A 72089-nucleotide genomic window follows, 5' to 3' on the forward strand; every position below is an offset into this window, starting at 1 on the left:
GCTCAGAACACTAACAATTATGTTTAATAGATACATGTGGATTGATAAACAGTATAATCTAGAAATGTGAAATGCTATTGTCACATACTTGTATAGAATTTACCCAGAATGAGAATATTGCACATCCCTGTGTAACAGACCTCTGATTTTCATCAGAGTAGAGAATCCTTACTGAGGAAATCCCTCTACCAGTGAAGATTTGAACCAATTTTATAGCTTAAAGTATTATACTTGCTGAGTGTTAGTGTGCTGAGAAGTTAATTGTCTTGTCCAGAATCATGCAGCCAGTTTTAATAACAAACAAGCCTTGAATCTTGGTCTTCATGTTGCCCCTCACTGAATCATTATAAAAATATCAGAAAAGAAATAAATTCCAGTTTGTTTGATCTCGAGAAGTATTGTGTTTAATGTAAAGGCATTTCTAAAAATATATATACTCAATAAACTCCTGTTTCCACAAATGGAAGAAAAGGAAAAGAGTGGAAGTTAGTTTAGAAATAAAACATAGAAGAAAGGGTAATTAGTCATTCCCAGTGACTTAATTCCAATGTAGGCTTTATTATTTGTGTTAAAAATTGAAATAAGTATTACTGGGAGGCTCTAAAGATGAGGAAAAGTGAAAGGGAAATTAATTAAAAGATAATCAGCAAACACTGAATTTACAGGTAGAAGAAAATGTAGTTAAGATTTGTAGAGAAACCAAAGAAGTAAAGTTTAATAGAAAATAAATAAGAGTATGATCCTTTAAGGATTTATTTGCAGACAATTTAGCTTTTGAGAAGGTAAATTGACAGCCCTAGAAATAAGTATTTTTAGCAGCTGAATAGGATTTTATCAAATCATATATTTACATAATAATAGTCAGAAAAGACCACTAACCATAGGATATCACAAATGGAATGGACCTTAGAAATTATCTGCTTCGCTTCCCCCATATCCCACTTATGATGTTTGATTTATTGTGTAACCATGGGAAAGCCATAATCTTTTTGAGTCTTTCCTTATCTATAAAATAACGATGCATCAAAATTCACTTCAAAAACATTTATAAAAGCATATCTATATAACAGTATAGTTATAAGGCTCAAATGAGATAAAATACATAAAATATTTGCAAATTTTTAACATAATTTACTTAAAATTATTACTTAACATATGACATCCAAACATTCTTTTTGAATTGCTGATGTTTAATGTTTATCATGGCTAAAAGATTAAACAAAGAGTTAACACTACATACATGTTCCCATTTGGTTTTTGAGAGAGTCCTATGAGGTTATATTATTACTATCATTTTTCAGGTGATAAAAGAGACTCAGAGGTTAAAAGGACTTGCTCAAGACTACACTGCTAGTACGTGTAAAGTTAGGGGACTTCACGTCTAGTAGGCTTTTGACCCCAGTTGTTCTGAATATAGCTCACATTCTCTTCTTTCCCAATCCTCTTATTTGATGGTTTTTACCAATTCTTACTATAACCTCTCTGGAGCTGATTTCCTAATTCCATCTCTAAACCCTCTTATTCATGTGCTCTTATTCATAATTCATATTTACCTATTGGATTTCTTGTTGATACCTCAAACTCAACATCTTTAACTGTGAATTCACTATCTCTTTCTTCTTCTAACTTCACCTTCAGACTTTTCTGTTTCTTCCCAGTTACCCATACTGGAAACCTCAATCTCTTTTGACTTTTATTTCTTCCTTGCCTCCCCAATAGCATCGTTTGTTGAATCTACAATTACAGCGGCTCCTACACTGGTCACCTTTACTCCTACAATGACACCTAAATCCCTCAGTTCAGCCCCTTACCAATTTATATGGACTATTGGAATGGTCCCCCAATGAATGCCTCTGCTTCCAGTCTCTCATTTCTCTAATCCATATTCCACACAGATGCCCTATCAGTTTTTATCAATACACAAGCAAATTGATACTCATCAAGTTGAACTGATTCTATCAGTCAAATGACACTGATCAAGTCCCTTGACCTGTGAAAAAGCATTGAGTGGTTCCTGAATGTCTACAGAATGAAACCCAAACTTCTTTAAAAAGAGCAGTTAAAGCCCTTGAAAATAAACATGCTTACAATCTGACTTTTCCATTTTGTTTTAGAGACAGCCAGATAGCATAATGGGCAAATAACTGGAACTGAAGTCAGTTTTCTTTCCACCACAAAAAGCTGCTCTAACACTCTCTTTTTTTAAACATTTTTATTCCTATTTTAGAAACGCTATTATTCTAGTCTCTCGAGTTCATCACTTTGGCATTATCATTATTTCTTACTCTCCTCCACTTCAAATATCAAATCAGTTGCCAAATTTCTATTTCTACCACCACAATATCTTTTGCATCTGACTCATTCTCCTTACTCACATAACTTCCACTTAGTCCACGCCTTTATTGCCTCTCCATTATATTACTAGAATAGCCTTATGATTGCTTTCTCTTCCTTGATTTTCTCCTCAATTCCACACTGTTGCCAAAATGATTTTCTTTAAAATTTGATTTGACCAGATTTGATCAAATTTGACCTGGTCATTCTCAATAAATTCCAGTGGTTTCTAATCACCTTTAGAATCAAATATAAACTCTTCTGTTTTTAAGGTCTTCAACCTTATTATGCTTACTGGTCATAATCTATCTTTCTGAACTCACTGTCACTATGTGTTATTCTCTCTCCTAAACATTATGATACAGCCAAACTAGCCTTTTCTATGCCTCTTATAACAAATAATCTGTCTTCACTCTTGTGACTTTGTACTGTCTCACATACTTAGAATGCACTTTCTTCCTGAAAAAATATCTCTTTCACAAGTCTCACCTTCTATATGAAGTTTTTAAAAATTCCTTCTAACTTCTTTGCCCCACTTCTTAAATTGTCTTATATTCAACCACTTCTTTCTATATTACATATGTATATCTGCATATGTGTTTATAAATCTATATATGTATTTATATATCTGTATATATGCTTCTATATATGTCTTTGTAGAGACACATGCACACACATAAATGCAAACCATGTAAAATGTCTTAGTGCAGTTTTAAACTTGGATAATTTAAATAATCTATCTTCTTCTTGTCTCTCAGTAGAATATAATATCCTTGTAAGGAATTGTTTTCCTTCATTGTGTTTGTCTCCACAGTGAGTAGAAAACAATTGCTGATTAATTTATTGAATAAGCCTAGGTTCCTATTCCAGCCCTGACACTCAATGCTTTGGTGACTTTGGGCAAGGTGCTTGATTTCCTGGGCCTCAGTTTCCTCGTTCATAAATTTAAAAGTTTATTCTAAAGTCCCATTCTAGCTTTGAGTCCCAGACCCTCTGGGCTTCTTTGGATTGACTGGTTTCTTAGAACACACTGACATCCTACTTCATATCCACTGATAGTTCTATTTGATGGATGTCAGTGTTAACAGTTTTCTGCATCTCTGCACCCATGTGATATGCTGGAAGTGGAGGCAGAGGAGGGAGAGCAAGGAGTTGGCTCATATTCTGCTGTTCCCACCAGTGTCTAAGTCTCTGGTGCTAATCCCAGTGCTTGCTTTAAAATGGATCAGAATACAGGCTTGTTGAGAGACATATCATCCCACACAGTCTAAAAATCCAAATTTAAAAAGATAATCTCCATTCTGGGATATAAGGTGGAATAAAAATACAACTGTCTATCTTTTGGGGTTTATTTTCTTCATTACTGAATGCTTTAGCTTCTGGTAAGATAGATTAACAATTTTTACAATGCTTTTTAACTGGGGTGCTACATTACCTAAGTGTCCATCATCTATTTTCTTAGATTAAAATAACAATTGAAGATTTTTTGTTAATTATATCACTATGTTAGTACCTGTCCAAAGGGATTAGTCAATCAGATTATCCCATATACTAAAATAATGCTTTCCCACATTTTTCTTTTTTGATTCTCTCAACATTCCAGTGAGATAGGTCATGGGCAAATAATGATCACCACTTTAAGGATCTAGTAAAGGAAGTTCAAGGAAGAAATGGGACCAGTCACAAATCTAGATAGTGGCAGAACTAGATTCAACCCCCAAGATTACAGACATTCCAAGTAGGAGTCATTAACTTTTCTATACCATTGATTCCTTTGGCGATCTAGTGAAGCCTAATTGTCTCTTTCCAGATTTATGTGTTTTTAAATATGTAAATTATGAAGGATTCCAAAGAAGACAAATTATATTTTAGTACAATTATTAAAATATTTTTTAAAACCAACTTCATAGATCCCAGGATAAAAACCCCTGCCCTGAAGGCATCAGATCCCATGCTATTTCAATGATAACTTATATAACATTAGTGTTTTTGCATATGCATATGCAGAGAATGATTTTTCTCCACATTATCTTCTTCCCCTTTCATGATACCTCATGTGAAGTAGCTACAAAAATTACTAGAATTTTATAGGTGAGAAACTGAATGCTCATAGAGGGTAAATTACTGACCCATGTTCATAATTGGTAAGTGTAGATGTCAGATTGGAATGCAATGTTCGTCAAAGTGCACTGTTCTTTCTATTATTTCATGGAGAAAAAAAGTACATTTCTTGCAGCATCATTCATCATGCCATCTGCCTCGATTTCTTCTTTTGAACATGACATGGCACTGGATGCCCTCTAAAATCATTACTTCTAAATCAGTAATTTCATGACCTCTTCAAGCCTCAGTTTCTTTATCATGTATAGATGATGCAGATACAGATACATGAAGTACATCTATAGCACAGTTGCTGTGAAACTCAAGTAGTATAATGAGAGAATAAATGATAAAGCATATACATATTCTGTGTATATATAGATATATACACAGAGTATGTATATATTCTCTCTATATATGTAAGTAATATGTATATATTCTCTCTATATGTGCACAGAATATGTATATATTCTATATATATGTACAGAATAATATATATTCTTTCTCTCTCTCTCTCTCTCTCTCTCTCTCCATATATATATATATATATATATTTATGTACATACAGAAACAGAATGATCCATTCCTTTTGTAGGAACTTACATTCTAACACAGAAAGGGAAGATTTAATGTAGGGGAGCCTATTAATGTGGTGATAGAGCTTGAAAGTGACCAAGAATCAACATGTAGGCCTTGTCCTAAGCACAACTCTAAGATACCATTTCACATTTATCAGATTGGTTAATACTAAAGAAAAGGAAAATGATAAAATGTCAGCAAGGATGTGAGAAAATTGAAACACTAATGAACTGTTAGTGAAATTGTATACTATTTCAATCATTCTGTAGAACAGTCTGGAACTATGCACAAAGGGCTGTAAAACTAGGTATACTCTTTAGTCAAGCAATACCACTAGTACACCTATATCCTAAAGAGAATTTTTTAAGGGAAGGATGTGTATATGTGTATGTGCAAATATATATATGTAATATATATATATATATATATATATATATATTACATATATATACACACACACATATACACATATCTATATATATATATAAATTTATAACAGCTTTTAGTGATGATAAACAATTGTAAATTGAAAGGATGTCCATCAATTGGGGAATGATTAAAATTGCTTTATATATTTGTGATGGAATACAATTTAATAAAAGAAATTATTAACAGGATGCTTTCAGAAAAATCCTGAAAAGCCTTACATGAATTGACACAAAGTGAAATGAGGGAAACTAAGAGAACATTGTATATAGCAACAGCGATATTGTATGATGATCGACTCTAAATGACTTAAATATTCTCAGCAATACAATGATTCAAGACAACTCTAATGGAATTCTGATGAAAAATTCTCTCCACCTCCAGAGAAAGAATTAATGGAGTCTGAATGTAGATCAAATTATGCTTTTTCTTTACTTTATTTTCTTGTGTTTCTTTAATCGGTGTTTTCTTTCATCACATTACTAACATGAAAATGTTTTCCATGTCTTCACATATATAACTATATATGGTATATATATTTGTATCAATATATGTACACATACACACATATGTATATATATTTGTATCAATATATGTATACATACATACATATGTATATATTTGTGTGTGTATATATATATATATATATATAATTGCTTGCTTTCTCAATGTGGGGGGAAAAGGGAAGAAGAAAATTCTAAAGAAAAAACCAACAAATATTAAAATAATTTTACATGCAATTGGAGGAAAATAAAATAAAAAATATTAAATGCAAAAGCCCATTTAAGTATTATAGATTCAGAGGAGGTAGTCTGGGGCATGGCAAATGCTCAATGAACTCAGAATTCTGAGAACTTAATTTCAAATCCTGGCTCTGTCACTTACTAGATGTATTTCCTCAGGCAATTGAATTACAAATTTCTTTTAGGACAGCTACAAAGACATAAAAAAAGCCAGAATCCTTGTCCCAAGGAAACTTGCCTTTTATCAGGGAAGACAGCATACACAGAAATAAGTATTGTGTATGTAACATATAGAGTTATTTGTTTAGGCCTATCTTCACATCTCTTTTTATTTTCATTTGTAAAATGAGCTGTTTGGACTCAGTGATCTCTTAGATATTTCCCAGCTCTGGATCCATGATCCCATGATTAAAATTTTGTGCTAATCCTGCCTGATGTAGCTTTGTTTCTATGAAGAGGTTTGCTAAGTCAATGTTGAACCTCAATTTTTTTTATCTGTGAAATAGGTAAAATAATCTTTGCATCTCTTATGTCAGGAGTACTTTGTCAACTGTACAAACATCATAAAGATGAAAATTACTGATATTTTCTAAAACTTAAGCCTCAATATTGTGGGGCTGAAATCACTAAGTCCTGCTCCTCTGAATTTTTTTTTCCTTTTTGGTACAGTCCTATGTTTCATATTTTCTCCACTGATATAAATCAGCCATATAACCATAGCTCACAGACTTAAGATTCATCTTGGAGTTCTGAAAAGTTTAGTGACTTGCCCAGGATGATCACAGAGTATGCATCAGAGGAATCTCTCACTCCCAGGTCTTCCCTGAAATGAGAAACACTCCAAAGCAGCATGAATGGTATTAAGAGGTAAAAGGATTCTTCTTCCTTAATGTCTGTAAGAGGAGGCTCTTTTAATGCTTATTTGTTGGGTTTATTGTGGAGGGGATTCTGGTTCTGATTAGGTTTGGTTGCATGGCTGCTTATGGGTCTCCAAGGTCTGAGATTCTAACTGAAAGGCTGCCCTTAGTCTCACATGCCCTGCTGCTCTTCTTCCAAATCTCAAGTGCCAAAGAAATATCATATTAGCCTCTTCTGGATCTTTATCCACACCAAAGACAGACATTAATGATGGAAGTTCTTAACCAAGAAAACCCAGGGAGTTAATATTTCACAGAACAGGAGCAACTGTGAAATGACCTAAATGTCCAATGGCCTAGAATAAGTCAGAGAAGAGGATTTCAGACACAGAAGGAAACTAGACGGAGTTTTGATGAAATATTAAACAAGTGACAACAGCACCTTTTCTTTCTCTGGTATCTGTGACCTTAGCTCATTTAGTCACTGTGGACACCCTTCCTTTCTGCTTTCTGCTTTGAAAGAAATGAAGACTTCTTAATATTGGTTAAAACTGACAGTTTATGAGGATGGCATTTTCTTTCTTTCTTTTCTTGTTTCTTTCTTTCTTTTCTCTTTTCCTTCCTTCCTCCTTTCCTTTATCTTTTCTTTCTTTCTTTCCTCTTTTCTGTCTTTCTTTTTTTCTTTTTCTCTTTCTTTCCTCTTTCCTTTCTTTTTACCTCTTTTCTTTCCTCTTCTCCTTCCTTCTTTCTCTTTCTTTGTTTCTTTCTTTCTTTTCTCTTTTCCTTCCTTCCTCCTTTCCTTTATCTTTTCTTTCTTTCTTTCCTCTTTTCTGTCTTTCTTTTTTTCTTTTTCTCTTTCTTTCCTCTTTTCTGTCTTTCTTTTTTTCTTTTTCTCTTTCTTTCCTCTTTTCTTTCTCTCTTTCTTTTCCTTTCCTCCTTTTGCTTCTTTCCTTCCTCCTGCACTTTCTTTCTCTCTCCTTCATTAATTAAATCATAGAAACTTGTATGGGGACAAAATTCTGCTTCTTAATACAGAGCCAATATTGTCAAAAATGTGACTAAACCTGGGTCTTACTGATACCAAGGCTACCTATTTTTCTTACCTATGCTACCCCTCTTTCCTTTGTAGGGGAAGTCAAATGAAAAAGCTATCAGCTGCCATCAATTCTCAGGTGTTTCTTTGTTCCTGATGAGGTTACACTTCCTACTTATAGAGGACATGATGATTACATCTTTCCTTCTTCCCCTCATTCCTAGTTCTGCTTTATTAAAGTAGAGAATAGATTTATTTCTTGGCTTCTGATGGGCTACTGTGTGAAATGAAGAGTATTATGTGTGATCTATGTCCTTTCTTGGCTTCTGGTTGACTTCTATGTGAAATGGAGAGAATTATGTGGAATTTGTGTCCTTTTTAATCACTGACTATGGATACTTCATCTTATTTTTTTTTTATTTTTTTGGCTGTGCATGATTTTTTTTTAATTTTTATTTAATAATTACTTTATATTGACAGAATTCATGCCAGGGTAATTTTTTTACAACATTATCCCTTGCACTCATTTCTGATCCGATTTTTCCCCTCCCTCCCTCCACCCCCTCCCCTAGATGGCAAGCAGTCCTTTATATGTTGGATATGTTGCAGTATTGGATACTTCATCTTAACTGGGAAAAGTTCATTCAAGAGTTAAGGTATTTGTTCAAACATTTGACTTTCTTCAGATTCCAATCTTCCATTTCATTAAATACTAGGATGTTGAACATAATTCCAAAAATATAGGGCGTTGTGTTTTATTGAAGTTTTGTTTTTCCTTAAACCGCATGACTATTATGTACTTAAATAATATTAAAATTGCATGGATTAGTAAATATTTATGAAATGAATGAACTAGAAGCAATCATAGGATTTCAAATCAGAAGCATCTTTGAGAATATCTGGAGAGGGGATCACAAAACCTCAGAATATATGAGTCAGAAAGGAACATAGAATTGAATTTAGACTTCACCCAAAATTTCCTCTATGACATCACTAAGAAGCATTCATCTAACCTCAGCTTAAAGCCTTTCAAGAAGGGGAATCGATTCCCTATCATGTCAGTCCATTCTGTTTTTGACAACTAATATTTTTAGACTGTATTTCTCTTTTCTACCTGAACTTGTTTCTTTGTACCATTTATTTGAAGAACTTAAACTGATTCTATATCATATCACAATCGATTCTATTCTGTAATTGATCCTATTTTGTATTACAGTCCCATTTTGTATGATTTCTCAAGACACATTTCCTTGGCGCTTTGTCTATAAGCTAAGTTTAGAAGTCCAGTTGTCCTCTAATTACTGTTCTATTCTTGCCTTGAAGAAATCTGTTATCCTTATAGGGAGACCAGGGAATCTGGTCCATTATCTCTATCCTTGCATTTGGGCTCAAACAATTAACATTTCTTAGTCACAGAACTTTTGCTTCCCTTCTGAGTTAGTTTAAAAAAAAAAAAAAACTTGTGATTCCTCATACCTTCAACTTCTGAAAAATTGCATGACATCTGTTTGCTATTTTTGAAGGGCTACAAGTTAACCTGGTACATTTTCACAAAATATACTATCTATCCTCCCCTACTACTGTGTTTCCCCGATAATAAGACCTATCCCAAAAATAAGCCCTCCCCTTACTGTATAAGATTCCTCTAAAATAAGCCCTGACCCGAAAATAAACCCTATTGAGATTGCTACTGTAGTGAAGGTGATCCCCTGTGCTACATGCTACATTACAGTACCTTCTGTATGCACCGTTCTCCCCTCCCCCCCCCCCCCGCCGCCACCACGCTCCCCCCCCCTTCCGGGTGAAATGCACACCGCGCTCCGAGCTGCATCCAATCAGAGCTGCAGCAGTGAGCGCGTCATCCTGTTCTTCCCCAGTGATTTGCTTGCTGGCGCAGTGCTGCGGAGGAGAGCTGAGGCAGGACAACATAAAAATCTGGTATGTAAATGGGAGTGAGGGGGCATGATGGAGGATAAAAGGGGCATGATGGAGGATAAAAGAAGAACTCAGCCAGCACTCACCGCGCTAAAGAAATGAAGAACTTCCTTGCAGAGAGAAGAATAGATCAAGTAATGATTCCTGTAGGAATGACTGCCTATCTCCAGACCCTTGATATTGCAATAAACAAACCATTCAAGGACCATTTGCGCATGGAAGTCAATGACTACATTGAAAATAGAATGGAAAGAAATCAGCGTGGAAACTTTGTGAAGCCCTGTCTGCAAGAAGTCATGACTTGGGTGAAGAAGTCATGGGATAAAATTACTGACAGCTGTGTCACCAAGGCACTATGAGCAGGTTACCTGGAAAAGACATGCTCATTTAAAGAGAGCTATATTGCTGGACATGACAGATTGGGTCCACTTCTTCTGAAGGAAATAGAGGCGCAAGACATCCAGGATGGAATTCAGGGTATGGACACTTATGATGATGTTGTTGAAGAAGATGACATGATCATTACTGAATAAAGGTACTTTTTTTTTGTTCACATTTACCTGTTTATTAAAATTGCTGTCAATGTTCATTAAAATAAGCCCTCCCCTGAAAATAAGCCCTCTGGTGTTTTTTTTTTTTTTTTGGTCCAAAAAATAATAAGACAGTGTCTTATTATCAGGGAAACACGGTGTCCTTGGTCCACTACTAATAACCTCAGAATATAGAGGGATCCCATAAATCAATCATGCTTTCTTATAAGACAGAGAGGGTTGGTTGCTAGTTCCACATGAGTTTTAGCCCACTCTTCTTAATGTAACCAGACATGTTATCCTCACTGCCATGATGCTGCCAATCCACTAATCAATTGTATTATTTTGTTCTTTGTTTTATGCACCTTCTCCTCTGGATCACTGGCCCAATTAAAGAAGCCATTTGACTCATTTGTTAACAGGTTCATGATCTAATATACAGATGAAGCTTGGAATTCTGTATCAATCATGGAACAGCTAGTAGTGCCTAGCACTGGGTAAGATGCTAGAAACACACAGATAGAAAAGAAATAGTCCATAATCTCAAGGACTTTATAGTCTATCCAGAAAGACAACAGGAAACATGTATAAATATATCAAATATATTCAAAATAAATGTTATTTTAGTAGGGGAAGATTTATTAATCGAGGGGTCAGGAAAAGTTTAGAAGGTGGTGGTTTAGTCAGGCTCTGAAGAAACTGTGATCCAAAGTTTCTTTCAGTTCTGATTATGTTCTGAGGTCCTATCTACTTCTATTCCATATTCACACAGATATAATATTTTATCTTGTTAAGGTGCCTCTGTATGTGACATTCTCTTCTACATTCTTTATTTTTCTTTTTCTTCTTTTATTCCCTTTTATGCATCCAAAATTCAATAACTCTAAGGCTGCTGAAGATAAACTTGATTGGGCAACTTATCTTCAAGGTAGCTCCAATCTTTAGAGAAAGAAGTTGGAGGGCATTAGGGAACATTAAATTGTTAAGACAGAAAGAGAAATCAACATGATGAATATTCCTATTAGATTGATAAAAGATAAAGTCTAAAGTAGAAGGATTACTTAAGGCTTGAAGGCAATCTTGGGATAAGTCAGACTAGCATATAGTACTCTAATTATCATTAGGTCTCATGAAACCTTATTAACATATCTGCTCATCCATCAGTCCTCCCCTGCTGGCTCTGACCAAGAGTTTAAAAGGACTTTTAAATTTTAATAAATTAATCATAATAACATCTGACATTTGCTCTGGTTGTTCCAATTAGGAGACTCCAGCTATGCCAGTAAGGGAGCTCTGTCTGTTCAAAGGCTGACAGCTTCGATCCCTCTGCCTCATCTCTCTATGTGTTCCCTTAGATCCTTCCTGCCCACCTCACAGAGAACCACAGGCACCTGCCTCCTCTAGTGTCCCTTGAGTTTATCCTTCTCTGTTGGTGTTCTTGTGTTTGGGTAAGAGTCTGAGTGCTTTCCTGGTGGGACTTTGCTTTTTGGAATCATTAACTGAGTTCTCAAAACTAAACAGGAAACATCAAGTACTTCCTGCAGCAATTTAAAAGAGCCAAAATTTCTTCCATATGGCTGCTCCCTCCACCCCCAAGTCTTTTATGTCTTCTACATGAATTTTCATTAAGACTAAATGCATCATCAGGTAGTCAGCTCCTTGGTGAGTCTCTATGAATGTAGCAAGGACAGTCCTCATATACATGCACATAGATTTGTTACAAGGATTTGAACACACCTTTCCAACTTGTTAACAAGATGAAATAATTTGTGTGGAGAACCGAGTCACCCCATAGTGATGATGATGCAGCATCAACTGTCAAGAAAAAGAAATATTGATCCAAAAAAGAAACTAGAACCACAGAAGGAGAGATAAAAGGAGACATTAGAGGTAACATATCTAAACAATCTTGAATCTTCTATCAACTCTTTTTAGATGTATTGATTCTCTTTTTAAACAACCGGTTAATCTGATTAACCAGAACAAATGAACAAATATTAAGATGGTAGTTTTATATGCAAACAAATGAGTAGTGTAAAATAAAACCAAGAAAGCACTTTTGTATAAAGTCTACTTTTTTTCTAGTTCTACTGGTTTCTCAGTGCAAAAGAGTAGAGCTTATGAATGGTGATGCTTCTGAGGCCATGGGTAGTACAGTGGCAAAGGCACAGATTAGGGTTGTAGTTTTAGATTTACAGTTGTATAATCTTGGGTTAGCCATTTAAGTACCTCAGTTTCCTTATATATAAAAAAGGATATAGTTTACATTATCTGACCTCATTATGCTGTTAGTAGAAAAATGCTTATGGAAATCATGGTTGTTCTTAGCTCAACAAACAGATGGAGAAGGCAAGACTATGAATCATTTATATGATTCATAGGAGGGCCCTCACATAGTAGATTAGACTCCAAAATGGAAGGTTCTGTTGTCAGGGGATCTGAGATGAAATCCTTTATTGTACTCTTGCTAGTCTGAATGTTTAGAATTTCTTCTCTTTATGAGAGTGAAAAGAGCAATGATTGCAGAATCAGAGGACTTCAGGTCAAATCTCCTTTCTAATTCTTACTATCTGACTCTAAGCCATTCATAGTAGGGCTTCGTGTCTGAGCTTGATGGTGCTTATCTGAGCTCAGGGACCATCAGTTTTGGAAGGTTAACAGCAAGAATTGTTCTTATGTCAAGTTCAGGGCACAGCTTGCTTGCTGGTCCTGCACTCCAGAAAAGAGTGTCTTGAAAAAAGCATTTAAGCAAAGATCATTACACCTCCAATTTATATTTAGATCTTACATACTGTAAAGGAGAGAAAAGGCATTTAAATAGAACTTAACTACAAAGAAAGCACTACCTCATTTAATCGTTACAACCACCACACAAGATGAGGGCTATTCTCACCCCCATTTTACAATTGAGGAAACTGAGCAAACAGAAGTTTAATGATTTGAGCAGTGTCACACAGTTAATATGTCTGAGGTTGAATCTGAACTAAGATCTTCTCTGCATCCTCTCCCTTCTGCCACCTATCTGCCTTTAATATTGTCTGTCTCTTTTTCCTATTTGGGAGCAGGATCTGCTTTTCTATCATGAGTCATGTCATGCTGAGATATCTCTCTTGTACAAAGGTCCAAACATCTCTCTTAATATATAATTGTACCAACATTAATCATACCAGACAAGACTCCAGTGGTCCTTGTTTTTTTTTTTTTACACAAAGGAAAATACAATAATATATTTTTTTAAAAAATCAATGAGAAATGGGGAGTTGAGAGAACAGTTCATTGGAAAGGAAGCAAAGTAGTTTTTTTTTTTTCCTACTGATTACCAAGGTTTAAGCAACTTCTTTTGAACTCGAGTATCTCTCAAATTATCCACTAACTTATCAGAGATGCCTAATGCATATAACATAATATAATATAATATAATATAATAGAGATGGCTAATACCTTTATAAGTCAGGAGAAAGACAAAATTCCAAAAGGTTTTTTGTTTGTTTGTTTGTTTTTTTGCATTCTTACCAAGATGCCCCATAAGTTCATACTTATTTGATATGGATATCATACATATCCAAGTTCATTACTTGGAAGTGTCACTTCTCATTCTCATTTCAAGTCTTATGTCAAGGAGTCAGCATAGAAGGATTGCCTTGCATAATCCCACCTGAGTTTCCTCCTCTGCTGTGGGAAGAACAATGGCTGTGTACCCAATCTTCCAGCTTTTCTTTTAGAATATTCCCAAAATACAGTCCCAAATATCTGTCAAAAAAATCCCCAACTGATGAATATTTGGAGAGGGCTTTATAGGGTCTCCTCTCTCCATGGAAGCTCTCAGTATACAGTTGTTTAAAATATATTATTCCAATCTGGTTGTTCAATCATGAAGAAGATCTCTTCATTGGGCTTATTTGGAGACTCCTACTATTGGCACAGCTGGAACTCTCAGGACTGTCCATCTCCTCCTTTAGTATTTAAAGGCTTAAAGAAATGAAAAGTAACCCCCTTTCCTAAGAAATTTAATCATATGTTAAGGTCAGATACTAAGATATGGTAGCCAGAAGCTTATAGAAAGTTAGAAATACAATACACACACACACACACACACAACACACACACACACACACACACACACACACACCATACACAATATCAGGAGCTTTTTCATTCTATGCATTCTAATCAGAGAGCTAAGATTGTGAACCATAACTGCAAATGGGAATCCATCAACTTTCTCACTGAGATTACCAGGAAGCAATGAATAAACTCAAGAACATCCAGGTCGTCTGGGCTAGCGTTCCTAAATTCACCCTGGTGTGGTGATTTTACACCCAGATTGTCATATCAGAACCATATGAGCCCTCTTTGTAGCCCTTTAGGCCTCTTCTCTAGCCTATGTAGGTCTTGTGGATCCCACTATTTTGCAAGCTTCCTAAGGCTCTAGGAATAAAAATCTTCAAGGGGCTATGCAATGATGGCTTTATGATACAAGATAAGTGCATTCTTAACTCCAGATGCTGAGCCCTTCTCTATTCCTTCTGGAAGACTTCTTGTAATAAATCATAGGACCCTGTGAGGATCATGAATTCTATCACATATCTTCCTATGTTATGCCACAGTTCTCTTTAACTATCCTGACTCAGTTTCCCTGTACTAGTTTCCCTTGTCTCAGTTTCTTTAACTGTTCTGTGTCAATCCCCTGAGTTGTAAAACCCCCCTCTGCTCCATTACTGAGGACCAATTACATTAAGATTATAAATTGCTAGCCCAAGCAAGATAAACAAAAGAGTAGACCTCATGACTCTTTTCTGTCCTCAAGAATTTACAATATCCCTCTAAAATATTCCAAGATATTTCCCTGATATCTTTATCTCTGTGTATTCAGACATCCTGTCTCTGGGTTTTTTGGGGTTTATGGCCTCTTCCATCCTGACAGTTTTCCTGCACTTCTTACCCTTTCCTTTGTTTAGAGAAAAGGTATTTAAGAAGTTGGGGTTCCTCCATTCATGGCTGGAGGCTAGCAGCTGGGGGCTGGCGGCTGGATGCTGGACGTTGGATTCTTTGAGATGACAGTCTCCTCCAGCCCTGGGACCAACATGGATTCCTTGGTCCCAGTATCTCTGTCTGACTGGATAATTTGAGACAAGAGTCCTGTCCAGTCATCTTACTCTCCCACTAATAAAATATTAAAAACTCTCTAATCTCTCTCCTGCCTCAGTTTCTCCAGCATTACACCCAACGAGTGAAACATATATGTAATTTATGTAATGCTGCTTTCAGTTGCCTATAGTAGCCAAATCAAGCTAGCATCCTCATGGATTAATCAAACAGAACATGAGTTACTCATGGACTAGCATTAGCTCACCTGAACCCTTCAGCTATGTTTATGCAGAGTTGCAGCAATTTGGAATTGAAAGAGATTTCCATAGCTATCTGGTCCATGTATTCCTGTAGAGAGTCCAGTGTGATTTAAACTGATGCTTAATTGAAGTATTTTTTTTCTTCTGAATTTTATGTTTAGTTATTCAAGATGTTTAAAACAAAGATTATCATTTCTGGATCTATCCATTATGAGCATTGTTAAAGGGAAATGGCAAATGGAACTGAACTGATTTGGATTCTCAGATATCTCAAAAGATGCTATCCTTGATGCTTCTCTCCCTCTCCCTCCTGTAACCGATCTTTTGCCAAGTCTTGTCAAATCCACCTCCACAACATCTGTCCCATGCACCCTCTTCCCTCACTCACACAGCTTTTACTCTATTTCAGGCCCTCTTCATTTCTTGCCTCCACTGCTTCAAGATCATCTTGATTTCTTGCCTGGCTTCAGCCTCTTTTTTGTTACCATGAAACTACTGCTGTCTCCCAGGAAGAATTAGACATCCTCAGACAACTGATTTTAATGAACAAATCAGAAATCATTTTAATCAGCATGTGTGTCATTTTTAAGGTAGTGATTAAGTTTAACATGACTGGAGAGGACTTAAAATAGTTCCCTCTCTCATTTCTAGGCAATGTCCTCCAACAGCTTATTAATGTTATCAGTGTGTACTCAGGGAAAAATATTCTTCATCCACAGGGAATTCTAATTGAAAAGAAACCTTAGTATATATTTGCTTAGTATTGCCATTATATTGGAGTGGAAAGTCCCAAATGTTAGCACTGTTTGGTTTACTGGAAGGGGGCAGGCAGACTATAGCCTCCGCTTACCTTTTCAGTTTAAGTCAATTTAAAAGGCATTTATTAAGTGCTAATTGCTATAAGGGCCAAACTCTCTTCATCTTACTGTGGGAGGAACATTTACCAAATCTGATTATTTATTTTATTACATTATTAACTTTTACAATTGTTTCAGAATAAAGATTTTCAAGTAGGGGGTCCCAAAATTATATTAGGGATAGTTTTCAAAGTAGCTATAAGTTTGGATATAAAAAAACTTAATTTGCATTAATTTCTAACTGCAATATAGCATTTCTTTTGATTATAAATTTTTTAAATATTATTCTTAGAAGGGATTAATGGGTTTCTCTAGTCTGCGGAAGGATTCCATAACACAAAATGATTTAAAATCCTTGGCATCATATAATATCATATTTTTAAATAATTGGAAAGATTTTCTACTTACCACTCAGTTGTTATTGTGGAAATGTGTCCACCATTTTCCTTGGATTCCATCTGTTAATATCTCATGTTAACTCTATGTATGATGTTGGGCAAGTCCTTACCTGTCTGAATCCTGTTTCCTTTTTTTTTTTTTAATGTGGGGAGAGTTTTGAATTAAATGATCACTTTACCAGATTTACCATCCCATGATGCAATGACTCTCTGAGGCTTAGTTTCTTTATAAAAGAATAGCAACTTATAAATACAAAACACACACACACACACACACACCACACATACACACACACACACACACACACACACACACACACACACACACCCCACAGTGCTAGGAGCTTTTTCATTCTACTCATCCTATTTACCAAATATGGTTCTTCTGAAGATCTAGTTAGACTGTGTATTTGAAGGTACTTTGGTAAAACCTAATCAAATTCCCATTCTCATCTTCAAGAGCATCTTCAGCCATAAATATCATATGGGATACCCTCCCATTATTATTTGACATAGTTCTAGAAATGCTATCTTTAGCAATACTAAAGAGAACAAAATTCTATGTACAAACATTGTTAAGGGAGAGACAAAATAATCTAACTTGAGGATGACAAGACGTTATCCTCAGGAAACACAAAATAATCAGTGAAAAACTAATCAAGAAAATTAATTGCTTTAGCAAGTTTATCAGAACAAAATAAATTCACAAATTTCTTAATTATCTCTCAAAAATCAGGAACTCACAAAAACAATACTCACAAAACCCAGGAAGAAAGAATAAGAAAAATCCAATTTAAAGTATCTGCAAAATGAGTTGGGAAGAGGAAGATGGGATATAAACCCCCCACATATTTGGATATTAACCCATTAATACACAAAGAAGATTATAAAAAACACACAACTATAAAACACTTTCAATAAACAAAAGGAAATAAATCATTGAAGAGATGTTCACTTCTGAGAACTGGGAAATGTCATTCCAAGATATATTACAAAACTACCTAAAAACTGCACCTATTGATCTGTTCTCTTGCTGCTGGTATCCATAACTTCAGTGATCTCTCTTCTACTGCTCCTTCCCCTAAATTATCTTTTGTAGTGACCCCTATTTTTTTTTCCTAACACAGGTGAATGACTTCCTGGTTAATGCTCTACACAAAAAGATTAGGGACTTGTATCCATCCAATCTTGGTTTGCCACCTACCAAACCTGTCACTCATTTCAAATTTGCCTATTTCTCCGGATGACACACAATACTCTTTCTCAATCTGGTTCAAAATCACCAGAGACATCTTTGATCCTTCCTTCCCATTCATATCCAATAATTCCTGTCAGTTATAATATTAAGTCTATTCACATCTATGTCCTTCTCTATACTTATACAGCCACCTAGTGGCTTAATTCAGGCTCTCATGCTTTCTAACCTGAACTCTAGTGATATATTCTTTTTTATTTAATTTTTGTTATTGTTCTAGATAATGTTTTATTTTTCAATTACATGGAAAAGTAGTTTTTACATTTATTTTTATCAGATTTTGAGTTCCAATTTTTTTCTCTCTCTTTTTCTCCCTTCTTTTCATCCCTTCCCAAGATGGCAAGCAATCTGATATAGGTTATACATGTGCAAGCATGTTATACATATTTTCACATTAATCATGTTGCAAAAGAAGAAACAGAAAAAAGGGGGAGAAATGTTAAGTAATATGCTTTGATCTTCATTCAGATTCCATAGTTTTTTTTTTCTCTGAATGTGGATGGTGTTTTCCATTATGAGTCTTTTGGAATTGCTTGAACCACTGTATTGCTTAAAAGAGCTAAGTCTACCAAAGTTGACCATCCACACAATATTGGTGTTATTGTGTACAATGTACTTCTGGTCCTGTTTACTTCACGTAACATCAGTTCATGTAAATCCATATATATATATATATATATATATATATACATATACATATACATATATATATTGGAAATCCATTTGCTTATTATTTCTTATGGCACAATAGTATTCATTTACATTCATTCACTATAATTTGTTTAGCCATTCCCCAACTGATGGGCATTACCTCAATTTCCAATTCTTTGCTACCACAAAAAGAGCTGTTATAAACATTTTTTGTACATGTAGATCTTTTTTCCCCTTTTTAGGATCCCTTTGAGATACAGTCCTAAAGATGTGCATAGTGTTATTGTCCTTTAAGCATAGTTTGAAATTGCTATCCAGAATAGTTGGATCAGTTTACAACTCCACTGGCAATGTATTAGTGTCCCAATTTTCCCACATCATCTACAATATTTATCGTTTTCTTTCTCTGGAACATTAAGCAATTTAATAAGTGTAAAGTAATGTCTCAGCTTTTTTTAATTTTCATTTCTCTAATCAGTAGTGATTTAGAACATTTTTCATATGAATATAAATAGCTTTAATTTCTTTAACTGAAATTATATGTTTTGACATTCTATGTAGTGATAAATACTTAATTATTTTTGGTTATATCCAACAGCATCTAGGGGAATGCAGTGGATATTCCTGAAGTCAGCAAGACCCATTTCCCTAAATTCAGATGTAGTTTCAGACATTTTCAGCTGTGTGAACTTGGACAATTTAACCCTATCTATGTCAGGTTCCTTATCTGTATAGAAAATGGCAAGCCACTCCAATATCTTTATCAAGAAAATCTCAAACGGAGTCACAAATCAGACATGATTGAAAATGACTGATTAACATTACCTCCAGTGGTTGTCTTTTTCAATCATTTTTTCATGCCACTGCTCAAATAATTTACTCAGAAGTCCAACTGTATTGTCCTTCTTCTCAAGTCCATTCAGAGGCTTCTGATTGCCTCATCTACAAACTCCTTAGCTTGACATATTTAAGGTTTTCCTTAATTTGGTTCCATTATCCCAAGTCAGCCTTATTTCACAGCACTTCCTTTTAAATATTTTATATTCCAGGAAGACTGGATTGCTAGTTTCTCTTCAATCAACCATTCATCTTTCATCTCCATACATATTTACTAGGACCTGTTATCTGGAAAGTATATCATTTATACCTTGTCTTTCAGATTGTCATCTCTTCCATGAAATATTTCCTCTTCTTTCTGGCTGCAAATGTTTTCAGCTCTCCTCGATGCTTACAGTCCTTTGTCTGGATTTTGTCTATTTCCTCATCAATCTCTATCTTCTGTGGGTAATACTATATGATTGCTATCAAGTATACCATGTTGTAGGAGTCATATAAATACTATCTACTTCTTTAGCGTACTATCCATAGAAGCAGGTAGAATTTGATTACTGCCACTATGAGCAAAAGTATGAATATATATTTCTTCTTTGCATCTGTTACATCATACCTAGTTGTTATTGTTCATCCTTTGTTAAGGGACAGGTCAATTCCCTAAGAGCCTCCACAGCTGTGGATCATAACATCGGAAGGGTTTGCAAGGCAGCCTTTGCTGACACAGGTGTTGCGAATGAGGAATGAGATAAATTGGAGGCAGAGGGAAGAGGAGAGAGGTCAGAAAATGCAACGGCCTCTCAGTCAGAGAGGTCAGAGAACAACAACTGCCTCTTAGTCTCCTTGTATCATCCTCTCACAGGAGGAGATCCATTCTGGGTTGTATCTCCAAGCAGCCACAGTTAGATGGCTCTTGTGTATTCCAATAATCCTTAATTTTCTTAGGAGACCAGTGCTATCATGAAGTAATGTATTAACTTACACATGAATTAGTTAAATGAGGCAGAGTTGCATCAAGTCATCAGTCTCACTCCCTGACTGGCAAGGGCCCGGGATATAGTGGATGACCTTGACATCATCAATATTTGGCCAAGCTCTAAGCCCTCCACAGTACCTCCCTCAACTGCTTTGATGGATATTGAAACAAGTTGTTTCATCTACCATTTCTACTAAGGAAGATTTCACATGCTTAAGGTAGACTCTGCTCTAACTTAACCATTTGAGTCCTATAAGTTACTCTTGTGGCCACCATACATGCTACAGCTTCTTGAAGCCACAATGGAGAAGTGGGTGAATCAGGCAAATGCCAAAGATAGGGTAAAGAGCCTTGATATCAGAGCTTCTAGTCCACCATAATCAGTTCATACACCTCTCTATGGCTAGTACATATTGGTACATCTTGGGAAAATATTTTTGACTTGAATTAACTTTTTGTGCCTCAATGTCCTGAAATATGAATATTGTAGAAAGTGGTTTCTAAGATCCTTCCAGTTTTGAATCCTAATGATGGTTGTAATTGACAATTATCAGTCAATTTGACTTTGCAAAGCTCTTTACATATACTATCTCTTATTGGTAAAGCATTTTACAATTTCAAAAAAAAATTACATACACTATCTCTGATTCTCTTCAGATTATTTGACTTCTAGGTCCATTTTTTCCCATAAAGATCAGTCAATTGCTCCAGAATATAAGAAGTCCTAGCCACTCATCCCATCTGCAAAATCTCCTACTTCTTTTCATTATGACTTTAGTGAAGAAATTACTCCCAACGTTACACTAGCTTCTCTGTCTCTCCTCCACTGCCTGCTCCTCCTCAGGCTTATTCTCCTGAAATATTGGAACAACTCTTTGAGAATAATAGTAAATTTGGTTCATTTCAGAGAAGGTGCTATCATTTAGTTATTGAGATAAAATGAGGCATAAAATACAGATAAAACTGATTTCCAGTGTGTTCACCATTGTCACTGAGGATATCTTGCATACTATCTTGATAAATAAAGGATCCTCCATTAATTTCAAGGTCTTTTGGAAGCTCCGGTTTACATGTAATGGTGTACTGACTACATAAAACATACTTACTGAAATCAATGCATTATTTCCAAAGAAGTTACCCTAGCGATTCATATAAAAACAATTAAGTGGATGATATAAATATTTATACTTCAGACAATAACATGTAAATGTATTACAAGTCCATGAATTAGCACATAAACACAAATTACTGATATAAACACTATACATAAACAGTGAAATCAACTAAACATTAAAGGGAGGAATAATATGGTGAATGTTACATTTAGGAAATTGCCTGGTGCTTTTAATGATCACAATTTACACCCTACTACAAAGACTCGTCTTCTTAATGCAAGCATTCTTTTAAGAGTAATGAGGGGTAACAAATCTTGAAACACCAAAATTTTGGTAGAATCAGAGGGATGGATGACTCAAAGGACAGCAGTGATGTCTATGTTGAGTTTTAGTAGGTTGCAGAAAATTTCCAAATATATTCAAGGATCGAATATGTTTCTAAATTTTAAACTCCACCTAGTCATAACCCCCCCTATATTGAAGCAGTTAAATGAGATGCTCTCTGAACTGATCAAATACCTAGTTGTTAAAGAAAAGAAAAGCGATGTTCTTTGAATGGACACTCTTCTGAACTACTTCACTGGAATACAAGGCATTCATTAGTCATTAACAACTTTTCATGAGCACTTTCATTGCCTCTTTCACTTCCTTATTTCTCAGACTGTAGATCAGGGGGTTCAACATGGGTATCACAATGCCATAAAACACAGAGGCCACTTTATCATTCTCTTGTGACTCACTGGAAGAAGGCTGTAAATACATATAAGAGAGTGTCCCATAGAAAATGGTAACGGCGGTCAAGTGGGAAGCACAAGTGGAGAAGGCTTTGTGTCTCCCCGCAGAAGAGGGCATCCTCAAAATGGCAGCCAGAATATAAACATAAGAGAAGAACACAACTAGCAATGTGCTCACCAGGTTAAAACCCACAAAAATGACTAACGACATCACATTGATGTCAATATTAGAACAGGAAAGGGCCAAGATTGGGGGCAAATCACAAAAGAAGTGATTGATGGTGTTGGAATTGCAGAAGGACAGTGAAAAAAGAAGTCCAACTTGTGTGGTGGCATTCAGGGAGCCCATAACATAAGATCCAGTGGCCAATTGGATGCAGGCTCTCTGGGACATGATGATCGGATAACGAAGTGGGTAGCAGATGGCCACATAACGATCTATAGCCATGGCAGCCAGAAGGTATAATTCAATTGTCGCAAATATCCCATAAATATATAATTGTATCACACATCCTGAGAATGAGATGGATTTATCTGAAACCAGGAAGTTGACCAACATCTTGGGAGTGATAGCAGATGTGTAACAGAGGTCAGCAAAAGCCAAGTTTTGGAGGAAAAAATACATGGGAGTGTGAAGACGAGCATCACACTTGATGAGCAGGATCATACCAAAATTAGCCACTAGAGATATATTGTAGATGACCAGAAATACCAGGAAGAGCATGTACTGCAGTTCTTGTCGAACTGCAAATCCCAGTAGAATGAACTCGGTCACTCTGGTGCCATTTCCTTGGGTCATGGCTTTAATATCATCTGCAAATGAAGGATGCAGAGAGAAAGACCAAGAGATTTTAGTGACCTCAAATTAGAAATAAAATAGAATTTAGTTTACTATTGGGTTTCATTTTGTAGAAATATTCAGTTTTCCCATCACCTTTATTTTTCAATTCCTCCTCCCCATTACCCACTTCAGTCTTTTGTAACAAAGACTGAAAAAGAAAATAAAAAAGGAGTTCAGCAAAACCAACTGACATACTGTGATTCATATACTCCAAGATTTTTTTCCTACAGTATGAGTTCGATTTTCTAAGATTACCACATGAGAGGCAGTTGAGAAAGTTTCACTTTCCTTATGACTTTTAACCTGGCTCTTAAAGAAAGTTTCACAAGGAGTCCCAGCATGGTTTTTCTCAGCAATGACAGAATGCAAGAAATAAATCTCTAGTCTCCCTTTTATTGCTCTGAAGAAGAAAGCCCTTAAAGGGCCATGTAAGTCATTATGTTAATAGATAGCATCATCTAACACTCAAAAGTTTATAAGATATTTTACATTTATTTATTTATAAATTAAACCTCACCATTGCCTTGCAATATCAATGTTACTATAATCCTTATTTTATGGAAGAGTAAATTAGGCAGGTAGAGAGTGAATATTTTGTCCATAGTCTCATCAAGATGTATGAAACAGGTTTTGAACTCAATTGCCTGACTCCAGGTTCAACACTGTATTCACTATACCACCTAGATATTTTATTCTTGTTTTCTAAATCTCAGAGAACTCTAAAACAAAGCATTAGTAGTGGTGGTGTTGGTCATGCTGAAAGTGCCCTGACAATATTTTTCCTTTGCTTAGAGTAGGAAAAATGTGTAGATATAGTTAAATCCAGGGAATCATAGGCTTTTTGAGCTGAAAAATGAATCCACAGGTCAGAACTAAGAAGGTACTCACAACAGAAAACATTAGTTCTGAGGGAAAGGACCCTGGAATCTTAGACCTAGAATGATGTGAGATTTGTGAGGAGCTTCAGAATCTCAGAAATGATAGATGTGTTAGAGATTGTCTAGCCAAGTCTCTGTGTTAACAGATGAGTAAACAGAGACCACAAGGAGTTTCCATGATTTTTCTGAGGTCACACTAAACTATCTCCATCACAGAGCCATTGGCAGAATTAGAACTAGAGGACAAGCTTCCTTATATCTAGTTCAGTGTCTATTGTTTTTATTCTTTTCTTTTGTAGACTGATTTCCTTATCTTCCTCAGGCTGGAGGTACAGTGGCCACTCTTCTTACTGCCAGCTGTTCTCACTGCTAATTTCATTTATGACTTGAGTCAGTCTACATAATCTCAGCTACATAGCGGCCCACCAGATCACTTCTTCCTCATGGTTCATTTATGTGTGTGTGTGTGCGTGTGTGTGTGTGTGTGTGTGTGTGTGTGTGTGTGTGTTTAGCCTCCTATGGTTCAGAACTCCTGAACTCAAGAGATCCATCAACCTCAGCCTTTCTCAGTAACAGGGATTACAGGCATGGGCCACAACCACTTCCCTCCCTCCCTATATTCCATATCCCACTCTTTCATCTTTCCCATTCTCCTTTTCCTCCTACATACCTCGCTGCCCCTTCATGTACCTAACTCACATTTCTGCATATTGGCCCATAGACATCACTAGGTTTCCGTGTCTTAATTTATGCCTCAATATCATCTCATCCTTACTCTCTCATCATTATGTGACCCCTTTTGTGGCCACTATGGTCAAAATGTCATCCTGCTACAGCTAGTTGTTATTTTCTTGTCGTCCCTTAGCCCAATTCTTTTTTTTTCTCTAGGTGAAAAATCAGAGAAGTTATTTAGTACCTTGTCCAAAGGAAAGTTTGAATCCATCTTGGCTCTGCCCCCACCAAACCTGTCCCTCCTCCCAACTTACCTGCTTCTTTTGGTGACATCTCAATGCCCTCCATCGCCCAGGCTCAAAATCTTAGTCATGTATTATTCTTCCTATTCCTCATCAATTTATATCCAATAAGTTGCCAGGTCCTGTCAATTCTTCCTATAAAACAGCTCTTGCCTCCAATTGTCCTTTTGAGTCACATAGCCACCCTGAGAGCTCAGGCCCTCAACCTCCTGGGTCTGGGTTATTATATTGTCTCCCAAGGATTCTCTCTCTTTCCATTTTTTAAATCTAACTATATTTCACAAAGTTTCCGAAATAACCCACCTCAGACAAACAAGGTACCTATCCTTCTCCAGAATATCCAATAGCCCTCTATTGCTGCAGATAGTATACCTAACATGCAAACTTTTTTTATTAGGTGTTTAAGAATCTGACTGGATCCTTCTTCTAAGACTCATTATCATCATTCTGTATACCAGCCAAACTGGACTACCAGCACTCCTCCAAAATAAGCCTGCCTTTTCTAGCCTCCATTTATTTAAACCAGCATTTCTTTTCTCAAATGCCCTACTTCTTTATTTCTTCTTTCATAATCATTGTTCCTTCAAGGCATCAATCAGGCATCCTGCATCCTCCAGGAATCTAGCCTTTTCTGCTACCCTCAACTGGAAGTATTTTCCTCTTTAATTTTTTACTGTAGTCTCTTCCACTTCTCTGTCTCTCTGTCTGTCTCCCCTTTCCTCCCTTCCTCCCTCTCTCTATCTCCTTTTATTCTCTATAAATGGCATATCCTATTCCCTCCCCATTCGAATAGAATACAAATATCGAGCACTGGGATAATGTACTTTCTATCTTTATATCTCAAACCCTGAGCATCAGGCTTTTGATAGACTAGTACACCAGAGAGTCAATTAAGAGCAGGAAGGAACTTGAAATGTAATTGAGAACAGCCTTTTCACATATATGTAATCAAATTCTATCAGTTTCTTTAGACATCAAGGCGGTATAGTGAATTGCATGTTTGATTTAATATCAGGAAGATACTAGCTCCAAATTATTTTTTTGTTGGTTAAATAAGCTCAAAACCTGCATCAGAAACTTACTAGCTGTGCAAGTGGACAAATCATTTAAACTTCCCTCAGCTTTAATTTCCTCATTTGGAAAATAGGGAGAATGACGGCATCTACCTTCCAGAATTGTTATGAAAATCAAATGAGAAGTGTTTTATAGACCATAAAGTGCAATAGGAATCCTAGAGCTTTCTTTCCCAGAAATGAAGGGGATAAACTAGCTGATCTCTAAAGTCACTGAAGGTCTAAATCTTAAGCTCTGATCCCTGATGGCAATCTCACCCTTATTCTGAAGGTTGGTCAGTGACTCTGGAAAGTCAGATGTCCTACCTACTCATTCCACCTTTACTCCCTTTCCACTCTTGCTTTGTTAGGGATGAGATGCTTATGTTTAGACTCAGAACCAGCCCTTCTGTATCTTTGACCCTAATCCTCCAAGCACTATTTCTTCCTCAAGACACTTCTCAAAGCACACCCTGATCTTTGGGAATAATGGGATATGGGCTTTGGGGGAAGTAATCTCACTCCAAGTCCTGCTGCTCCCAACAGTTCTTGTCTCACTGGAGTCCTAAGGTGACATCACTTCAAGTGCTCCAAATGAGAGCGCACATAAACCAGCATAGAGACCTACATAGTATAGGGACTTACTCTCCAGGGCCTTTCTAGGCCCAGAGGATGGGGAAAGATCATGAAAAAAAGTAATCATTAGCTATTCTTTTTCTGACTTCCCAAGAGTTCTGTGATTTTCCAATTACTTTGGAATTTTGTGGTAATCATTAAAAATTATATTTCTAAGGTACTTTGTGTTTTTGTAAACTAATTGAGCTCTTCATTTCTTATAACACAATAATACTCCATCACAATCACATACCATAACTTGTTCAGCCATTCTCCAGTTGATGGGCATTCCCTCAATTTACAATTCTTAGCTACCACAAGGAGAGTTACTATAAACATTTTATAACATATAGGCTCTTTTTTTTTTCTTTAATCATCTTTGGAAACAGGCTTGTTTTGATTCTAGAATCAAAGGTGATAATTTAATGATAATGAATCAACAGGAGCTACTGAGTTCAACCAAATGAGACGGTATAGTGGAAGATAGAATAGAGAGAGAGGTATTTGTAATTGTAAAATAGTGATCAAGTTCCAAGAATCATAATACTTGTGTTTATATAAAAAAGAAAAATCAAACATTCCAATAAAGGCAAAATTACACTAAATCAGAACTAACCAAACATCTAATAAGCCTTTTGGGATCTTCTCAAGAGAACATAGCAGGGACTTTGATGAGGGGAAACCACAATACTTTAAAGTGTTCCAAGTTCCCGAGACAATCCCCTTCGGGAAATGATTTGCTAGAGGTTTTTTTCTGGGGTGAAGAGAAAGAATATTCAATAGTTCTAGACAAGCACTTCCCACACAACAAGACAGCAAGCAGTTATTTAATGCGACGTCCTTGATTGTCCTTGTAAGTTTCTGTTTTGAATATTTTACTCAGTGATTTTACATGTCAAACTGATCTAGTATGTAAGAAAATTTACTGGATTCAGTAAGAGATATAACTAGCTAATGACCCAAAATAAAACCCCAAACTTGAGAAATAGAGAAAGGTTCCAGCATCATATTTGGGGCTAGAGGGAAACTATACTTTGTCAATGCTAAATAACAGAACTGAGCTCTGTGATCCATTGATTTCTTTCCTTATGCATATATATAGAGATAATGCCCATGTTTATAATAACTTACCTGATCCTAACCTTCCTTTACATCATTGACCAATTGTTTTCCTCCATTTTAGAGCCATTCTCCTTAGGAAAAAAAGAAAAAAAATCCTTTACTATTTTCTGCTCCCTAGAAGAAGGTCTATAGCATATTTGCTAGTTCTGGTGTAGAGGATTGCTGAAAAGATATGGGGAAACCACAATACTTTAAAGTGTTCCAAGTGGATAGAGTCAGGAAAACATGAGTTCAACTCTGGCTTCAAATACTTAATTATCTGTGTGCCCCTGGTCAAATTATTTAACCCTGATGATCTCAGTTTCCTCATCTTTAAAATGAACTGTAGGAGGAAATGGCAAAGCACTACAATATCTTTGAAAAATTGAAGGACATTATATATATATATATATATATATATATAATGTAATAAATTTAAAACTCCAAAAAAGACAACATAGTAGGACCCATTTCAGTGAAAATCAACACAACAACTGAAGGAAAATTGCCACTGTACTCCTAGATAGAAGGATGTAATAAATGAGTTTAAAATCTTCTAATCATGATATTGTAGTATCAGATATCTTCAACTCAACAGACACATTGATGTTTTCTCACTTCCTGAAGCAGAGGAGTCCGACAGATTTGTGATTTGTTTTAATAACAATATCTTCTTCCCAGAATGATATATCATTAAAAAGGAATGTCTCATTCTGGACTTGATAATGTCTAATAAGAACATTCAATTTAGATAAGGAAGAAAGTTTACAGGCTATCATTTCCATCCCCTCATTTTACACATGAGGAAACTGAGGCACTTTGTATAGAAGCATAAGTTAGGGTCTGAGGCAAGCTTTGAGCACTGCTGTTCCTCATTCCTATTCCAACATTGTGCTATTGCTTCATTTTACATAAGCTGAACTGACAAGATTGCCGAGGATAGTTGATCACACTGATATTAAGTTAATGATAATGAAGAAGAGGAGCATCAGATAGAATGACACAAGTTCTATATTATGGGAGACCATATTTCAAAGTATTCAGAGAGAGCTAGGATGTAATAATTTTTATTTCTATAAGGATAGCTTAACTCTAAAGGGATAGAAAATGCTTAAGAATAAATCTGGGAAAGCATAAAAAGTGATTATTCCAAGCAAGAACGAAAAAGGAAGCTCCAAAAAAAATGCAAAACAAAAAAGAGATCAACATGACAGTGCTAAGAACTCGTTAATTTTCCAGACACAGAAATAAGGTAAGGTGTCTTAGGATGGATACCCAACAGCATGGAACAGTCTTGTAAAAAATGTGTCAGAGATAGCTAGAGAGACAGAGACAGACAATCAGACAGAGAGACAGAGACAGAGTTATGGAGACAAAGACAGAAAAGAGACAGAAAGTTTTGTAGATTTTAAATAAGGATGAGCTGTTTGTATTAGAAATGTTTATGTGCATACATAATCTATGGGTTTATATGGTGATGCTGTTGCTTGCTTATTAAATCTTCCACGGCACTTTTTTCAACTATCTGTTTCTGTCCTAATCTGTGTGAACTCTTCCTTCTGGATTGTCATTGTCTTAAAGAGGTAGAGATATAAAAATAATAGCCACCAGGGATATAAGATAAATATGTAAGCCTCTTTGTAAAAATTGATAGAACTTCTTCCAGAAGTACCAACAATCATCAAGCTATGAAGCAGCTCTCTCTGGGAAACTGATGGACACAATGATATAGCAGGAAGAATATTTACCAGAATCCTCTACTACATGGTCTGGGCCAGATGTTGAACTCAGCCTTGAGACTTAATTGACTCAGGAAATTAAAGGAACAAACAACTTATATTCCTTCCTTCACACAATTCCAATAAGCCATGCAAAGTTCCAGCCTATTCCTGTTGCTTAATCAGGACATCATCACAGCTAATACAGAGGCAGAGAAAGTGCGTGATTGCCTTTCTTAATATCTTTTTTTTTTTTTTTTTGCCGAGACATTTGGGGTTAAATGACTTGCCCAAGGTCACACAGCTAGGAAGTGTTAAGTGTCTGAGGTCACATTTGAACTCAGGTCTTCCTGAGTTCAAGGCCAGTACTCTATCCACTGCACCACTACACCAACTAGCTGCCCAACTAGGTGGACAAAGAAATGATATTAAGATATCCACAAAAAAATTATTTTGCTATGATTATGTAAATCTCTTTGTGTTAACTGTTAAAAAGAAAGAAAGAAATGTGTGATGAATGAACTGAGGTTGGTAAAGAATCCTAAGGATAATAATTAGAGTTGTTTTGTTATTGTTTTTGTTTTTTACTTTAAAACTCTGTCGGACAGAAGAGGATGGTTAAAATGCGTTAGGATTGCTTCTCAGGGTAAGTGGGATGAAGAGAACAGCCAGGGATGCAGAGGCCCAACCAATCAACCATAATTTATTTCAATTTCTCTTCCAAGGACAGTTGTCTAAAGGTCTGGGACAGAGCAAAAATTACTAGGGAGTTAAAGCCTAGGAAAAGGGAGGACCTAGAGGTTACACAGACTCCTCAATGGCTTCAAATCATCAGGCCCAGACAGAGAAGGCAATAACCTTCAAGGCTATCTGGCCAACTCTTTAATTTTAGGGATGGACTAACTGAGTCTCAGAGACCTCAGATAATCCAATGAGATTCAGTGAATAAGCCAGCAAGCACCTACTATGCATTAGGCACTGTGCAAAGTTCTGCAGATAAAATGAAGATAACATAAAAAAAAAAAAACTCTAAAGAGACTCATAGTTTCATAGACAGTATTTGAACACCCATAAAACATCCTAAGATCGCAGATGTGATTAATAGGATGCCATCAGTGATCTTTGTCATTTAAATTATATTTTATTTTAATGAATAAAAATAGATTTTTAGAATTAAATTTTTTAGAGTTGATATCCAAGAAAATAAAATTTTATTATTTCTCTCTCTCTTTCTTTCTCCTTTTCTCTTTCCTTGTGTGTGTCTCTCTGTCTCTTTTAACTTCTTTGTTTCTCTATCTCTATCTCTCTGTCTCTCTAATTCTCTCTCTCTCCCCTATACTTCCTTCTCTTTCTCCTCCTCTTCTTTCTGTTTGTCCTTCTCTTTTTTCTCCTTCTCCCTCTCCTCTTCCTCATCCCTCCACCCCTGGAAAAAACAGAAAATTTAAAAAAAACATGCTACAAATGTTCCTATTCAAACAAAACAAATTCCTGCATTGTCTAGGAGCTAAATTTCCACATCTTATTCTTCATCTTATCTGTCAGGTGGATAATTCATTAATGGTCATCCAGAATTTTGTTAGTTATTGAGTTGATTCGAGTTCTTAAAAGTTTTAATATGATTTATGACTATTTAAGTGTGGTTATTGTATAAATTTCTGTGTCTTTTCTGTCAAAAATATTTGAAATAACTTGGAACAGAAGCCCACAAAAGTTCTTCTTTTTTCTGGTAACTTTTTATTTTACAAGTTTGTCTAGATAACATAGGCAGATTCTACATGGCTCACTTTGTAGCAGCCTAGGTGAACATGAATCCTCATGCAAGATTTCCCAAAACATTTGTTCACAGGGGTTGATATCCCAGGGCTTGTGATATTCCACCATGCTGTAATAATGACCTCTCTCTTCCTTCACAGGAGCCTTCCATCCAATCTTTGGATGGATGGATGGATTGGATTGGATAATTAAATCCAATTAATGATCTCTAAAGAGAGGACAACCTCCACATCTTGAGGCAGGATTTGAGAGCAGTGATTGTTACCATTGATTTTGCTTCTGATACAAAGATTTAATTTACTCCTTTGTAATTTCCACCCATTATTGCTGATTTTACTTTCCGGGGTCAAACAGAAATCTAATCTTTCTTTCATGTGACATTCCTTCAAATATTTGAAGCCAGCTTTCACCTTCTTAAAGTTTTCATTTCTCCAGGATATCCATGCTTAATTCTTTCAACATATTCCCATAGAAAAAGGTTCTAAAATTCTTTACTTTATAGTGTCATCCTTTTTCAGCCTGCCATGGATCTGTGACTTAGAACTGGATAGCGGGTGACAAAGCTGCTGATTGGCACCTGTCCCTGTCAAGTGCCTTATTATGGGTCTAGTGCTGTCTGGATATGGATCTGATGATATCTTCATATGGGTTTGGGGTATCCTTCTTACCCTTACATGTAGCCTTTGCCCCTACCAGGTGCTGGAGTGCTCTTGCTCCTGATCCAATCTCATTACCCTAGACCTCTTTGTCTATCTCTATGCCAAACTAACCTGGACAAATGATTAAATTGGACTTTTCTCTATATTTCTATATTTCTCCATCATAATTCAGGTTTTTTTCCCATTTCCTAGAACTTTTTGAAAGTATGCAGGTAAACCATTCCCTAAAAATCACCATCTTGGCTCTTTCTCCTGTTCCACAATTTGTCTACATAGCTCCCAATTGATGACCATATATTTGTTTCCAACATTTTACTTCCTAAAAAAATATTTTTGGCAAATATGGAAACTTTTACATCAGTGATCTTTTAGGATATATGAATAGCAATAGCATTTTGGACATCAAAGAATTACAATATTTTTGTCATTTTACCTGGATAATTCCAGGTTGCTTTCCGTCATGTGATATACTAATTCACAACTCCAACAAGAATGGGAAATAGTGTCTGTTTTCTTACAATTTCTTCAACCAAGACTATTCCATCTTTTTCAACTTTGCCAGTTTTCTGAGAGTAAAATGAAACTTTAGATTTTTCTTTTTTAATTTGCATTTTAGTATTGAATTTTTAATCAAAGGAATTAATAAATTTCTCCATCTGCAACTACTTTTTATTATTATTAGCAGTTTAATATAGTTAGCAAAGCTCTCAGTCACCTAGCATGATAAGTAGATGAAAGGAACGTTAAAATCTGTTTGCTGAAACTTAAAATTCTCTAGCTTCTGTGACATAGAATCATATCCAGATCGATCAGCATAAAACAAACAGATAAAAGCCCTTACTGCAATGATTTTGAGTGTGAAAGCCTGGTTTTTATATTGATACTGCCCCTTCTTTCCTACATAATATTGGGAAGTTATTTAATCTCTGTAAGGTAGTTTCCTCATCTCATACAGTATTTAGAACAAATGATCTCTGAGATTTTTTCCAACCTGAAATCTTCTCTATAATATACAAACCTCTGACTACTGCTCAGTTATCTGGAGCCCAGATTCTTAAACTGTAGTTTGTAACTCTATGGAGGTCTTATAACTGAATGTGGGAGTTATGAAATTATGATTTATTATCAGTAAATATTGATACATATTTATGTTATGCATCTATATATGTTATTATATTATTATAATTAAGAATTTTCTCATGTAAAAGGGGGTTGTGGGTGTAAAATGTTTAAAAAGCTCTGGTTTAGAGTCAGTCCATTCAAAAAGCATTTCTTGAACACCAGGATACTAGAGTTTATGTTCCTACCCTGAAGATGTATTTGCAGAAACTTCTTGCCTATTTTTATCCCCTTTAATATACTGGATCTCTTAGGAGAGTAGGACAACTGAACCAAAATTGTGGACATTGACCTGAATGGACCATGCATTGCTATATATACCTTGTTTTAAATATAATAGCAGTATCAAATCTATGTAGATTCCTTCACTGTTACCTTACAGATTTTATGTTCTGTGAAAAATAAATACCAATCTAATCATTTTGAGCCCCTCTTTAGGAAAAATCCTTAAAAGTTAGGTAGAATTTTGACATTTATATGTATCTCTGTTCTCTTTAAAGTCGAGGCAAAATTCTTATTTATGAAAATGTTTCCAAAAAAAACCAGAAGTGTATATTAGAGTATCTCTTAATAATTAGATTTGGTGAGGGAAATTGAAGAAAGAAGAGAGCTTTTCTTGGAGCTTCTGTCTGTTCTTAAGGAGATGGATGAATGGAGAAACCAGACCAAGTCTTCTGTTCCAAGATGCCTATAGACTTGATGGCCCTTTACAAGTCCTCCCTTTTTAAAAAGATTCAGTCCAAGATTTCTCTTTCTCCTTCCTCCAGATGCCCTCACTCTTTCTCAGCTCTTGATGGCTGTATTTTTTCACTTTTATTGTCAGAATAATCTCAAAAACTCTTTCCTCAGCTCTGAATTAGCTATTCTTTTTGGACAGAGACCAAAGTCTCTTACCCAATTAGAAGAGACTTCCCATTGCCATAACTGAAGTTGAATTTCAATACTTCAAGGAAGTATCCAAATAATTTTATACCTAGTAAACCAACAAAATATATCCCTTAGTAAATGTATCAAGGCTTAGTATCTTTTAACTTACTTTAAATTAAGTAGCAGGTGATGATAACAATTCAATTACTCATTTAACCTTCACATTTTGTGTCTTTGGGTGCATCATGCAGCTCTGTTCAAAGCATGAATGAACATTCTGCCAGTAGTCTAGCATCATGCAGATTTCCATTTTCCTTTCCATTGTCCCTGACAGATAACCTCTCTACTTCTGCTAGTAGTTGCAGTGCTTTTTCTATAAATTAAAAGATAATTCTACCAAATTTAACATTTTTTGAAATCATGAGAAATTTTTCTTTTTAGTTGATATTTTATTTTTAGTTTCTTTAGTATAAAATAAAAATATTAATATTGTACTGCCTACTTACTAGGATTTTTCTGAAGATCTAAATGGATCATGAAAGAGCTTTAATTCCAGTTGTATGAATATAAATGTCTCAATAGTCCCCAGAAACTGCCTGCTGTTAGTGTCAGATGTGTAACAAGTTGAGGATGTGACCAGTGACCAGAAGAAGTCACTGGAGGTAGTTTTTCCTATGGGAATTTTCTCCACTGACCAATGTTGTGTCTTGAGTCTCCCACCTCTGCTAAAATGTAAAAATATATTAGTGACAGATAAAAGAAAGCCAGAACCACTACCATCACTATCATGTCTATTAGTAAGATTATTATTATAATTAAGAATTTTGAAAAGTCTTTGGATACTTTTATGGATTATTAGAAGATTAACTTCATATAAATCTTTCCAATTCTTGGCCCTAATTTGTCACATCCCCCAAGCTGAGATGTTATCTATCAGTTAAAGAGAGGAGGCTGGATATTCTTGCCTAGATACTTTTCTGAACTGAGTCAATGAATGCAAAGCCTTAATTATGAGCAACATTTCCCCAGAATTTTCGCTGCCTCTTTGACTTCCTTGTTTCTTAAGCTATAGATTAGGGGGTTCAACATGGGGATGATGATGCCATAAAATACAGAGGCTACTTTATCATTTTCCTGGGATTCACTGGAAGAAGGATGTAAATACATATAAAAAAGAGTCCCATATAAAATGGTGACAGCTGTCAAGTGGGAGGCACAGGTGGAGAAGGCCTTGTGTCTCCCTGTAGCAGAATGCATCTTCAAGATGGCAGACAAGATGTACATGTAGGAAAAGAATACAATCATCACAGTGCTTGACAGGTTGAAGCCTGAAATGATAATTAGCATCATAACATTCATATCAATACTGGAACAGGAAAGGGCAAGGAGTGGGGGAGCATCACAGAAAAAGTGGTTGATTATATTGGAGTTACAGAAGGATAGGGAAAAGAGAAAGCCAATTTGAATGGAGGCGGTTACAGAACCCATAAAATAGGATCCAGCCACCAGCTGGATGCAGGCTCTTCGAGACATGACCACTGGATAGCGCAGGGGATTACAGATGGCCACATACCGATCTATGGCCATGGCGGCGAGAAGGTAACATTCAGTGCTGGCAAAAATCCCATAAACCTCCAATTGTATCACGCAACCCGAAAATGAGATAGACTTGTGGGAAACCAAAAAATTCAGTAGCATCTTGGGAGTGATAGCAGAGGTATAGCACAGGTCAACAAAGGACAAATGTTGAAGGAAAAAGTACATGGGGGTGTGAAGGCGGGAATCGATGTTGATGAGTAGGATCATTCCCATATTGCCTACTAGAGATATGACAAAGATGATGAGGAACCCAAGGAAAAGAGCATATTGCACCTCTTGCTTAACCAAAAATCCCAGCAGAATGAATTCAGTCACCGTGGTGCCATTTCTTTGTGTCATGACTGGTTTAAGATCTGCATGTGAAAGAGACAAAAAAGACAAAGATAAAATTACAAGCACCCATGATTGGGAATGAAAATAGCCTTTAGTTTCCTACTGTGATAATTCAGTCTTAAGTATTTTTTATGTTTCATTTTTACATCAATTTCACTATGAATATATCCAGCTTCCCTTCCCTGCCCAATGAGCCTTTTTTACAAATAATAATAATAATAATAATAATAATAATAAATGATAGAAAAAAGGAGAAGGAAGGAGGGAGGGAATAAGCATTTATTTAGTGCCTAGTGTTTGCTAGGCATTGTGCTAAATATTATTTCATTGAGAAAGAGGAAGGGGAGAGTGGTGAAATTCACCAAGTCCCAACAGCTTTGTAGGATAAAGGCAGGCAGTTGTATCCAAGCACATCAATCCCTACCTAAGAGGATCTGGAAGCAAAACAAGGTTCCAGCTGCTTGCTATTGTAGTTAGTCTTGGGAAAGCAAGTCCTGCTCTTGTCATCAGTTCAGTCCTTTTCATTATTCATCCTTTTGTGTCCTCTTCCACAGACTACAAGACTTCTCACTTCCCAGTCCTCACAAAGATCCCAGAGAGTCTATTTCTTCATCCTCTCTTTCATACTGGGAAAACTACACTTCCCAGCATGTTGCAGCTAGAATGGGGCCACACTTTTAAGTAAAGGAGTTAGACTGAATTATGCTTAAAAACCTCTCCTACTGCTAACTCCCACTATCAAATGCAAATGCTCGTTTTTAGTTTAAAAAAAATATTTTTTTCAATTAACAAGCATTTCCCTCTTCCCTTTCATCCCATACTACTTCCAAATTAAAAGCAAAGAAAAAGCAACCAAACAAGCTTCTTTCAAAAATGTTCACAGACACGAATCCAGCCATTCTGGAGAGCGATCTGGAATTATGCCCAAAAAGTTATCAAACTGTGCATACCCTTTGATCCAGCAGTGTTTCTATTGGGCTTATACCCCAAAGAGATACTAAAAAAGGGAAGGGGACCTGTATGTGCCAAAATGTTTGTAGCAGCCCTGTTTGTAGTGGCTAGAAACTGGAAAATGAATGGATGCCCATCAATTGGAGAATGGCTGGGTAAATTGTGGTATATGAATGTTATGGAATATTATTGCTCTGTAAGGAATGACCAGCAGGATGAATACAGAGAGGCTTGGAGAGACCTACATGGACTGATGCTAAGTGAGATGAGCAGAACCAGGAGATCATTATACACTTCGACAACGATATTGTATGAGGATGTATTCTGATGGAAGTGGATTTCTCTGACAAAGAGACTTAACTGAGTTTCATTGGAGAAATGATGGACAGAAACAGCTACACCCAAAGAAGGAATACTGGGAAATGAATGTGAACTATTTGCATTTTTGATTTTCTTCCCGAGTTATTTTTACCTTCTGAATCCAAGTCTCCCTGTGCAGCGGGAGAACTGTTCGGTTCTGCAAATATGTATTGTATCTAGGATATACTGCAACATATTTAACATATATAGGACTGCTTGCCATCTTGGGGGGGGGGAGGAGGGAGGGAGGGGAAAAAACGAAACATAAGTGATTGCAAGGGATAATGTCGTGTAAAAATTATCCTGGAAAGGATTCTGTCAATACAAAGTTATTATTAAATAAAATTAAATTAAAAAAAAATTTAAAAAAAATGTTCACAGACAAACCAAATGACTATAACTGTCCATGTTCAAATAGCTAGCAATAACCAGCATTTATACAGTGCTTTAAGTTTAGCAAAGCTCTTCACTTGCTTTTAGAATGCAAAAGCCATTTGGAGTCATTTAGGGAGGAGTCTGATGAGGTCTTCTGAGAGAAAAACTAGGTGGATCTGAAAAACATTGAATAGATTGCCCTGTACCATTCTCTTTCTAGTTTGAGAATAGGAAATAAAGCTCAGTCCAGATTCTCCTCGTAGGGCAAAATCCTTATGAATCTCCAAAACAAGTTATACCTACTAATGGTGAGTAGACTCTCTGCTCTGCTGCCTACAAACACTTTTACTTAACTTTCTAGAAGTCACTAACCTCTCTAGGCCCAGCTATTTTTGTATAGTAACGGTTAAATACATTTGGGATCTGGAGGTGATGTTGGGGATAAAGAACACTAGAATGACAGATCTATGGCAGCAGTAGGATGGCTGTTAGACTATGGATAAAGTCACTAAAGGTTAGTTATCCTGGGGCTAGAGCAGCAGCTGTAAAAAAAAAAAAAAAATGGTGACTAGCAGCTTGACCATGGTGATCTGGCCATAGGTCTAACTACTGGGACCAAGGCAAGGTCATGGGTGAGGAAAGAATATATCTGCCGGGCCTATAGAGCTTGAAATTATGAATGTGTGATCTCCAGCCTAAAGAGAGAACTGCTCCCTAAAGATCTTAGACCCCCCCCCTCCCACCTCAAGATCTGTGACCTCAAGGCAAGCCCTGAATCTGTACAACTTGAATTCAGATCTCATCTCTGATACTTCCTGGCTTAATCGCTCTGGAAAAGCCACCTTTTCCCCTCACTTCTCTCTGCACCTTTCCAATATTCCCTACTGCAAAATGCAGACCTGAATTTATTTCTTACCTGAGCTTTGAGACTACTTTTTCTGTATCTCTCATTAGCTTTTCCTTACTTACTACCTCCCAATACTAATCTGTGTCTGGCAGATGGGAGTTGCTTAATAAACATTTATTGACTGACTGTCTACTCTATCTGGGCCTCCTCCAAACAATAGCACAATGCAAAATCCTTTGAAGTCTGGGTCCTTTTTTTATCTTTGAATCTCTGACCTAGCATCATGGTTTAGACACAATAATTCATAGGATTTACTGCTGAGAGGGACCCAAGAGTTCTTTAGACTAGTACCTTGATGTTTAATGAGTATGTGTATTTTGAATTAACAATATTAATAGCTAGTGTTTATATATTGATGTATAATATTTTAATAAAAAATATTTGTAAAATGTTTGGCATAGTACCTGATACATACTAGTTACTATATAAATTATTTTTCATTTCCCTCTTGTGGTGTGCAAAATGCTTTATCTCATCTACATGACTACCTTGAGAAGTGTTATTATTTCCCCCATTTTGCAAAGGAGGAAACAGCCTAACATAGAGATTAAATGAGTGTCACATTGCTAAAAAGAATATTAGATCAAATTTGAATTCCATGTCTAGAAGTCTGTGCACTGAGCCATCTACCTGCCTCAGTTTCTCTCCCATGAAATGAAGAGGATTGACTAGATCTCCTATCAGCACCCCTTAGAACTCTAAATCCCAGAGGTGATATATCCATTCCCTAGCAGGTAAATTGATGACTCGAGAATGTCAGAAGTCCTACCTAAGCACCCCTTCAGCAGTGGCTCCTATTCGCTTTTCACCGTGCCTTTGTTAGAGGTGAAAGGATTCTGCCCAGCCTCAGAGCCAGTCCCTCGGTTTCCCTGACAATGTTCCTCTTGGCTCTCCTCTTCCAAGACATGAAACATATAGAGGTCATTGGAAATAATGGGGAATTGGGTTCATTTCAGAAGTAATAGTACTTGGAGGTCTCCAGTTTCCATCAGATACAGGCTGACTGGCATCTCTTCAGTTGCTCCAAATGTTAGACACCTGATGACATTGGAACCTGTTCTCCTGGGCATCTCTGGTCTTAGGGGATGAAGAAAACAGTAGTCACTAATTGCTTTCCTTAAGGATTAGAGATCAGTTTCCCAGAGGAACCATAGTGCTATTTTCAAATTACTTAAGAACTACACAGGAATAATAAGCCTAATTGCAAATCATATTAATATAAAGTTTGCTAAACATATTCCATATTATAATCTTCTGAAGCAGTGTCAATAAAATCATTTTTATTGTTTTATTTTCTTTTGATATTTATATTTCATTTAAAAATTCCCAATTATATTAAAAATGGCAAACAATTTTTATTAAAGCTTTTTATTTTCAAAATATATGTATAGATAATTTTTAACATACAAAATATAAGCAAACAACAACAAAAAGAATGAAAATATTATGTTGTGATCCACACTCAGTCCCCATAGTCTCTCTCTGAATACAGATGGCTCTCTTCATCACAAGATCATTGCAACTGGCCTGAATCATTTCATTGTTGAAAAGAGCCATGTCCTCATTTCCAAAATATATAGAGAATTGACTCTAATTTATAAGAAATCGAACCATTCTCCAATTGATAAATGGTCAAAGGATATGAACAGACAATTCTCAGATGAATAAATTGAAACTATTTCTAGACATATGAAAATATGCTCCAAATCATTATTAATCAGAGAAATGCAAATTAAGACAACTCTGAGATACCATTACACACCTGTCAGATTGGCTAGAGTGACAGGGAAAGATAATGTGGAATGTTGGAGGGGATGTGGGAAAACAGGGACACTGATATACTGTTGGTAGAATTGTGAAGACATCCAGCCATTCTGGAGAGCGATTTGGAACTATGCTCAAAAAGTTATCAAACTGTGCATACCCTTTGATCCAGCAGTGTTTCTACTGGGCTTATGCCCCAAAGAGATAGTAAAGAAAGGAAAGGGACCTGTATGTGCCAAAATGTTTGTGGCAGCCCTGTTTGTAGTGGCTAGAAACTGGAAATTGAATGGATGCCCATCAATGGGAGAATGGTTGAGTAAAGTGTGGTATATGAACATTATGGAATATTATTGTTCTGTAAGGAATGACCAGCGGGATGAATACAGTGAGGATTGGCGAGACTTACATGAACTGATGCTAAGTGAAATGAGCAGAATCAGGAGATCATTATATACCTCAACAATGATACTGTTTAAGGAGGTATTCTGATGGAACTGGATCTCTTCAATAAAGAGAGCTAATTCAGTTTCAGTTGATCAATGATGGACAGAAGCAGCTACACCCAAAGAAAGAACACTGGGAAATGAATGTAAACTGCTTGCATTTTTGTTTTTCTTCCCAGGATATTTCTACCTTCTGAATCCAATTCTCCCTGTGCAACAAGAGAACTGTTCAGTTCTGCACACATATATTGTATCTAGGATATACTGTAACCTATTTAACATGTAAAGTACTGCTTGCCATCTTGGGGAGAGGGGTGGAAGGAGGGAGGGGAAAAATGGGAACAGAAGTGAGAGCAAGGGATAATGCTGTAAAAAATTACCCTGGCATAGGTTCTGTCAATAAAAAGTTATTTAAAAAAATGAAAAGAGCCATGTCCATCAGAATTGATCATCATATAATTCTGTTGTTGCCATGTACAATGATCTCTTGGTTCTGTTCATTTCACTTAGCATCAGTTCATGTATGTTTCTCCAAGACACTCTGAAATTATCCTGATAATCATTTCTTATAGAACAGTAATATTCTGTAATATTCATATATCATAATTTATAACTATCCTCTAACTGATTGGAATCCCCTCAGCTTCCAGTTTCTTCCCATTATAAAAAAAGGGCTTCCATAACATTTTTGCACATATGGGTCCCTTTCCCTCCTTTAAGATCTCTTTAGGCTACAAGCCAAGTAGAAACACTGCTGGATCAAAGGTTATGCACAGTTTTGGTAGACCTTTAGGCATAGTTCCAAATTTATCAAACATTTTTTTTAATTTTGAGATCCAAATTCTCTCCCTATCTCCCATCTCATTCTTCTCTTTGAGAAGGATAAAAATTTGATATCAATTATGCATCTAAAGTCATAGAAAATATATTTCCATATTGGCTATGTTGCAAAAGAAACAGACAAAAAATTACAACAAGAAAAGTAAAGTTTTATTTTTAATTATGCTTCAATCTGCATTCATAGTTTATCATTTCTTTCTCTGGAACTGGATGGTATTTTTATTATGAGTCCTTTAGAGTCATCTTGAATCATTGTCTTATTCAGAGGAGCTAATTATTTCACAGTTTGTCATCCCTATTGTTGATCTTAATGTGTACAATATTCTCCTCTTTCTCATTTCACTTTGCATAAGTTCATATAAACTTTCCCAGGTTTTTCTTAAACCATCCTGCTCATCATTTCTTATAGCACAATAGGATTCCATCACAATTATATATCACAGCTTGTTCAAACATTCTCCAATTAACAAGCATCTACTTTTGTTGAAAGAATAACAACAAGGAAATAGTTAAGTCACTAGTTTATTTAATTAAAAAAGAAAGAAGAAAACCAATTGATTAGTATTAAAGATGAAAAAGTTGAATGTACCACCAGTGAAAATGAAATTAAAGCAATTAGCAGCAGTTATTTTGTCCAATAAAACATCAATAAAATTGATGAATATTAACAAAACTGTGCTATCCAGATTAATAAAAGACAGAAGAGAATACTTAAATAATCATCTTAGAAAAAGAAATTGAACAAACTATCAATGAACTCCCTAAGGAAAACATCCCCAGGAACAGATGGATTTAAGATTGAATTCACCAAACATTTAAATAATTTGGAAGTATTTCTTCTTTATCTATTTATACTTTATTCAAATATTTGGATTAATTCTCTAAAAACTATGTGAAAAATAAGTAAAGAAGGATTTTTCCCAAATTCCTTTTATGACAAAAATATAGTTTTGATAGCTAAACCAAAAGGAGCAAAAACAGAGATAGAAAGCTATAGGCCAATTTCCTTAATGAATAAAAATATTAAAATAATATCAAGGAAATTAGAGCATATATCACAATAAATTATGACCAAATGGGATTTGTACCAAGAATGAAAGGTTGGTTAGGGTAGGAAAACTATTAGCATAATTAACCATATCAATAACAAACCTAACAGAAATCATATCACATTATATCAATAGAGGAGGGAAAAGACATTAACAAAAACAACACCCATTCCTAAGGGGAAAAAAAAAAACAAAACACTGGAAAGAATAAAAAGAAATAAACTCTTTTTTTAGAAATGACAAATATTATCTATCTAAAATCAAGAAGAAACATTATTTATAATGAAGATAACATATTACCAACCACTTGCAACATACAAAAAGATAAATTCCATTTAAAATAATCGCAGGTAATATAAAATACTTGGGAATCTACTAGCCATGAAAAAACACAATTACAAAATACTTTTCAAAAAATAAACACAGCTCTAAACAATGGGAGAAATTTTGGCCCTGGGTTAATCTTTGCACTGAGGCTGATGTTGTGACAGGAGTTGAGGTAGGGAGTGGGAAGACATGGAGAAGGTCATCTCTTGGGAACAGGAATAGTGCATCCCTTCAATCAGTATTTATGACAAAGCCCCATTTATGTCATCTTAATTCTAACTTTCTGATAAATTCACCCAGTCTCCCATATTCAGAACCATGAAGTTATGTCTTCCTCAAATTCTCTCTATTCTGTGAGCAAGTTTGGTTGATTCCACTTCTGCAATGTTTCTGGATTTGATTTCTCCTTTCAATTCCCTTATCATTACTACTCAGCTAGACTTTTACTATAATATCCTTAGGAGTATTTCTTTTTCCATGCTTGTTTCAACTCCTCTGAACTCTAATCCATCTCCCAAGACCCTTCCTGAATAATCTTTTGAACCCCTTTATTAATAATTTCCCTTTTTTACTCAATAAGTCCCCATTGTCTTCCCTAAAGGAAAGGTCAGCCTTTACATGAAGACCAGAATTTGTTGTTGTTTTTTTTCAAAAATTAAATATCTTAATGGTGGCTATTAAATGCAGTTGGCAAAATGTACATAATAGAGTCTAGCCATTTATTATAATTACCTGAGTTGTCCTCATAAAATAACTTATTTTTAATTTATCTGCCTTCTTTGCTGTCTTTTAATTAAAATTTTTGTTGTTTTACAGATAAGGAAACTGAGGCAAATAGGGGGGAATCAGTGATCCAGGGTCACACAGCAAGTAAGTATCTGAGCTGGATTTGAACTGAGGAAGATGAGGCTTGCTTCCTAACTCCAAGCCTAGCACTCTATCAACTCAGCTACCTAGTTACCTTTGCTTATAATGTATCTGTATACATATGTAAAAAGCAAACACCTTTTTTTCTGGCAGTTAACTTCTTCTTTTGGTGACATGTTACCTTTCAGAGTCATCTCATATTATTCTCCTCCAAGCACCCATTGCTTCAGGGCTGCTCACATGTCTTGTGAATCCCTTTTACTCATAAAATGCCAGTACCCAGAGTGTTTTACTCCCCTCTCATTAGGTGAATTTCTATATATATCTTCAAAACTGCAACACAAGTGATGTCAATTATAAACATGGAGTTACGAGATCTAAATTTCAGTTCTCAAGCTGCCATTTACTACCTTTGTGACCTTAAGCAAATCATGTACTCTCTCTGGAATTTAGAATCTTTATCTGCAAATGTGAAAATGATTTCTGAGTCTTCTTTCAACCCTAGATCTCTGATGCTGTAGTCTTATAAAAATTCAAAAATCATTCTTTTACTAATAATGCCCTAGCCTCACACTGGTACCCACTAATTTTGTTTGTTTTGTTCTTCTATGATATGTCTGTCATGTTAATGTGATGTTATTCCATTTCCCACTCTAGAGAATTCATGTCCTGATACAAAATTTAGCAATGGTTCTATGGATGGCATCTTTGACCTCTTTGTTCCTTAAGCTATAGATGAGGGGGTTCAACATGGGGGTCACTGAGGTATAAAACACAGAGACAAGTTTATTGGTGTCCATGGAGAAACTTGAGTTAGGACGCACATAGACAAAAAAGAGGGTACCATATAAGATGGTGACCGCAGTGAGATGAGAAGAGCAGGTGGAGAAGGCTTTCTGTCTGCCTTCTGCAGATTGGATCCTGAGGATGGCTATGAGGATGTAGATGTAGGAGACCAGGATGATCAGACCACTAAAAGTACCCACAATCCCAGCAATAACAAAAACTAATAACTTGTTGATGCTGGTATCAGCACATATGAGGGAAAAAAGGGGAAAGATATCACAGAAGAAGTGATTAATGACATTTGGGCCACAGAAGGGGAGGCGAAAAGCAACAGTGGAGTGAATCATGGTATCTATGAACCCAGCAGCATAGGGGATAGCCACAAGCTGGTTGCAGTGTTTCTGGGACATTGCAATGGAGTAAAGCAATGGGTTACAGATTGCAACATAGCGGTCATAGGCCATGGATGCCAAGAGGAAGCATTCAATGGTCACAAAAAGCCCAAAGAACCATTGTTGTAAGACACAGCCCAGAAAAGAGATGGTCTTTCTCTCCTCAAAGAAGTCTCTAAGCATTTTGGGAGCTACTGTGGAAGAGAAGCTCATGTCCACAAAAGACAGGTGGCTGAGGAAAAAATACATGGGGGTATGAAGGCGGACATCAACCCGTATGAGGAGGATCATTCCTAGATTGCCTGTCATATTAATGAGATAAAAAGATAGAACCAGAAGAAATAGGATGACCTGCAGCTTTGGATGATACTTCAAGCCCACGAAAACAAACTCAGTAACTCTGGTGTCATTTCCACTGGCCATTTATTCCTGGGGCTTTCTGCTGAGAGAAAGACAAAAATATACTTCCACAGGATTTCAGGAGTTTGAATTCAAAAACTTCTTATGATCAGGTTGTAGAACTGGAATATCCCTTGTCATCTAGTTCAATCCTTTCACTTTGCAGATGAAGAAACTGGGACTTAAGACAATCAATATCACATCATTACTATGTAAGAGTCAATATTTAAGTCTGGGAACCTTAATTTTAATCCTCTCTACTGTCCTGTCATTTGAATAAGCATCTTTAATCATATGAAACTACATCTAAGAAGAGGGAGAAAGAGATGCTTTGTTTTGTTGTTTAGCTTTGTTGGTACTGACTGGTAGTGGTAGGGGATGGGGGTGGTGGGTGGTGGTGATGGTGGTCGTGGGTGGTGGTGATGGTGATAGTAGATGGTGGTAATGGTGATGAAAGTATGTTTTGAGCCCCAGCTTCTGAAAGTTGACTCAGTACTAATGTTGAATTTTTTGGAATATGACAAGAAGGATGACAAATGGCAAACAATTTGGAACACATTTAGTGCTAGAAAATTCACAGAAATTTGTGGTCTTTTCACAATTAGGCTATATTTCATTTTTCATAACAATTGGATGATACTTCAAGCCCAAGAAAACAAACTCAGTAACTCTGATGTCATTTCCACTGGCCATTTATTTCTGGTGCTTTCTGCTGAGAATTGGTAAATAATAATACAGATGATAGATGAGAAACTGACACTAAATGATAATCTCTAGTTTCCAAATACAGAACTGTTTTCCATCTTCCAAGTTGCCTTCTTACCCCATCTAGCTCAGAATTCAGGACTGAAGGAAGCTATTTATATACTTCTATTTCCTGGGGATGGAGATATAATAAAGGGTAGAGTGCAAATACTAGCTTTATTGGGTGAGTTAAACAGATATAGAATCACAACCAAACTCGCTGGGAAATGAATCCTAAGGAATCTTACCTACAGATTATAATTGTCCTCCTAATGATTTCTTTCTCCTAGTAAGGTTCAGAGATGTAAATAGCATTTTTATTTTACCACCAAGTTAAACTTTGGATAATGTCACTAAGGCAGTTTCCATAATGTGTTGAATGGGATTTGAGGAAGAGAAAAGGAACCATCTGATATATATATATATTTTTACTTAAAATAATCATTCTTATTAATTGAATACAAAGTTTAGTTTATCTTTAAATGTCTTCAGAATTCTTGAAGAGCTAATACGAAGGGAAGACCCAAAATATTGGAATACAGACAGCAACATAGTTGAACTTTCCCAACATTCATCTCCAACCTTATTTAAAATAATACATCACTGGCACTGGGTAAAGCTGATGCTGATTGGCAACTCTATTGCCCATAAACAAGTTCTAAGTTCCAGGGTAGAGAGAACAGCTTATGTCTGCAGAAGTCTTTCCTGGAGAAAGACCAAAGCACAGACCAGGAAAAAACTGACCACAACTGTCCCTGCATTGCACCATTTTATAAGCTCTAAAAATGTGTAGACCCTCAGAACTAGTTTTTTTTTAAAGCAGTGCAAAAACTTGGGACAGCACTACTCCTTCCTAGCGGGAGCAGAGCTCAATATTAACATAAAGTTCAAAGTCAAGAAATAGGCTAAAAATGAACAAACAACACAAAATAAAAAGAATATCATCATGAAAAACCTCTATAGTGACAAAAAAGACAAAGACAAACTCAGAAAATGTGAAAAGCTTCAAAGAAAAATGATAATTAGTTCTAAGTTCTTTAAGAATTCCTGGAAGAGCTAAAGAAAGAAATAAGAGGAAAAACAGAAAATTGGAAATAAAAATGAGAGTGAAGTAAGAAAAATTATGCAAAGACAACATTATAAAACAAGAGGCAAAAAAATTGAAGAAAGCAACATGTTAAACAACAAAATTGGCCTAATCATAAAAGAGATACCAAAACTCCTAAAGACAAGAACTCCTTAAAAAGTAGAATAGACCAAATAGCAAAGGAAGTACAAAAATTCACTGAAGAAAAAAATCTTTTGAAAAGAAAAAAAGTAGGTAAATGGAAAAAAAGTTCAAAAGTTAATTGTTGGAAAGAATCCCTACATTATATTAGAGAGCAGAATTAGGCAAGCAAAAACCAATGATTCTACAAGACACCAAAAAAAATTAAATCAAAAGAATGAAAAAAGAAAAAATCTGAAATATCTCATAAGAAAGACAACTAACCTGAAATATAATTGAAGAAAAGATAATTTAAGAGTTATTGGACTATTTTAAAGCCACAATTAAAAAAAATAGAGCCTAGATAACATATTTCTGGAAATAATCATTCAAAACTGACTGAATATCCTAGATATAGAGAAAAATAGAAATTGAAAAATCCACTGATTACTTCCTAAAAGAGATCCCATATTGAAAATTCCCAGGAATATTATGGCCAGATCTCTGAGAATAAAAAATAATAATAATGCAAGCATCCAGAAAGAAATGATTCAAATATCATGGAGGCAAAGTCAGGATCATAAAATATTTAACAAATTCCATTTTTAAGGAGCAGAGGACTTAAAATATAATATTCCAAAAGGCAAAGGAACTAGGATTACAATTAATAATAACCTACCCATCAAAAATGAGTATAATCCTGGAGTGGGGGGACATGGTGAGGCATCAATATTTCATGAAACTGAGGACTTTAAAGTCCTCATTTCTTCAGAAAAGACCAGATCTGAATAGAAAATGTAACATTCAAACCAAATCTGCAAAAGAAGAATAAAAGAGTAAACATGATGGAATAATTTACATCATAAATACATGCAGTTTGTGTACTGAATCTGTATTACCCAAAGGGAATAGGATGGGAAAGGGCTAATATTTAGATGGAGTGAGAGTAATGATAAAAAGGAAGGCATATTAAGGGAGGCAGTGTTTAGAAGCAAAATAGACTTTTAAGAGGAAGAGGATAAAAAGAAAAAGAGAAGCTAGACAGGAAAAAATAGGATGGAGGAAAATGCATAATTAGTAATTATACCCATGAATGTGAATGGGATGAACTCACTCATAAAATGGAAGCAGATAGCAAAATGGATTAAAAACCAGAATACAACAATATGTATTATTTAAAAGAGACAGAGTTAAAATAACTGGCTGGAGGGACATCTAGGTGGAACAGTGGATAGAGCACCAGCCCTGCAGTCAGGAAGACCTGAGTTCAAATCTGGTCTCAGACACTTAACACTTCCAATCTGTGTGACCCAGGGCAAGTCCATTAACTTCAATTGCCTCAGGGGGAAAAAAATTGGCTGGAGCAGAATCTATTCTGGTAAGTAATAGATCTATTATTTAGGTCTAAATAAAAGAGATAACTAAGAAACTGCATTTTGCTAAAAGAAACTATAAATGATAAAATAATATTTAAAAATTTTACATCCACTGAATTTCCATTCTAATATCTCATTCTGTTTTGGAGGTAACCTTGGGAGCTTTTTAAAAATATGCCAAGTCTCCAGAAAAAAAATAATAAAATAAAATAAAATAAAAATTTTACAGCAAGCTTTTCTTAAAAAAAAAAAAACTAGAAATATGAGGCAATGTATGATTCAAATTTTTAAAAAGGAAAAAAATAGGAGCCATTCCATACTTGATAAATGATCAGTGGATGTGAACAGAAACTGTTCAAAAGAAGAAATCAAAGTTATGTATATGTTAAAAAATGCTCTAAATCTCTATTTATTAAAGGTACACATATCAAAATAATTCTGAGGTATCTCTTCACACCTATTAAAAATAAAATATATTGTAGAGAGGAAAAGGGAATATGGATATACTAAAAAAAAAAAAAGAAAATTGGTAAGTTGTGAACTGATCCAAACATTTGAAGAACAATTTGGAACTATGCTCAAAGACTATCAAACTGTGCATATCCCCTAATCTAGCAATTTCACTACTATGTCTGTAACCTAAAGAGAACAAAGAACAAGTAAAAGAAGCTATATATATACAAACATATTTGTAGCAGCTCTTTTCGTAATGGCAAAGAATTGGAAATTGAGGAGCTGCTCATAATTTGGGAAATGCTGAAAAAATTGTGTTACATGATTATGATGGTGTGCTATTTTGATCTAATAAGTGATGAGAGCATGATTTCAAAAAACAAAAAACATGTCAAGACCTATTTGAACTGATTAAAAGTGAAGTAAGAAGAATTGGGAGATGATTTAGAACAGAAATACCAATGCTGTGATTATGATCAACTGTGAAAGACTTTGTAAGGCTCATAATTACAATGATCTAAGATGATTAAAAAAAAAAAATGCTACTCACCTCCAGAATGGGGAAATCATGAACTCTGAGTGGAAACTGAAGCATAATTGTCTTGCTTCTTTTGTTTTGTTTTGTTTTGTTTACACTATGGCTAATTTATAATGTGGCTAACATCTTGCATAATTCCACATGTATAACTAATACCATTTTGCTTTCTTTTTCAGTGGATGAGAGAGCAGTGAGAGAGTGGAAGAAAAATTGCAACTCAATTTTTAAAAAAATAATGCTAGGAACATAAAAGTTTTAAATTTATTTAAAATAAAGTGTATGTGCTTTAAAAAGAAAAAAATGCTAATGAACTGGAATAAAATATCAGTTATTCCATCCTAGTGATTACTCTAGTCAAAACAAAGGCTTCCAAAAATCACAACACATAAGAAGAAAGTAATAAATATTCTTCAATAACTGTGACATGGGAAGGAGTTAAAATCATTAATCTTAGAGTCAGAAGACCTAGATTAAAGTCTTGGCCTTAGCACTTGTTAGTTTACTTGCCTAGAGAATGTCATAATAGCTCTCTCAGCCTTAGTTTCTCCAGCTATAAAATGAAGATAATACGATTTATATTGTCAATTTCATGGTGCTGTTGTGAAGAAAGTGCTTTTTACCTTTTCTTTATGACAGACTATAGTGAAAAGAGCATTGAACTTGCTGAGTTCAAACATGTATTATCTATGTGACCTTAGAGGAGTTATTTGCCTTCTTTCAGCCTTATTCCTCCTCTGTAAAATTGGGGTAATAATAATATCACATATATATTAAAATAACATGAAAATAAATATATATATATATAAGTACACACATTTATATACAGAGAGAGAGAATGCTAGAACAATATGAGATTGTTTTATACTTCTCTTGAGATTCTAAAATCTTAAGCCGTAAGATGGAGAGTCTGATATAAGAAATGGAAATTATTACTTGGGTTCAAGAAGGTCTGAGTTCAAGTAACTTGAAAAACTTGATCATTATTAGGATAGTTGACAAGTCTCTACATAGAGAGAGGGAATGAGTTTATTAATTATGTTGATTTCTAAGTTGTTTTTTTAATGGAGTAAGAAAGAGTAACTCACAGACAGATTTTCAATTGCTGATAGCAAGACTGATTTTTCATCGTAGCTTCCCTCAGTGCTATTAGAACTTTCTTCTAGTGTCAAACAAAAGAAATTTAATCCCTCTAAGATATGAGAACTCTTCATAAATACTGAACATGTCTCTTATTCTAGGCTCAAATTTTCCATTTTCTTCAACTAATCTTAATCTGATGTATAGCTATAATGAACTAGACTTTAGGACACGGTCTGAGATTCATTTGACACTTCCCAGCAGGATGAACTTGAACAAGTCTCCATTTTTATATTTGTAAAAATTCAGTACAGTATGAATTCTTTTACTGTTTCACTTGAAGGCAGATATATGAAAGCAGAGCTTAATCTGCTCTGAGAAAATTCATTGCATGTTTACTAAATATCCATCTATTCCAGTTTAAGTGTATGTTTTCTATTTAAGCAGGAAAATGTATATATACTATATATATATCTGAATAAAATTATTTTGTTTGCTGATTAAAAAAAAGTAAAGCAACAAAGTTGATTTTAGTGTAGTGACTCCTTTCCCTACTTTCTACAAGAAGTCTTTCATCATTTTCTGAAATGCTAGGAATTTCCCTTCAAAATTAACTCATATTTACACACACACACACACACACACACACACACACACACACACACACACACACACATATACACATATACATATACACACACATATGTATACATATATGTGTGTACATATGTGTATATGTATGTATAAATATGAACATCATTTTTTGCATATTATCTCCCTGTAAATGCCTTCAAAGTAAAGATTATACCTGCTTTTCCTTGTCTCCTTTTTGCTTAACATAGTGCCTGGCACACAATAGGCACCTAATGAGTACATGTTCACTTGACCTCTTATTATCATACATCTCAAGGATACTGACAACATTTTGTTATTTCTACTGCCTTTAGATGGGATAGCTTATTGACTTGGGAGGGGGAAAAGGATGCTGGTGGATTTGGGTTAATAAACTTTAAATAGTTCAACTAAAATTTTCCATTATCTATTTCTCAAGTACTTTGTATTTGCATTTTCTTTTGCAAACTTGGAATCTCACCCAGGATTTTCTCTGTCTTAGTTGATCCTATCACCATTATGGCTACAAAAAGCCCTAAATAGTCAAACCCATCAAGAATAAGAAATGAAATAGTCCAGAAATTGAACCACATGTAGTCTTTGGACAGGTTATGGCCCAGTCAAGTTGTGGTCAATAATATACCATGATGAGGATTATTAGCTATAAGACAGACATATTATCACTGCACATGGTCCCCTTTTCTTCATTATCGAATGCCTTATTTTGGATGTGCCTTGTTAAGCTAACTATTTTCTAATGAACTTGACTTTCTAAAAATGTAAAAAGAAGGGTAAACTAAAAATGTCTCAACTTACATGTTCTTGATATTTTTGCCTTTAAAGGTAGTAAGAGGATGACCCAGAATGAGTTGCCCAGTCTTCTTTGTCTCAGAAATCTCTATCTCACCCCTCACCCTTCAACTCTCCCCCAGTACCATCTCATCAAAAGAGCAGCTAATTTCATATCAGAATTGTAAGACTTTTTTGAAAAAAAAGAGGGAGCACTTTCTTCCCAAGAAGCATATATGTATTTCCTTTATCTAAAAGAGATATTATCTCTCAAGTGTCCCTTTCCTTGGGAGTTAAGCTATTAAGCAATAAACTAATTAGATAAGATTTAACCATCTTCATGATTCAAATTGGTCTATAGGGATTCCATTTCATATGAGTATGCAATGTTTTCTTCCTTTAACTGAAGAGTTTATTTTTATTTAATTGTTGAAACATTCTTAGAATGTTCAAATTCCTGTGCATCAAAGTCTCTTGGGGTCACTCTAATACTCAATCCATTCCACCATAATATGTCTCATTTCAATAGACTTAAACAAAAAAGATATTCATTTGTAACAACTTTTGAAACTAGATAGTGTTAAGTAGTATCCCCACTTTCAAGGTGAAGGAATGAATGCTTAGCCAGATTAAGTAATAGTCCAACTCTACAGGCTGTGTACTTAGTAAAATATTCTTTCCACTACACTATACTGCTTTGCTCTATAACAAAGCAGTCACTACCCTTTGTTGATTCTCAGTTCCTTCATCCATAATATAAAATAGACTAGATATTATCTTACCTCTAAATCTATGATCCTATGTGATACCATCTCAGCCTTGACATTGAAATTTACTGTGATTTTCACCACATGAAATATTAAGGATATGGTCAGAAAGTATCTTAACTTTTTATATTTGTCAGGTCACCCATATTTCTAAAAAGAAAATTAAAAGGCTCATATTCCCCAAACTATCAATTTTTCTGGAGAGAAAGCATTAAAGCAGAATGAAAAAATATTTCTTTTTTCTGAATTGTTCTTCACTTAAATCTAGATGGCAACCTCTAACTTTGAAATAGTTATTTTAGTTTTCTTCATTTTTTTATCAATATGGACGTCACATAAATTTGTGATGTTTTTAAATGTTTTTAAAAATCTCGGTGACTTGGCTACTTTGGAACAATGGTGCCATCCTGTGATAAAATAGAACACCAGAATTATTTTACTCATCTAACCTACTTAGTGAAACATGCAAAATATATAATGTTTCATAAATGAATCACTTAATGAAGGAAGCATTTCTTAAGCACTTATTGTGTGTGAGTTAGGTTAAACACTGGAGATTCAAACAGGTAACTCAGATCCTGCTTTAAATGAGTTCCCAGTCTGACAGAAAAGACAATATATATGGAAGATTTCAGTTGCATGTGAGATGGAAAAATCCCATGGTCCTTAGGGTGTAGCAACAAAGAAAATAGTACATCGTCTTCTTTAATGTAATTTCTAATGGTGTGTTACCTTTAAGAGCAAAAAGAAAATATATTTATGAACAAAATATTTTAAAGTATATTTTGCAGACCAAAAAATGAATCTTCTCATATGTAACCTATATAGAGTGGTGATCATTCCCTCATTGCTCCTAGTTCATTTTCCTTTATCCATTCTCACTCCAAGGTCCAATGCAATCTGTGGCTGTGTTTAGGTATTTCCTCATTAATTTTTAAACTTGAAATCTCTCTCATTGATTAATAAATGTGCTGTTCTTGTTGAATTTTTCAGTCATGTCCAACTCTCCATGATCCCATTTGGGGTTTTCTTGGCAAAGTACTGAACTTGTTTGCCATTTCTTTCTTCAGCTCTTTTTATAGCTGAAGAACTGAGGCAAATGAGATTAAGTGACTTACCCACTAGCAAGTGTCTGAGGCCAAATTTGAACTCAGGTCTTCCTGACTCCAGGCCAGATTAACCACTATACATTCAGCTGCTCAATAAATTATATGTTGATTTATTAAGTATACTGTATAAGGCTCCCCCCCCCCAATTAACTCTTCTCATAAGTAGGTGGCAGAGTAAATGGAGCATTTGATCTGAAGTCAGGAAGAACCGAGTTGGAATTCAACTTCAGACATTACAAATTGTATAAATCTGAGCAAGTCACTTAGCTTCTCTATTCCTCAATTTCCTCATCTGTAAAATGGGTTTAATAATTGCATCTACTTCTCCATGCCATTATGACACTAAAATGGGACAAGATCTGTAAAGTGCTTTGAATTTTTTTTTCAAATCCTGCCCCAAACATTTATAGTATGATTCTAAGTAAAGTATCTTAACCTTTCTCAGCCTTACTTTTCTCATCTGTAAAATGGGAATAGATAGATAGAAAGAGACAGATAGATAGATAAATAGATAGATAGATAGATAGATAGATAGATAGATAGATGATAGAGATAGATGTCATAAAGGCAAAAACTCAATTCCAGTAATTGGATAGCATTACTTCTATTGAAAAACATAATAGGTATTGTTTTTACCTATTCTGTTTGATGACATCTATATAATTTTACAAAATGCATTTTTTCCAAATTGTGGGGGATCCCCCTCTTTGGGAGAATGGTACATTATTCTTTTTGACTCTTTAAAAGGAAATAAGAGGGTACCTAGAGTACCTGCTCAAAACCTAAATACAGGAAGGAAACTCATTTTCCTTCTTTATGAGGCCTTCCTCCAAGTATCATAGTTTACTATTCATTATATGAAGAAACAGAACTCTTGTCTTTTCCTTTAAAGAAATCTAGATTTCTGCAACCCCTCTGAAAAAGAGAATCGGTACTCCTTACATTAACTTTAAACATGTGAACACATGTCTTAAGGCATCAGTGTTTCCTTGATCCAACCCCTGAAGAACTTCTCACTTCAAGAATTTTAACCAGCAGAGGATAAATTAAAAATTTTGGCTGAGTTTGAATCTAATTTAAAACCACAAAAAAAAGTTCTCTCTAGGAACGTATTCTGGCTTAAGGACATGAGATTTTGATCTATGGAGCAACTTGATAGTTATTCGAACCTCCAGAAGTAGAAAACAAATTCCAAAGAAGAAGAATCACTAGAGTGAACATGGAGTTATGAACTAGTTAGTGGTTATTATTCAACACTATGCATTCATACAGATATACAGATAAATATTTATCTATCTGATCTGTATGTGTATGTGTATATGTGTATATATATGTAAATATATATATGTGTGTGTGTGTGTATTGCCAGAATTGGAATATACATTTCCAGAATTGGAATATTTTTCAAGAATTGGAAATATATCAATCATTATCTATATGTATATATTGCTTGCTATATCTATCTTTATATCTTTATCTCTATATTCTCTTATCTTGCTAATCTGGAAAGAACCTTAGAGATCACCAAGTCAAACACCTCAATTTTATTTTTTTTCTTTTAAACATGAGTAACCTGAGGCCTAGGGGATGTCACCAAGATACTAAGATACAGAACATTCACTTGAATGAGATTGCTCAGCTCTAATTTAAGCATACTTTCCACTGGCAAAATAAAAGTGATGGCTTGCATGATTTTTGATTTTCTTGGTGTAATTTTCCATTACAGAAAGTGTTTTTCTCTCTATCAAAAGGCTAGAATTAAAGCATTTTCTCTGTAGCAGTGCTAACATTTCCATCATATTAAAAAGATTCATCAATTCTGTTTCTTCCTCTAAAAAGATAGCATACTTATATTAAATAAGATCTAAGATTCTTCCAAATCTAAGTATTGGAAAAAATTATATTATTAGAGGCACTTTGACATAGTGCATAAAAACCTGGATTTACAATTTGGAAGGAGTGCTTTCTAATTCCGCATCCATTATGATGTGATCCTAAGCAAGTCATTTAATCTCTCTCAGTCTAACTTTTCTTGGTATAATATGCCTGTAGCACTTAGCTCATAGGGTGACATTAGCAATAAATATGTCAGTTTTCAAAGCTTACATCACAATATAAATGTAAATTCTTATTTACGAAGTTTAGCATTGGGTGTCTTATAGACTCAATTCCATCAGTTGGTTCTCACCACTTACTTTAAAGAATATCAAGTATTGTTTTTTGTACATTTTTTTAAAATGATCATTAGACTAGATCACATATTCAAGATGTATGGAACCCAGTTCTAAGGGAATTCTTCATTACTCTTACGTTGATTGTTTCAAAGGTGTCTACTCAAAACCTAGGAGATGGGAAGGAAGATCATCACCTTCACTTAAGGAGACTCTTTCCAAGGATCATAGATTCTTATCTATTCATGAAGAAGTTAGACTTTTTCTCTTACTAAGAAAACCTAGGGGTCTGCAACCCTTCTGAAAAAAGATATCCCTGCCCTGATCTTAAATATGGGCAATATAAGGGAAATTAACTTCTTAAACATTGGTATTTCCTTGGTTGGGAACCAGTTGCCTAGTGAATCTCTACGGGAGCAGATGACATCACCAAGTGAAGTAATATAAAGGGAGAAAAGAAGAAGGTCCAGTATAAAACCTTGTGGGACATCTATGATTAAAGGGTATGTAGTAAATGAGGATCCATAAAAGGACAGAGAGGACTAATCTAAGAAACAAGGAAAATGAGAAGAAAGTTGTGTCCCAAAAAAACTAAAGAGAAATGAGCATCATGAAGGAGAAGGTAATCAATGGTATCAAAGGCTTCAGAGAGATAAAGGAGAATGAGAATTGAGAAAAGCTTATTGAATTGATCAATTAAAAGATCAGTGATTACTTCAGAGAAATGTTTTCCTCTGAAGGAATAATTTCCTTGAGATGTGAAGGAAAGAAAGTGGATTTTAAGAGGTCCAGAAGTAACAAAGAGGAGGAAAAGGAAAAGCATTTATTTTAATTACCTTTCTGGGGAATTTATCCACAATGGGCAGAAGATCTGTAAGTCAATAGTTAGTTGGGATGGGAGGATCTAGTGAGAGGTCTTTTGTGGAAGGGAGAAACATGAGCATTTTTGTAAGCAGTTTCAAAGAAATCAGTAGAGAGAATTGAAGATAAATGGTAGAGTGGGTATTACAGAAGGGGCGATCTGTTGAAGGAGATAAGATGGAATGAGATTATTTATGTAAGTAGGAACCAAGAGGTCTGAAGAGAGATGAAAAGGTTTGAAAGAACTTTTGTGGCAAGTGGAATAGTGATTTAAAAGGGGAGATGTAGATAAATTACCTAACAGTAGTAAAGTCCAAATTGAGATTTTCTGACAAATTTAAAGTGGGCCCAGTCAGAATAGTTGGATGATTTTTTTTCTACCTTCATTCAACAGTTTGTATGTAGGAGTGAAGGCAGCAGATGGTGGGAGCTCTCTTGAGTGCCCTCTTTATATGGAAGTTCTGACTAGAACCCTCCGCCCTATATCAGAAAGTCCCCAAGGAGCAGAGAATATTCATAAGATGTGAGTTCCAGGGCTGATATGGACTTGCAAGATGAAAAGGTTCCTGAGTCATGAGGAAGAGTGCTATTAGGTGAGACATTGTGTTTCATGAATTGCCCTAATGCTCATTAAAAAGGATGTTAAAATCTGAGCAAAAAAAACCATGAAAAATTCTTTTAAAAAAGATCAGTTCTGTCCAAACAATCTGTGTTTTCAAGACATCAAATAATGTACTGGGGGGATAATAACTGACATTTATAGAGTACTTTAACTGACAAAATATTTGACATATGTTTCATTTGGTTCTCCCAATAACCCAATGAAGTAAAAGTATTGGAGATGAAAACAGATGGTCTAGATTCCAATCTTGGCTCTCTCGTGATTATGTGATGTTGAGAAAGTTATAACATTTTCAAAGGCTGCGGCTTCTTCAATTATAGAGGGTTAGAGGAATGAATTGATTGGTTTCTTATAGTCCTTTTTACTCACATCTAAAATGGAAAATATTAGCTACAATAGAACTATGTAGGCTTAAAAATCACTGAAACCATTTGCTAGACCAGGGGTTCTTAATTTTTTTTTAATGTCATGGATCCTTTCAGGTGTTTGTTGAAATCTATTGACCCATTCACAGAATAATGTTGTTTCAAAGTATTACAAAATCCTATTAAGGAAAGTAATTATATTAAAACAGTTATAAAAATGTATTTTTTTTCATTTCATGGACCCCATTAATAACACTATCAGTGCTTTTATCTCAGTGAAAAAGTACTTACTAAGTTCTTACAATATGCAAAAAAATAATAATAACAATAACAATAATCTTGCTAAGAGCTGGAGATACAATAGAAAAATGAGATAGAAAAATGATATTGTAATAGGATGGGGATAGGTAGAAGTTTACTTCTGTAGGTGAGAAAGATACTATGAGCCTTAGAACACAAAAGCCATGTCAATGGTCATAGATTTTTTTAAATTTCCATTAAAATATCATTCCAATTTCTGTGTTACACCATTAACATTTCCAACAAATTGTTCCTGAACCTTTTTTTTTTTTGAGACCTTGGTAGCAGGGTGACTAGATGGCACAGTGGATAGAGCACAGCTCTGAAATCAGGAAGACCTGAACTCAAATCTGGCCTCAAACACTTAACACTTACTAACTGTGTGACCCTCAGCAAGTCACTTAACTCTAAAAATGTGTGTGAGATCTTTGGTATCTGATGGCTGGAAAATCCAACAGAAGCAGCTGTCAAGCTGTATGGATTTGCTTCCCTGGAAAACAACTACAAGATCCGGTGTAGAAAGAAGACTAATGATCTGTGATCAACTATGCTCAAGCTAATCTACTAAACAGAGGCATCTGCTGATGGACTAGTTTGGGCAGTGTGAAGAAAGTGGGCTCCTTTTCCACAATGGTTTCTCTCCTTAATAACAGTGGCAGTTGGGCTAGATGGACCAGTGATCTCAGAGGCCCTGAATCAGGAAGATCTGAGTTTAAATGTGACCTCAGCCACGCAATATGACCCATGCAACTCATTTAACTTGTCTGCTTCAGTTTCTACATCTGGAAATGGACATGATAATAATATCTGCCCCCAAAGAGTTGTGAAGATAAAGAAAAATAATATTTGTGAATCCCTTTGCCAACTTTAAAGTACCATATAATTGCTTATTCCTATTTTCAAGAATTCTCTTCAAGTTTCCTCATAAGATAAAGTTTAAATCAGTTCTCTCACAAAATAAGTTCTATCACTTTCCCCCAACTTTTTTCTCAATCTTTCTATAAGTATCACAGTTCACAGACTCTTCAGAATCTCAGTTAAACTCTCAGTCTCTTCACAGACTTATCAAAGAAAAACAGTTCAGGCAGAATTGCTCAATCCTAAAGCTTTCATAAGAGGACATTTTGTGTCTGTGGAAAAAAAGCTATTGAAACTGGAGTCACTTTTAATGTGTCAACTCCTCAACTCCTAAGTCATTTTTGCTGTCGTATCCCCGTACTTAAGAGGATTTTGTTTCAGGCACTAGTATTTAACTCTGTTTCTCTAGCATAGACTGAATGTAATTGGTTACCAATAAAGTACTCTTGGGTCATAAGTAGAATATGAGGCTTTTGTTTTTCCATTCCTCACTTATCGGTAGGGCAGACCTTTCAGATAAAGAGATTAAAAAAATGAATTGTGGGCTAAATTTGGAAGAGCTGTAATTCTATATTTATCTGCCATAAGCTCTTTTTTTTCTCATTTTCCCAAGCTAGTGCTTTCTTCTAATGGGGTGTTTGGAAGTTCCCAGAAATGGGAACACACCAGAGCCCTAACTTTATGCCAAAATCAGGGTAAAATCTTCCTGGAATGCAAATGAAATAAGGTAAACAATGGGCAGGATGGTGTAGTGGAAAGAACACAGATTCTAAAGCTAATGTATCCACAAGAAAGGAAAGGTCAATAACTCAATACTACAGTTTGAGGAAGAGCCTGTTTCTGTTTAGTCATCAGTTATCTCCAACTTTTTGTGACCTCATTTGGGGTTTTCTTAACAAAGGTTTATCATTTCCTTTTCCATCTCAATTTACAGGAGAGGAAACTGAGATAAGTAGGGTTATGTCACATCGCTGGGAAGTGTCTGCAACTGAATTTAAACTCAAGATGAGTTTCTCTATTTTGGACCCTACAGTCCAAACAGACTGCACAACCTAGCTACATCCATCACTAGGATGAGAAGAAACATCAGTCCCCAACTACCCAAATCATCTCTGCCTTTCAGTTACCTAGAATAAAAACTTTAGAAGTAAAATGTTTCCTTAGGAGGTTCTAGTCATTTCCCCCTCCAGTAAAGTGTTAACCTCACCATCACATAAATCTTCCTGATATACAAGTCTCATCAAATCACTACAATGCTCAAAAAGTGCCTGCAAAATAAAATTGCAACATCTTAGCTTAACATTTAAGACTCTTCACAGTATGGCTCAGATCTACGTTTTCAGATTAATCTCACATTATTCCACCACTCCTCAAGCCATTACCATGTCCGGCAAATTCAACTATTTTCTATTCTCAGTGTAAATTATGGGATTTCCCTCCTCCAACTTTAATTCATTCACTTCTTCACTCTGGAATGCCTTCTCATCCCATTTCTATACACTGATATTTTCTATTTTCAATTATCAATTTAAATAACATCTCCTCCTGAAAGAATCCCCAGATTCTCCAGTCAGAAGAAATGTTATCTTCTTCCTTTGATCTCTTAGCAACTGGACCCTTCTTATTCTACGTTTGACTTTTTAATGTTCTCTCTTATCACCTTAATTGACTAGACATTCTCATAAAGCCACAAACCTGAGCCAGTCATCTCTACTTTTTCTCGGTTGCCTAGAACTGTGCTCTGAATGTCATTGGAGGCTTTCAGTAAATATTTCATTGAGTAAAAATTCTGGGAATGTTTACCCAACAGAGTTCTCAACTGGTCTCTTTTACAATGCAAATACTCCCCAGATGTCTAGTATTCTCAGCAGAGGGATTATAAGGCAATAGAAAGATCCCTGTGTCTAGAGTCAGGAGACCTGACTCTAGACCTGTCCTTGAATCTCTGGTATGGCTTACTAGCTGTGGAGTCACTAGGAACAAGGGAACACCACAAGTTTTTGGAAACTGACTGAATAAACTGTGCTGTAGAAATGAAAAAACAAATAATGTAATCATGGCATAAGAAACAAAATCATTCTGGGATGGCTTGTATAAGTTGAGACAAAGTAAAGAAAGAAGAGTAGGAAAAACAATCGTCACTTTATCAACAATAAAATATATGAAAATACCAATAAAATTCCAGAAAACTCAGTGCATTTATGAGACTCAGAGGACAGATCAGTCAAACAATGAATCAACAAGCCTTAATAGAGTGCCTATTGTATGTCAGAAATCGCTTTTCATTCTGGAGCTAGAAAGACATTAAAAAACCACTTTCCTGTCCCCCAAGGAATATATATTCCAAAGGGAAATTTTTAAAGAAATAATAACATGAACATTTTTATTTTATTTATTTACATATTTACATTTACTTGCATTTTATTTATATTTATGTAATAATATTTATTTTGTAATGTATGCTTATATGTATTTGTATTTTATTTATATTTATACAACAATAATAAAATATGCATACACAAATAAAAAGTAATTAGGTGAAAGGAATATATGCATATACACACACATATATATATACTCTACATGTACATACAGATAGATAGACACACACAGACACCGACGCAGACACATAGATGGGAAAGTGGATAGATAGATACTCTGCTATAGGAATCAGGAAAGTTCTCCTAAGGGACTGTTGTTGTGATAATAATAGGCAGGACTGTAGGATAGAATTTTCTGGCAAGATAGGTGTAAAGGAGAGACATAACAAATGGTTATGGCTTAAAGACAAATGGTGTCTATAAGTTAATTTTTTGAACCTCATATAGCCTCAATTCTCTCATCTATAAAAAGATAACAAAGTATTCCTATTTTCTATCTGGCAGGGCTGTCAAGAGAAGAGGTTTTGTAGATATTATAGCCCTGTAAAAAGAGGTGTAGTTAACAGAGGACACTTCAGTGTAAATTGCTTTACTGGCATCTTGGTTTCCATACTAGAAGTAGAATAGAGGTGGGAAGACACATAAAAGAGAAGCTGATCCCTAAAAGCTCCCTTGGCGTTTTTTGGGTTGTTTTTTTGTTTTTTTTAACATTTTGCCCAGTATTCCACCATGATGGGTTTTTCATTTAGTAAGGAAATTTAGACAATTGTAACCCTACTTGTATATTGATAGTTTATCTTTGAAGATTCCCTACTATTCATTTAACACATTAGTAAATGCATTCATTCCTTATGTACGTGTGAACCAATGATACCCCTCCAACAAAATACATGGAATCTCCCTCTGAACTAGTTTTACAGGAAAATCTTAGGATCATAAGAAGAAGAATGCTCAAAATTTTATAGGAAAAGACCTTACTTCACAGAAGGCTAAATCCTAGGACACAGAACTTCAGAGAAGGAAGGTATCGCAACAGGTCTCTGATCTACACTTAATCAAGAATTCCCTCTATCTCCTACCTAACAAGTAGTCATCTAGCCTTAAATAAAGTCATGTAATGAGGGAAGACTTGCCCCTGCTGGAAATAGTTCCTTTTCCTTTGCGATAACTTTGATTCATAAAAAGAAAAAAATAAAAAGTTGTATTTATACAGTCCTTTAAATTTTGCAAGGCACTTTGTAAATACCTCATTTAATTCCCACAACAGCCATAAGGGCAATTATTATCTCCATTTTACAGATGTGGAAACTAAATCTGATAATTTCAATGTCTTGTATACTGCCCCACAGCTAGTCAATGTCAGAGGCCATATTTGAACTTAAGACTTTCTAACTCCAAGATTCTATCCACCGCACCATCTAGCTGTGGATAAGACTTTTTTTTTTCTTTCATCAAGTAGAAGTCTGGCCTGTTGTACTTTCCCATGTTTTTGCTAATTATCCCCATTCGGGCCAAACAGAACAAATTTAGGCCCTTTTCTACAAAACAATCCTTCAAATACATAACCAGCATTATCATATCTACCCCCACCCTAAACCTTTCCTTCTCCAAATTGATCATCCCCAAATCCTTCAATTTATCAGTATATATTTTAGTTTCAATTCTCTCCACCCTGATCATCTTCCATTTAGGCATCTTCCAGATTATTTATCTCCTAAAATGTGTGGCCTAGAACTAAATCTATGCAGGATTTTACAGATACAGAAGCTTTTCTAGTCAGAGAAATAGAGATAAAATGATTTGCCCTATGTTATATACTGCTAGTGCCTGAGCTGAGACAAATGGAGGTTCAGATCTCTGAAGTCCAACTGATTGCCCTTTTCACTATTTTCTACTCTAATGCAGAGAGAGAGAGAGGGAGAGAGAGAGAGAGAGAGAGAGAGAGAGAGAGAGAGAGAGAGAGAGAGAGAGAGAGAGAGAGAGAGAGAGAGAGAGAGAAAGCTATTCCTCTGGAAAAGAGCTTTAGCATGTTTAACCAAAGCAATGAATCATGAATCTCTAATAGAATTCCAAAGAACTTCCTAATAGATACCTAGAGCTGAGAAGAATCCTTTTCTGTGTATATCAGATTTGGTTTTGCTCAATTTGTTTTAGACGATCCCTAGGATGTAACTGACATAAGGAAAAGCTGTTGTAAGAATACACTTCTACCCCCAGGTATCAAGACAGTTTTAAAGGATTTCCTATGATACTGAGAGTTGAAATGACTTGTCTTGGATCACATCTGGCAGATGTCATAAGAGGGCTTGAATCTTGCTTTGTTTTTTTTTTGTTGTTGTTGTTGTTTTTTTGTTTTGTTTTTTCTGGCTCAGAGGTCAGGGATCCCTTATTTCTTTCTTAAGGGTCAGAGCATCGTAACTGATTTGTTCATTGCAGTCCTTAGAAAGCATCAAGTCAAACATCTTAATAGTATTCTTTTGAGGTTAGATAAATGAGGGCCAGACATGGTTCGCCTCAAATCATACAAGCATCCAAGGACAGAACTTTCATTTGAAACCAGGTCATCCATTCCAACCTGTACTTTCTTTTTAATATACCATACTGTCTGAGTCCAAAGGACTCAGTCAAAAGATACATAGAGATGAATTCACTTATCAAAGGTCCCAGAACTAGCAAACAATAAAGATATTTGAACAAAGGGCTTCCTCAATCCAAAATTACAACTTAGCCAAATTCACTTCTCTATTTTATGTATCAGCATTATGCATATATATATATATAATATATAAAATATATTTTATATATATAATATATATTATATATATGAACTATATTATATATATATATGCATATTTATAGGGGTTTTTGATGGTACTACAGCTGAATATCATTTATAATAAATATGGTGGTTTGTACTATGCTAAAGTTCTCTATGCATAAAGTGTTTTTCTCTATATACTAAAACTAGAATTAATCCATTTTCTCTATAGGGATGCTTACATCTCCATAAAACTAAAATCACTCAACAATTCTATTTCATCATCTAGAAAATAACAGACTTCTATTAGATGAGAACAAAGGTTCCTTCCAACTCTAAGTATTTGTATAAAAGAAAGATAATAGTGAGAGGCAGCTGGACATAGTGCAGAAAATCCTAGATTTCAGATCAGGAAAAATGGTTTTAAATTCTCTCTCAGACAATTATGGCTATTTAAGCAAGACACTTAACCTCTCTTACTCTCACTTTCCTCATCTGTAAAATGGGGATAAGTATGACTCTGGTACTTACCTTGGAAAGGTGACATCAGGGGAAAATATAAGGTACTACACAGTGCTTAAACCACTTTATAATATCAATTATCAGTCAAATCTTCATCTCATAAAGGTAAAGACTGAATTCCATTAATTAGATAGGAACAATAACTTTTAAGAATATTGGATTTTTCCCTAAGTCTTAGTATCCCTTTAAAGAGTTCTAAATAATGTATAAAGTGCAGTTTATCCAATGTGTGTAAAATCCACTTCTTTGAAAAAAATTCTTCATTACTCTCTCTTGATTTTTTTAAAGGGAATAAGAAACTTCAAGGGTCCTACTAAAAATTTAGAAGACAAGAAGGAAGATCATCTCCCTTTCTGATGGAGATGTTCTCTAAGTTTTTGAATCCATCTTCTTCAATTTTCATTTATGAGATAAGAAAATTTAACCCATGGAGGTTGTGACAGTAAATTCTTAAGTAGAGAAAGAACTAAGTAGGATTTTAATACAGGTCTATTGGTTCAAGGTTCTTGCCACTGTACTATTGTTGTCTATTCCAAATACCAAATAGCATGCTAGAATTCTATCTAGTTAGTCTTGATCCACTCCCATTTTATTGTGATTAAGGAGAGGAGAGAAGAGGTGGAATGGAATTTCCTTTCCTTTCCCTAGAAAGCTCAAAGATTTAAAGCTACAAGAGACCTTGGAAGTAATCTATTCCCTCTACCCACTGTTATGGATGAGGATTTGTGAATATCAAGAAAAAAACAAACAATTAAGATAGTTTGGATTTAACTTTTATTATCTGAGCACAAATTGTTCAGAGAAAGAGATTTCTACATAATATGTTTACAAATAGAGACAACAAATTGGCTCAGTGGGTAGAGGGAGAGCTTGGAGTCTAAGAGTCCTGAGTTCATATGTGACCTCAGACTAATTGCGTGATGGGGGGGAGGAGGAAAGGGGAAGTCACATAATGCTGTTTGCCTCAATTTCATACTCTATAAAATGATCTAGAAAAGGAAATGACAAATCATTCTAGTATTGTTGCTGATAATATCCCAGAATGTGATCACAAAATCAGATGCAACTGAAATATCTGAAAAAGAACAAAATATTTGCTGATATATCTGTTTCCTGCCTCCAGTCTTTGCATGACTGGAATGAACCCCTTCCTCTCCCATGCCTCTAAGAAACCCTACCAGCCTTTAAAACAATATTCAGAGACCAACTTATATTAACAAACTTTTTTTCCATTTAGTATTGCTCATTTTCTTTTGAAATTATTTTGTGTAACATTGTTTATACCTCACATATATTGTTTCCGCCATCTTCTTCCTTGTCTATAATTAAATGGATTATACATCTTTTGAGGGCAGAAAATGTTTCTTTTTTTCCTCTTTTTGTCCCTTTGACCAAACACTGAGACTGGCAACAATAGCCAAGCAATTTATGATACACGAATAAGAAGGAATATTATTATGCAGTAAGAAATTATCAAAGAAATGAATTCGGACAAACATAAGAAGAGGTTTTATGATTGTTGCAGAGTGAAGAGAATGGAACCAAAGGAACAATTGATATAATAATGACAATATGGCAAAGAAAACAATTAGGAAAGTTGACCAATCACAATTCCAGAGAACTGATAGTGAACTCATACCAGTCAGCTCCACATAGGGAGTTAATGGACTAACAGTGGAGAATGAAATTTTTACTGTCATGATATGTTTTCTGTGTCGAGGTTCTTTTTTTTGGCCACAATTTCAGGCAGTCAATTATTCTTCTATTTTCTCCTTATCTGTTCCCCTATAAGATGTTTTGAATCCTCTCCTCTTTTCTCATTCTTTGTAATCTGTTTTGTTATTTCTTGGTCTCTCATAAATTCACTGGCTTCCCCTTTCCCAATTCTAATTTTTAAAGAATGATTTTCATCTTGGAGACTCTGTATCTGCTTTTCTAGTTAACTTTTTTCATAATTTCCTTATTTTTCTTGGATTAAAAAAAAATTCCTCCAAGTCTTTCATTTGACTTGTAAATTCTTCTTTGATTTCTTCTATAAATAATTTTTAAAATCTTCTATAAATAAATAAATAATTTTTAAAAATTCTTCTATAAATATAAAGCCATTTCATGATGTTCTTTAAAGTGGATGCTTTTTTTTTTTTACTTCAGTGTCCTGCTCTGAAGATGAACCCCGGTCTTCCCTATTCTCATAGTCTCTAAGGTGGGGTTCTTCTTTACCCGTTCATTTTTTTAAAAAAATTTTAATGAGGTATCAGTGTAAGCACCGATAATGGTAGGGTGCAGGGATAGTGTCTTTAGCTTCCCTTCTGCTCTGATGTGGAAGCTGAAACCAAAAACTCCACCCTTCTTTAGTGCCCTTGACCTCCCTCCCCTTCCCCTCTGTACTCCCAGTGTGCTAGTTCCTTCTCCCCCAGGGCTGCGTCTAAGCAGCACAGCTGGGCCTAGTCTTCCTGATTAGCTGTTTCTCTCAGTCTCCCCCACTCAGCCCCATTCCCATAACAGTCAGGGAGGTGAAAGTCTTTGTGATTCCTACTGAGGTTGCTGCCACCCCAACTAGCCTTAGGGCTCCCCACGTGGCGATTTTGGGGAGCTAGCCCAGAGCTGTTTGCACTTGAGACAGTTTAATCCTCAGCCGGGGTCTTCCCATCTTCAGTTCTTCAGATCTTCTCCAGTAGTGTCAGTAGGGCCCCAAGTCTTCTGCAGTTTTCACTAATCCATGTTAATCCTGAGGCACACATTTGTTCTTTTGGTGGGGGAAATCCAGAAAGCTTGAAATTTACCAACTGACTCCAATGTCTTCCCAGAATCCTCCCCGTTTTCTGTTTCTTCTTAAATCATTGGTTGAGCAACTAAAGTAATGGGAAGGAAAGAGAGCAAACCTGGGGAAAAAAATCAAATTGAATTAAAAAAAAAAAAAGAGGGGGGAAATGAAAGAAAAGTACTAACAGAATTTTGCATTGCCCTTTATAAAGGCTTGTAAAACTAGGGGCAGCCTCGTGAGATCTCTCATTGTAGAGAAATTTCATACGGAAAAGTTTACTCCTAGTCCAACTGAGGAGGTGGATCAGGAGGTGTGCCCGCCAGCGCCCCGATTTGCAGCTACAGGCGCCCCGGGCCTGTACAACAGGTGGGTTAGCCGTTTGCAGGTAAAGGCAATCCGTGTCTGGATAGCAGGCAGGATAGCGGTAGGTGTAGCCGCCTCTCCCGCGCCCCCGTTTGCAGCTTTGCAGACATCCTGTGCCCTCACAAATGGCTGTGTCAGAAGGCGTGGCCGCCTCGCCCCGTCTCCTGGTTTGCAACCCTGCGCCCCCTTTTACAGATACAGGCCCTCCTTGTCCGGATAGCAGTCAGGGTCGGCAGTACGACTGCCCGGGTTCCCCTTTGCAGAACCCCATGTCTGGACAGCAGGCCGTGGTTGAGAGGCGGGCCCCGCGTACCCATTTGCTGGGACAGGTCAGGAGGAAGGCCTGCCTCGCCCTCACCCGGGATTGCAGGTAAGGCACCTCGTGCATTTGCCTCGGGCCTCCTGCCCCCGGGGGCTGTACAGGCAGTAGGATTTGTGTACTTTCAGTACGTGGATATATGATGTACAAGTACTGATACCTGTCTCTACCACACATGGTCTTGGAGTTATTGTGTACGTCTCACATGCACCTCCATATTGGTGCAGACGTGGGATGCTTTAGGAAAATCCCTTCGGTGGCTGATGGGAGGACGGATGAGAGTGGGGAGAGTTTTGAAGCAGATAAACCCCCTAGCAGGCTATTGCAGTAGTCCTGCCATGAAGTGATAGGGCCTTTAGCAGGGAGGCAGAAATATCAAAGAGGAGGAGTTAAGTTCAAGATAGAGTTGGGGGGTGGGAGGGTTGACAATAGGGAACAGTGAAGTATATTGACAGCCCCCCCCTTCCCGACTGAGGGAATGGTGCTGCCTACAGTATTAATCAGGACATTTTGAAAGGGGAGAGTTTAAAGGGAAAGGTAATGAATTCATTTTGGAACATGTTGACTTTTGGACAGCTACAGGACATCTAGCTTAGATTATCTACTAAGTAATTAGAGATAGAAGTCCAAAACTCAGAAGGGAAGGAAGTTTTGAATAAATAGATCTGAGAATCATAAGCACAAAGATGATAAATGAAACTGTGAGAACTGATGAGTTGGCCAAGTGAAACAATATAGAGAAAGAAAAGAAACCCTGCTGGACAAACTAGTGATCAAATGGAATATTACTGAGCCGTAAAAACTGAACAAGAGGAATCCATGTAAACAGGAGGACGTTTGTAATGAACGGATGCTGAACAAAGAAATGATAACTATGAGAGCCACAATGCTTCAGTAACATAATGAAAAAAGGCCTAAAGGGAGCTAAATGGATGTGAAATGCAATGACCAATTATGATTCCTGAGAACAAGTGATGAAACATACTTTTTTGCCCTCAGTAGAGATGTGGAGGAATATAGGATCAGAATATTGCCTACACTATAGTCCCTTGCCTATGACTTTTACTGAACAGCTTTCCTTGAAGTAACAAAGGTTTTGGTAGGGGGCAGGGGGGGGTTAGGGGGGAGGGGAAAGCAGGGAGGAGAGGGAATATCTATAGTTTATAAAACCAAAGACTTCCCTAAAACTATGTTTATAACTTAACTTTTAGGCTGGTCTCCTTATCTCAAAATAAAAAAAAGGGGGGGGGAGATAATAATACTTCTTCTCTCTAATGAATAAGGAAGGGGATTTGTAAACATTATGTCCTTATAAAAATGAAAGCTGCTTTTGTCAGTTCCTAACAACTTGGTGCAAATTGCTTTATTGCTTTCCCTTCCCAGATACCTGTGGGCTGGTTGAGCAGGGAGATTGAGGATTGTAGGAGACAAAGAGGGGAGACATTTTTGGTCTGTTTCTTAGTTTGGCCCTGGGTCATCAATGATGGTCACAGACAGTTTTGCTTTCAGAAAGGAAGTTATAAGAATTCCAGAACTCCCATCTGTCTCCACAACTTGTGGTATTTATTTCTCCAGTCTCTGATTTTCATAAAACATTTCAGCCAATGGATTTATCTTCCAATTTCTGTCTGATCCTAATGATGTCACTCACCCATGCAGACAAAACCTCTTGCTAAAGTATCTTTACAAAGAAAGCCGAGCTCTGCTGACAGGAAGAATAGCTCATATCTCTACAACAAAAGCGCTTTCTTCACAACAGGACATATTCAGGATATAATCTATGAGCCAGAAGGTAGTCATCTTGTCTAGTGTTTTTTATCTCAAATAAAAATAAGGCCCCTAAGCCATGCAAAAGGATTCCTGTGGATCACATATTGACTTAGAAAATCACATATTAAAATATTACCTATGATTTATTGCATTTCATTTATTTTGTTAAATACTTCCCAATGACCTTTTAATCGGGTTTGCAATTGAGAGTGTTGAGATAATCATGCTCTCCATGGGATATATTTTTGGAACTATGTATCCTTGAAGAAAAATCTCATCAATCACAAAACAAATAAGTAGCCATCAAGTCTTCATCTAAAAGCATTCAGGAAGGCAGACTCTTGAGAATTTTTGAACTGGGGATGGCACGGCCAGAATTATACTTTAGATTGTTTTAGCAGCTCTAGGGATTTTACATTTAAGAAGGATGAGCATGGAAGTTCAAATAGGAGGATATTACAATCGTCTGAGTGAACGATATTGAAGATCTAAATTGTGATGGCATGAGAAGACAAGAAGTGATTGATGAAAAAAAGGTTTGGGGGGTAAAATCAATAAGACTTAGTGAATGAGTGAATATGTAAGGTTAAGGATAAACCCAAGATTGGACTATTGAAAGAATATGGTGGATACAACACAGAAAAGTTTAGAAAAGGGTCAGATTGAAGGTGAAAAGTAGACAAGCTTTATTTTATCTATGTTGAATATGAGATAGAATCCCCAGATGAAAAGGAATTATGATGCAAGACTAGATCTCAAGAGGGTTTAATATATAGAATTATCAATCATCCTCATAAATATGATCATTGAACCCAGGAGAATCAATGCTCATTGACAGAGTGTTGCACACAATAACTGAGACAGTATTGAGAGAAAAGAGAAAAGATCTCACATCTGCAAAAATGTTTATAGCAGCTCTTTTTGTGGTAGCAAAGAATTGGAAAAGAAGTAGATGCCCATCGATTGGGGAATGGCTGAACAAGCTGTGGTACATGAAAGTAAAGGAATGTTATTGCCCTATAAATAGGAACAAGTGGATTTTCGAAAGACCTGAAAAGATTTACATGAACTGATGCTGGGTGAAACAAGCAGAACCAGGAATACATTGTACATAATTAACAGCTAGAATGTGCAATGATCAACGATGAAAGATTTGGTTCTTCTCAACAGTTCGGTGATACTAAGTAATCCCAATAGATTTTGGACAGGAAACACCATCTACATCTAGAAAAAGAGCTAAGGAGACTGGATGTAAAATAACATATGCTATGTTCACTTCTTTTTTCTGTTTTTTTTTCCCTCTCTCCCATGATTTTTCCCTTTTGCTCTGATTTTTCTCTCCTAATATGATTCATAAAGCAATGTGTGTTAAAAATAAATAAACTTACTACAATAAAAAATAAATTTAAAGAAAAGAAAAGAGATCCTAGGATAGTGCCTAGTGTATTCAGAAAAGTGGCCATGCTGCTTAGGGAAGGAAGAAAGCTTTTAGCTCTTTCAGAGATCACTGGGGAAGTACCATCAACATCATCTGCCACCTAACTGCCAGTGATGGGCAGGCAATCTTAAAAATTGCAGGGAACAACAGTCCTTCAAAAGAACAGAAGTCCTGTGTCCAGCTTGACTTTTAAAGTCAGAGTACATTTTTAAAAAAAGAAAAACTTTAAGGACA

The 72089-nt window shown here is 35.6% G+C and overlaps 3 protein-coding genes across 3 annotated transcripts; all 3 read right to left on the bottom strand.

The window, feature by feature from the left end:
* Window positions 1-22574: 22574 nt before the first annotated feature.
* LOC127541150 (putative olfactory receptor 5AK3) lies at window positions 22575-23501 on the bottom strand. Its single transcript, XM_051966260.1, has one exon. The coding sequence runs from the start codon at window positions 23499-23501 to the stop codon at window positions 22575-22577; it is 927 nt and encodes a 308-aa protein (XP_051822220.1).
* Window positions 23502-35307: 11806 nt separating this feature from the next.
* On the bottom strand, window positions 35308-36237 carry LOC127541063 (putative olfactory receptor 5AK3). Its single transcript, XM_051966142.1, has one exon. The coding sequence runs from the start codon at window positions 36235-36237 to the stop codon at window positions 35308-35310; it is 930 nt and encodes a 309-aa protein (XP_051822102.1).
* An 8539-nt stretch (window positions 36238-44776) lies between these two features.
* On the bottom strand, window positions 44777-45715 carry LOC127541595 (olfactory receptor 1009-like). Its single transcript, XM_051966818.1, has one exon. It carries the CDS (start codon window positions 45713-45715, stop codon window positions 44777-44779), a length of 939 nt encoding a protein of 312 aa, XP_051822778.1.
* Window positions 45716-72089: the final 26374 nt, after the last annotated feature.

Source organism: Antechinus flavipes, chromosome 6 (assembly GCF_016432865.1).
Source record: "Antechinus flavipes isolate AdamAnt ecotype Samford, QLD, Australia chromosome 6, AdamAnt_v2, whole genome shotgun sequence".
Taxonomy (NCBI): Eukaryota; Metazoa; Chordata; class Mammalia; order Dasyuromorphia; family Dasyuridae; genus Antechinus; species Antechinus flavipes.

Bases quoted from the DNA above. Each gene is read 5' to 3' on its own strand.
- LOC127541150 (XM_051966260.1), bottom strand. From the start codon at position 23,501: ATGACCCAAGGAAATGGCACCAGAGTGACCGAGTTCATTCTACTGGGA.
- LOC127541063 (XM_051966142.1), bottom strand. From the start codon at position 36,237: ATGACACAAAGAAATGGCACCACGGTGACTGAATTCATTCTGCTGGGA.
- LOC127541595 (XM_051966818.1), bottom strand. From the start codon at position 45,715: ATGGCCAGTGGAAATGACACCAGAGTTACTGAGTTTGTTTTCGTGGGC.